The sequence below is a fragment of the Brachypodium distachyon genome, chromosome 3 (genome assembly GCF_000005505.3).
Source record: "Brachypodium distachyon strain Bd21 chromosome 3, Brachypodium_distachyon_v3.0, whole genome shotgun sequence".
NCBI lineage: Eukaryota > Viridiplantae > Streptophyta > Magnoliopsida > Poales > Poaceae > Brachypodium > Brachypodium distachyon.
In genome coordinates, this window is record NC_016133.3 from 21,179,949 (window position 1) to 21,250,724 (window position 70,776).

Below are 70,776 nucleotides of genomic sequence, written 5' to 3' on the forward strand. Positions count from 1 at the left end.
GATCATTAGCTCAACATTTTTACAAGTACACGGTGCACCGAGATGTATGTATGTGCCCGGCCGTGTCGGCAAAAGCATCCATGATTAGTCACGTATGCTTCGCAGGTAATTCGAGATTTCATCCTAATGACAATTATACAGTGAATCCATGCTATAAAAATTATTTTGTCCACTTTTAATGTATATAAATAATATAATACTTCCGTCCCATATCAAGTGACTCAAAATAATATACTACTTCCGTCCCATATTAAAGGTGTGTTTGGTTCGTGGGATCGGGCCGCCTCGCGCGGTGCCAACCGGCCCAAAACTATTTTTGCTCGCGTTTGGTTGTTGGGCGTGGTCAAAATGGAACGGAAAAAAACCCGAAACGTTCCTAAATAAAATGTTCTAACTTTATCCTATTTAATTTTTTAAAGTTTGATTGAATTCACAGAAAAACATACCGATATTTACAACGTATACCATGAAAAATATATATCATGGCAGTTTAATGAAACTAGTTTATAGTTGTAGATGTTGGCAGATTGATTTAGAAATTTGATCAAACTTTAAAAGACTTAACTTACCACAATGCTAAAACATCTTAAATATAGGAGCAACTGGAGTATTAAAAAACCTCTTAGCTTGGTTTAATCCTACTAGTTCTCTGTTTGATACTCCCAAAGAGCATTTTATCTCTTCTGGTAAAATCAATGTATATACGCTAAGACAGCCAAAATATACGGTACAATGTAAAATATGTACTCTTTCCAATCCATATCAATTGTCGAAATATTACATGTATCTAGACGATTTTTAGACATAGATACATCTATATTTAGACAAATTTGAGACAATTGATATGGATCGGAAGGAGTACTTAAGAGGAAAAAAAGTCTAGTTACCTTTTGGAAAAGAAAACTCTGTGTTATTTTTTCAGACATGCGTGCAAAGACAAAGAAAGCATGTACATGAAGCCATGAACCGATGGACATGTCATTAAGATGTAAAATTTGTCTGCATGACACCAATGCACGCATGCTCCCGCGTGCGGCTGCGCTCGCGCGCGCATGGCGCCGTGTGCACGTCCGTGCTGTTTTTGTCCGCTTCTGCTGCCTGCCGAGATACGATACTCGTGATCCTCTGAAATGGCGCCATCACGGGAGACAAGCTTCGTGTATTCTGGTGCTTAATTCCATACTGTATGATGGTACGTGTGCGGAGTGTCTGCGTTGACAACTAGTCCAGGCCAGCTATGCACTGTCCGTGCATGATTAATTTGGAGCTTTTTGTGATGGCCACAGGCGCACACACGAGATTTTTGCTGAATATGGCATCGAAGTGCGTTATAATAGTTCAGTTTTCTAATAAGTTTTCTCTTCTATTTTCTCATTTGGCTAGCTAACCAAGTTTGGTCTATTTACGTATGTAACAGGGCAGTTCAACAGTGGCAAATCTGAGCAATTATCCATAACTTGTAGTAGACCTGGCCTTTTCATACTGAGCGACGCCTCTTGCAAACGAAGAAAACATTATTGGTTTAGATCATCAGCAGTCGTACTACCTGCTCCTCGTTGCAAGTTCGTTCTAGCATCGCAACTGCAAATGTCTTTGAGGCGTGCACACATAGAAAGGTGGAATGTTATGAATCAGATTGCTAGACCCAATCGGGCATTTGGGCATGAGAGGTCTCGGTGGCTAGGGCACGGCTGTTTTGTATTTTGGTTCGTATAATTCAGTTCGGTTAACCATCTGTCGTGTTTATATAGACCTCTAATGGGCTTCTTACTCAAGACCTATTAGGAACAAACCTGCTTCGATTTGGGTCACATTTGAACTGGGATCGAAACTCTCTTATGAAGCATACTGCCTTCAGGTTCACGACAACTTAGTCGTGACCCGAATCTCACTCGAATGCTCATCGTAGTAGTCGCTATCTAGACATCTAAACCCCTAATTGTTCGTAAATATCATATGTAGTAGCTAGATGAACTGCACAATGTTCATGCGTATGTGTGTAACTCTTTGCCTCACGGTATATGATTTTTTTTATCAAGTCTTCCTTCCTCTTTGTCCCTCCATGTGAAATTCTATGTTAAGAGTTGAACAGCCTGAATTGTGCCGATTCTCTTCTTGGTGTGCACTAATAAGTGCCGAGCCTAGAACCTACAAGGGGATGAAAATAAGGTTTCTGCGCAGTGCAATTGCGTGATCGCTTAGGACTTCAAGAACGCACTACATATTTTTTTGACGAAATGAACGCACTACATATGCATCGAGCTTGCCTCAATCCTGATCGACCCGTCCTGCTACCGTAGTTTGAGACAACGACAAAACCCTTTATAAGTTCTATCAGATAACTTACCTGTAGGTTTTCTAGACGTAATAACTTTGTAGTGCCTAAAGCGTCTATTTGTACCGCTACAATATAAAAATGTTTGTATTGCTCATACCTACAGTGACCCAAGGATTTTGATATAGGGTGGTCCAATTGATATAAATTTGTGGACACTAATATAATGCACCTCCAGTATATAATTTACCAAAAGCACACATCAGTAAGATCTTGCAAGCATATTAAAATCCACAATCAAGTCTGAAATTTGCATTAAAAAAGCCAACACACCTTATTAGTTGAGATGCAATGTCTTTTCGTCCTCTTCATCGTTCAAAAATTCTGCGACGAAAAAGTTCAAGTTATCATTAGAACAAACCTAAAAAAAAAATCAATTGGAGCAGGCTGCAGCTTTACCCGCCCGCCGGACGCGGGACGCCTCTGGTTGGCCCTGTTTCTGCTGCCGTGCCCTCACGATCATACGGTATCTGCAGTTTCCGTGTGTACCCCTAGGGTTAGACGTCTGCCGGCTAGAAACAGAGGAGATCAATCGGGCAACGCCGGGAGCCCGGAACGGGAAACGGCGAAACGCCAGTCGCCAATGAATCGATGAGTTGTTTTTTTCTTTCTGAGAATAACGATGAGTTGAGTAACGATCCAGGCAACTCCCCTGGGCTGGCCGCTGGGCTTTTCCCTTTTTCTTTAGGCTGTAGTAACATTAGTTCATGGGCTGATGGCCACGTCGAATGTGTGCGGCGTTAGGCTAACGAGCGTGCTCGGTTCGTTAAGAGCTCGGTTCGTTAAACTCGGTTCGTTAAGAGTTCGGATCGTTAAGATTGTTATCGTTAACGATCTGAGAACATTGTTCGGCTCGGTTCGATAAGAGCTCGCGAACACTCCTTAAGCTCGTTAAAATCTCGTTAAGATAAATACATGACATGTTGATCTAATTTTTCTGGCATGACCTATTTGCTTGGATAAATTTTGACAGCAAATAAAATATATCAGAAGCTGGATGGGCTATAAAGATTATGATTGGAAATAACGTAACAAAAGAAAAATAACATCACAGTTTCAGCAGCAAAATAAGTTCTAGTAGCCAAGTGAGGTACGAGATGAGCTTGCTAACGAGCTTAACGAGCCCTTGTCGAGCTCGCTCGTTAAGATCATTAAACTTAACGATCTGAAAAGGAAGTTTGGTTTGGTTCTTTAGTTAACGAACTGAGTACTTAACGAACCGAGTTAGTGAGTGTTCAATAAGATTGTCGAACTTCGATCTTTTTGTCCAGACCTATGCGGTGCCGGCGTGTGCGGAGAGCTGGACTCATGGTGCCATTCACTCCTCGAATGCAATATGAGCATGAGTGTCTGAGCGCTCGCGCCGGAGAACCTTCAATAACACATGACTAGGACAGCCGAACCGGATGCTAAGCAATGGATTTTTTGCTATGATCGAGTCATTGCCACATGATGAATTGACCCGATGCTTTGTGACTACTCTGGGCGATCTGGTACGCCCGAAGGAAGGTGCTGCATGAAGAACGCTACCAGAGCCCGCTATCGACGCACTCTTTCATCGAGGCCTTCCTCTGTGATCTTGAGATTTCATCACCTGCTCAGGTGAAGCGAGTCCGGCCTCCTCCTCCGAAGCCGGCGAAGTGGGTTCCTCCGCCACCCAATCATGTCAAGATAAATGTGGATGCTGCTGTCGCAAAGCTCTCATGCACCGGGGCGACTGCGGCAGTCTGCCGGGATGCGGCGGGCCGCTTCCTTGGCGTGTCGGCCCAAGCTATCGTTGGTGTGGATGATCCAGGAACCCTAGAGGCGTTGGCATGCAGAGAGGCACTCTCGCTGGCAAAGGATCTCCAGGCCTCCCAGGTCCGCGTGGCCTCCGACTGCCTTGAGGTGATCACGGCGATGCAGGGCGCAAACCTGGGGCGCTTTGCTCTCGTCCTACAAGAGATCAAGGACGGGCTCCCCGGTTCTCATCGGTGAACTTTGTGCACGAAGGTCATTCTTCGAATGGGGAGGCGCATGCTCTGGCGCGCGCATCAACGTCTCGGCAGGATGGCCAGTATGTCTGGCTAGTCGAATCACCCGATCCCTTTTGTATCCCCCCAATTTTAGCTAATCAATAAAGTGGCGACTCTCCCTCCAAAAAAAACTTAAATCTCAGACTATTTCTAAAAAAAGATAAATCTCAGAGTAGCTTCTAAAAAATCTCAGAATAATTTCTAGAAAAAGATAAATCTTGGGATGAAAATATTATCTACTCCCTCCGTCCCAAAATAAGTTACGTGGAATTGTATAGAATCTTATACAAATCCACGCCACTTAATTTGGGACGGAGGGAGTATTATTTTCGACATATTCTTTCAAATACATGTTTTTGCATAAAAATGTGACACTTCCTACACAAACATCATAGTTCCCGGACTAGTACAAAAGTTAAAGATAGTACTCCTTCCAATCATAGTAAGTGTCCCAAATTTTATACTAACTAATACAAAGTTACTAAATCTGATATACTTATTATAAATCGAAAGAAATACTTGTTTCTTTTCTTCTATAGAAAAATGTTTTCCTGTGGCATAATACTTGTGGTGACTGTAAACACTAATGAACATTGCAGCTGAGATTGCGTATTCTTCGGGAGTCAAATTTCACATTTAAATTTTTTTTTAGAGAAAATTTCACACATTTAGAGCATGTTCAATGCAAGGTGCTTAAGGTGGTGCTACAAAATTAGACCGGTTTATTCTCAAGCACCAGTGCTTATATCTGTACTAGAGGTGTCTAATTAAACACTTATCCTATAATACACAAGCACCGGCGCTTAAACAAAACCCGATTTTTTTTGTGTAAGCACCTTCCTAAGCACCATGCATTGAAGATGGCGGAGCTGGACCCGAGGCTACCCAGGCCATGGCCCTGGTTGTGGATTTTATTTTGAGCCCGTAAGATTGAATATTTGGGCCTCAGCCCTCAGCCCGGGGCGCTGCCTACCTGAGCCCAGTCCATCGTCCCTGGCCCAGCCCATGAGGCCAACTGACGAACCAAAAATGCCAAACACCCGGGCGAATCGAATAGGCCAATCGTTGGACTCCCGACTCCTGCGTGCGTCTGTGACTCGAGTCCGCCGCCCGCCGGCAGGAGCCCCCCTCGTGCAACCCCCGCCTAGCCAGGTCGCCGGCCTCGCCGTCGTTCCTCGTTGCTCCCTGCCCGGCTGCCCCCCTCCCCCGACTCGGCGACTCCCAGTCCCACTTCCAACCGGTAAATCTCCTCTGCTGCCCCCCTGTCGTCTCCCCCAAATCTCTGTTTAGAGCTAGTTGATTACACGACTAGTGTACAACGAATCAAATGAATATGTCATATGTGATGAGTTGAGTGCAAATCAAATGAATATGTGATGAATTTATGATTCCCATTTATATGTGATGAGTTGAGTACAAATTAACCATTTGATTTGGGTACTATCTTTTGTATCATCCATTATGCCATACAAGTCTTTTGCCATGTATTACCTTATTAGTAGTTGAACCATTGAATATTCTATCCAAATTATTAGCAATTATATGTAAAAACGGTAAGTTTTTGGCCCGTGGCATGAGCAACTCCTGGCTCCACCGTAATTACTGGTGTTCAAAACCACGCTGGAACACAACCTTTCAAAGTGGCAGATGCTAGTACACACTTAATTATCATGTCCACTTGGGCCTGATTATTTCTTTTGACCAGCAAAACTCTGGCGCTCTGCCAACAAAAGGTTCAAAGAATTTTGTACAAAAAAGGAGGGAAACAAAACTTTACACCTCAAAAAAATTACTGACCGTTTTGTGCAATGTCTTATTTTGCGGGAAACCGAACATCTACAATGTCTAGTGAGGAGTTCTGAAAATATACCATGGTTTCGCTCCTTCTGTACATTCCACAAGACATACATAAGGACCTCATCGAAAAGCTTATGGTGCGACATATAAAATCCTTTGGTGTTCAGATTCCACCATTCCTTAAGCGGGGAGAATTGCAGTTCGGCGTTTTAGTGGATAAAAATTTAGCTAGATACAATCTAGACTCCCCTGGCGAAAGGGCACCTGCGTACACACGTTTTCATGAGCCCAACCTATAATAGCAAGCTGTTTAGCTCTGTGAGCCTTTCGATGGAGAAGAAGCCAAGTAAATAATTTGCATTTCGGGCTCGACCATTGTCTCCCAAATTTTTTATACCACGAAAGGAATTGTGGCGCCACTAAACTGGAGTCAGTGTGCAGATGTTGTTGATTAAACTCCCACTTCAGGTAGCTAGTTCAGAAAATGAACAAGGAAATGGTGGCTGTTTTTGTACGGTATGGAAATTGTTTTCGATCACATTCACATACACGCAAAATGCATTCAGTGCAAATTTAGTAGGAGCTGTGTAGTAACGATAGGTTTTGTCAAAACTTGTCCAATACAATACACATAAAAGGGCATTGAATATACAACACGGGACGCACAATACCCAATAAGTATACCATCAATTCATATTCCAAGGGGTGCAGACTGCATAGGCACACACCAATTTTTCTGCCTCCCATGGTTAGCCCATCTCCCTCTACTCCCACCTACTAAAGAACCAAAAGACAACTTGCTGTTGGTGCTTCTCAATCTGCCACCAACAGCAGCAAAGCCAGAATAGCATTGCGTTGCCCCGTCCACAACAACATCTTCTTACTAAACAAAGCAACAGACACGCACAAGCCCTTACAACATCTTGTAATTGTGCTGTCCTATTTGGCCACCACTTCCTCTACCCAAAAGTAAATAAAAATTCTAACACCGGTGATACATCAGCTCGATGGGCTGCTGCTGCTGTAACATCTGCATCCCTGAACCCCATGCGTTTGCGCCAGCAACATCATAACTAGCAGCAGCTGAAGCCATCAGAGAGGTCGTTGGGTAGTAAGCAGCAGCCGTGGTTTGTGATGCTGCGGTGGGGATACGGAACTGCGTGCTGGCGCTGTTCATGTAGTAGATGATCTCGCGCAGCGCCCTCAGGCGGCTCTCCAGCTCCATCGCCTGGGAGCGCAGCACTGAGTTCTGGGTCTCCGCTGCCGCGTAGCTCTGCACGGTCAGGTTCAGCGTCGTCACCAGCTGCTGCTTCTCCGTCCTCAACTGGTTAACCTGTTTGTTTATCAACATACATTCTTTTAACATGATTGTTTGGAATACTTCGGATGAAGCTAGCTCCGTACCGATCTCTTGTATAACTTCTCAACAATGATTCCAGAGTAATAATACGTGATGTTTCTTGGTACACATATGCTGGAGTACCTTCTAACTATATATATATATTTTTTTGCTTAGCATTCTGTCCGCCTCCATAAGATTTTGGATTTCATCGGATGAATTTGTGGTTTGTTGTACGGACGTTTCAGTTCCGTGTACTATAATTTCAATGAAGCGACCAGTGATGTTCGTTGTTCTTCGGATAATCAGCTGATTTATTGAAAATCATGAGTGGATTGTCCAGAGCAGAAATCAAGCTTGATCAGGTCATTGCTTTCAAAAACTGTGATAAAGTTCCCTCAATTTACTGTGGGCTTCACTTATCATTAACTAGGTCGCTATCACCTTTTTCATTATGTCACAGATGTTGACAAATTTTAATATTGTTGGAAGTATTACGTGGAAAGCAATTATATAGCTGGGACCCTTGAGAAAAGGGCACCGTGCATTATTGGAATTGCTTGAGCAGGTCCTGCAGCTCAAGTGTCCTTTTTCATCTGATTTTGCAATTTTGTGTCAATTTGACCTGCACATGAGTGCAAGCTTCAATACACAAAGCAAGGTAAGCTATATACATAAATTAACAAACTTTAGTATCTAGACACAAATACGCCTAATTTTCCATGTATATATAGGGTGTAAGGGACACAAACCTGTGTGGTAAGTTCTTCGAGTTGCTGTTGCTTCCGCAGCCTTGACCGCTTTGCGGACTCTCGGTTCGACTCCTTTCTCCTCTTCCGCTTCAGATCCATCCGGGCCTGGAGCTCCAGGTTACCTTCCGACCCGTAGCTCTGGGTCCCATGGCTTGACCCGGACAAAGTCTCACTTGATAGGGTCCCACCTGACAGGCTCATCTTTTAGCTACACTATTGTTGGCCCAGCTATGTCTAGAGGCTGTAGTTTTTACTAAGATTATATGTAGAATATATGGTGATTTTGGAAGGGTCTACTGGACGATCTGAACTATTGGCAGTGGCTAGGATTCAAAGACGTAAAACCAGTAGAGGAAAACGACGGAGAAGGAAAGGACAAGATGGGAGCCTCGCCGGAGAGTCGAGCTGATCATAAATTCGGAGAGGTTCACCTCAGAGAGGGTTGGTAACATCTACCAAATTACAGCCACCCCTAATTAATCAATCATCGATGGATTGGCCAAAATCTCACGTGCTTTTATTATCCTACAAACAAGCCTACTGTTCTATACCTGAAAAACCAGTAGTGAAATATATATGGTCTCGGCTTGATGGCTGAGCAAAAAAATCGGGCAGAATCTCCCCCAGAAAACCTTGGTTTGCGACAGTGAATTTTGGCAGAGTCTCCCCTGGAAACCTTGATTCTGGATGGAAAAATTGAGCAGAGTTTCTGCCTTGGTGCACAAATACGGCAAGATCACAAGAGCAAGGCTAGGGATTCAGGACCAAAGAATGGCTGCAGAGCAAGAGATGCTGTGCTGCAGCCTGGCAGCCTGCAGGTGCAAGGAAACCTTAGCGAGGAAGGAGGGAGGAAGGAGAAAAGGGAATTGAGGTATTGGAAGAGGGGCTTATTTATAGCTGAAAATGGAGCGAGTTTATGTTGGAAAAAAAAAGAGTGAAATAATATTGGTGACTGCTGAGCAAGTGGTCACAAACATGGGGAATAAAAGCAGAGGGTGATGTGTGCTTAGAATCTTCGGTGGCATCTTTGGATATTTGTAAAAGGTAAATCAATCCATCTTTCAGCAATCACATATTGTAACAACTCTCCTTGTCCCGGTTGTGTATTGTCACTTAAATGAATAAAGAAGAAAATATTTACGACAGGTAATTTACTGAGGGTAGACGCCTTTTTTTGTTGAAAAGGTCTGAAGATATTTGCAGATTGTGGGGATGATGTTGTGGTCCAGTACGCAAAGTAAACCACATGCCTTCACCGATTCAATTTTTTGGTCATTGCGATGTCTGTTTGCTATGTTACTGTAGGGGATTAGGGTGTACGTAGCAAAAATGGCTACAAAAGGCGATCGTATGCGCACCAGATGATCGAAGCTGGAGGGCCACCATAAAAAGGTTAGAGATCACTTTCTTATGAACTGATAAAAAATGATGATTGATTTGTAGAAGTTTGGGTGTAGATTTTTTCATGAGCCCACTGCAATCTACATGCAAATTGCAAGTGCATGAACCATAAACTCATCAAGCCTGCTGGTGGGCTACCTTTTAATCGCTCCAGAGCCAAATAAAATACGGTACTACTTTTTCCGTCCCATAATTCTCGTTGAAATATTACATGTATCTAGACGCTTTTTAAGAATAGATACATCCATTTTGGGTTAAATTTGAGACAAGTATCGGTAATAACTTTCTTGTTTAGGAGCCATTTAGAAATAAGAAGATAAGCTCTACTTAGTTATCGAGGAAGATTAGTTCCAGTTTGTCATTTTTAGTACTATTTATTATGCCGGGGACTCATCCTCAGTAAACAATCTCGCCGAACGTTCTTGTCACGTTAGGTACAGTTTTTTTTCTTTTTACGGAAAGTTAGGTACAGGTTTTTCTAGCGACTGTAGCCTATACACTCTTATTTTTGTTGGTGTTGTAGCGGATTTTTGGTCCATTTGACAATGTAAGAATGGCATTATTTTCAATAAAAAGAACGTTGATTACAGTAAGTTTAAGGACGTGATGAAAATTGGTTGCCAAGCGACTAAGGTGGCTTACATGGGAATTTATGTCCTGATTTAGATGACAAACGTGTAATAGGCTTTTTATATCTTGATTGTGTAGGCGGCCAGCTTTGAGAGCATTTTTGCTTTGTTTTTTAATGACTATAATAAACTACTCCCTCTGATCCTAAATTCTTGACTCAAATTTGCCCAAATATAGATCTATCTATTCTTACTAACGTCTAGATACATGTAATATTTTGACAACAATTTAGGATCCGAAGGAGTCCTTGTTATGCTCATCTATGATGAAAAGGTTGGGGACGCTAGAATTTTCATTTTATAAAGAACAGTTTTGTCATTTTTAAAGTTGTAATTAGGTATACTAATAGACATCTCACCATATGAAAATCAGTGGCAACTCCATTGATTTTAGGTGAAAGCAACTTATACTTATCTATTATGGTGACACCACAAACACTTTCAATTCAAAGCTTCCTGAATAGTCGAAACATCGCATTGACTACTGCAAATTCGTTTGTCCTCCGTACAGAAATAAGTTCGATTAGGTGAAAAAGTTTCATTTTGTAACACGTCACTAAATACAGTACTGATGATTATGATTTGTGCATAGAAAAGGGCCGCTGACAATGCTTTAGATCGAAGGATAAATTGTTGTCCCGGTGTCTACAATTTGCCCATAAGGACAACCAAAGGTCAGGGTGGGAGATTATCATTTCTTTTTTGATGGCTTAGAGATTAGACGTAGAACAATGACAGAACAATTTTGTGAGCCTTGGTATTATATTTTCTTTTAACTAGCCAATAAAAAAAAAGAGTAGTACTTCCTCTGTTTTTACATACGGAGTATAAGATGTTCTAACTTTGTCTTATGTCAAAATTTCAAAGTTTGATCAAATTTATAGAAAAATCTTTAACATCTATAACCTTTAGTCTTATTTTAAATTCGTATATCTTCGCAGTGTGCTTCTTTGATATTATAAATATTAGCATATTTTTATGAACTTGTGAAATTTGAAAAATGTTTACTTAAAATAAAGTTAGAATATTTTGTACTCCCTCTATTCCTCAATGTAAGTTCCATCTTTGTCCTAAATCAAACTTTATAACTTTTAACCAAATTTATAGAAAACCTACAAACATGTACAGCTCTAAATTATTTCTGTTAAATCTCCATCATGGTATGCCATCGTGGTATGTATTTTCATAATATACTCATTGATATTTTCAATGTTAGTTTTTTTTATAAACTTGGTCAGAGTTTTAAAAGTTTGACTTAGAATAAAAATAAAAAATTATTATACGCCGAAACGGAGGAAGCAGCAACGAAGCAACCACGCAACTCAATCGATATTGAGTACAAACAAAAATAACTGAAAGGTTTGGCGAGCTAAGTAGGTTAGGGGGACTCGAGACTTCGGTTCACTTTGGATTGGATGGCTAAAAACGCAAGGTAGCATTGCATCTAGACTATCACGTCCTTTTCCAGCAGTCAAGAATTGGGGAATCTTTCACGTGCCATGCATTAGTGTACGGATTTATTTTCTTGTCGAAATCGTTGGACTATAACTAAAACAGAGCATGTAAAGGTCTGATCGTTCTCGTTGAATCTACTTACATCTTCCAAGAGGAAATGGCTTAGCTAAGAGTACATTAATATTTATAAGTGTACATATTTTTGAAGTACTTTTGACAATATAAAACATATTTCTTAATAAATTTAATGATCATCCCTACAGCTGCATCCTGTCTGGAGCTACCTCGGTAATACCCTAATTCGAGGGTTTTCGACTGAGGAAGAGCACGGGGTGCACCAGCGATCTCGTCGACTAACAAGGACTAGGGGAGTTGCAAGATTTAACCAGTTTCAGGCCCTCGGAAGTTATACCCCTACTTCATGCTTTTTGTGTATTGTATTGATCGAGATTACAGAGAAGCTACGAGGTTATGATGTGCAGATAAATCTGGCGGATGTGTAGAGGTTACCCATTCCCGACTCCCCCTCCTAGCCTTATATACTGTCGGCTAGGTCTCGGGCGTGATAATCGGGAAGGTTACGATCAAATCAGTTTATTCTGGTACGAAACAATTATGCTCCTTGGCTTGAGCCGCACATTGAGGGACTCGACCTGCATATACTTGATGGGCCTTCGAGTGGACCCCTGCTGGGTTGTATCGGTTACATGAAGGTTGAGGACTCGAAGGGTCATTCCCTCGTCAGTTAGCTCCCGAGTTCCTGTTCGAGGCGCAGGCTCGGGTAGGGACTCAAGAGTTTTTATTTCAGTTATTCGACTGTATGTCAAGATGCAGATAGTCTTCTTGCTTCAAATGTCCATCGGTCAATCGACTAGAATGTTTGCCAGACCCAAAATTTGGGAATTCCCGACCTGTGGCTCGGAAACCACAGGGCGTTTCTGCGAATTGTACTGATACCGTGTGGGATGGTTGCGTAACACACCTGGAATACTCGATCGGTCGAGTCCAGTTGATTGCACCGGGGCAAAAACTTTGTTAGCATACATCAGTACTCGAGTCCCCAGGCTCGAGTTTGGATAACTGACGGTATTCGAGTCAAACCTGCCGGGGGCATTACAGACTCGAAACCCAGTACTGTGGAGCGATCAACCAACGCGTCAGTTGGGATCTTTTCTTCATGCAAGCGCATGGATAATTTGGAATCGCTTGATGGTGCTGATTTACAGGCCCGATGAAAACCATCGGGTCTTACCTTCACGTTATGAACGTGGCTTCAGGTGTGTTTCGCAGTCTATGCGACCGGGATATTGCTGTCGAGTGCCCATGAGTAGGGTACACTTCGAGTTCCTGTGCCGTCGGGTGGCAGCCCCGAGTTTTCTAGAGCTTGATATGACGTCTTTGTTGACGTTTTGATTAAAGAAATGGTCGGGGCAGTCGATGGGACGTACCTTATGCTTTATGCACGGACTGAATTGAGTACCGTGGATGTGGTCAGTTTGATTTGACCAAACGACGTGCGCAAGATTTCAGACGCAATAATAGCTGTCATGGGTTCCTGAACCGATGGAAGGAGAAACAGCTTGTTTCTGCTGGGGCCACGCGTCATACGTGGATGCAAAACGCGTGGCATCATTCTCAATCGTTCGGCGGTGATTCCGCTCCTTCCTGTTATCAATCATCTTCTTCCTGCCCCATTTCGCCCCCTTGTCTTCTGCATTCCATCGCATCTTCCTTCTGCGCTCCGCTCCTTTGCTCAAACCTAGCCTCCTCTCCGTCGCTCTCGCTCCCCACTTCGTTCCTCACTGCCCTCGCTCGCTTGCTGCCATGGGCAGGAAGAAAATCTCCACTACCGCCGGTGCCAGCGCCGCTGCTGACGGCAAGAAGGCATCTCGCAATGCTCCCCCCGCCTTGGACAAGAAATCCAAGAAGACTGCTGACACCGCGCCTGGCGGTGACAAGAGGACCGGGGAGTGGAAGCGCTCCGGGATCTTGGTGCGCCACTTCTCGGTGATGCGGAGGCACAGACTTATTCCCGGAGAAGACACCGGCAAGGTTCGCGTCCCGGACAATGAGGTAACTCCCTGTCCCAGGCCTGGGGAGCGAGTTATTTTCTAAGATTTTGTTATCCGCGTTCTCTCTCTCTCCCAGTCCACTTCTTCTTCCATGCGCTGCTGCTGGCGTACGGGCTTCAGGTGCATGATCTGACGCCCAATAGCTATCTGCACATTGCGTGTTTCATCACGCTCCGTGAGTGCTACCTGGGCGTGAAACCTCACTGGGGTCTATGGAAGAAACTATTCATCATCAAGCGGCAGGGTAAAGGTGACTGAATCTACAAGACCGACGGCGCCAACATCCAAGTTCGTGGAGTGTTCAGTACTTCTCCCTTCATCAGATCGAGTCGGTGCAACAGTGGAGGAGTCGGCGGTTTTACCTCTAGGACGAGCCAGTCGACGGCATGGATTTCAGCCTGCCCGAGTTCTCCACCACAGCTCAAGTGAGGAAATTGAAGTCTTGGAACCATGAGCTGACAACCGAAGAAGATGCAGAGGCCACCGTTCTGCTGAGGCAAGTGGTCGAGCTTCAACAGACTCCCGAGAAAGAGGTGAGTGGTCTGTAGCTCATCGCTCTTTTCATGAAGAGGCGGATTCAGCCGATCCAAGCTCGAGTCCACTCCATGTGGGAGTACTCGGGGCCGTCAGACTCCACTCGAGTCTATGCGCAGGAGCTGTCGGACGAGGACCTTCTGACTCGAGTAAGGGTGGTCACTCGAAAGGAGATCACCTTGGAAGATTTGGAGTCGCCTTTGCCGCCTTACGGACCCGATTGATCGCGTGAAGAGGTGATTTTTACTTGTTCACTCGCCAATTATTACTCTGCAATTTCCATGTTAGTCTTTATTGAAAAGTGTTGCTGCAGGGTCATCAAGAGCTTATGAGCCAGCCTCCATTGGATGAAGGGGTGCTAGTCGATGACGACGAACTGGTCGACCGACGCCCTTTACGAGGATGACGTGGATGAAGACGAAGATGACCATCAATCACGCAAGTGTGGTCGGTCGAGTGAGGCGGAGCAATCGACCGGAGATTCTTATCAGCACGAGGTGCCTGAAGAGATGATTCCTTCGAATGCCACAGCTGCATCCGACGAGCCGAGGCCCCGGTCGCCGTCTCCGTCGGCTCCCCTGACCAAGAAGGCCAAGGTCGCTGTCAAGCCGAAGGGATGTCTTCGTATCTTTGATGTGTGGTCGAGTGGCTCCTCCAATCATGCTTTGTTTCAAAACCATTCCTTTTGTTTGTTGGGATTTCTTCTTTCCGGGTTAACGAGTAGCCGAAACCCTCAGTGATGGTGATGCGGCGGCCAAGAACTCTCATGCCGTTTCTCTAGCCCGGAGTCCTTCGAAATTGAGTGCGTCTTTGGCTCGGTGCGAGGTGCAAGATTCTCCGCCGGCGAAGAACTCGCCAGCAGGGCTTCAAGAGACGGCACCGGCTCCAACAATTGCGCAGCGTCGACTTCGGCGTCTCAGCTTCGTATTGGGTCTTTGGCTCTGGAAAACCATGTAAGTGTTCTCCCGATGGGAGTGCTGAGTGAAATTTTTTTTGTGCTAATGGCTTTCACTCATGCTTCTGTCAATTGCAGCCTTTCGTTGAAAAGTTGGTAGATCTTAGCAACCGCTACCTGATACTAGAGGAGGAGAACCGCGGCTATGCCTGGAGCTGGACCAGGCGAAAGAGGCCGCTGCTCATGTCAATGGTGTGAGCTTTAACCGGATTTAATCCCTGTCCATACTGTTTGCATGGACTGTTGCCCTGTTAACCCTGCCTGTATTTGTAGGTTTGACTGAACAAGCCAACCGACTACGCGACGTGGCGGTCGGCAAATAGTCAAGAATGGCGGTCAAAGTATGAGCAACTCGTTGCTGATTCCGCCAAGGAATTGGCGGCTGCGCGTGCCAAGGTGGACGCGGCTGTTAAGCAGGCCAAGCTGGAGGCGCAGGAGAGCTTTGCACTCGAGAGGAAGGAGATTGCCTCTCGAGACGAAGAGTTGAAGACGCGACTTTCGGCTGTCGTTGACGCGCTCACCGATGAGTTTAATCATATCTGAGGATGTTTCCTTTCCCCTTTGATTACTTCGGCTGATGCGAATTTGGCGCAGATTCCATCAGCTCATTATCCCCCCTTCGTGGCAAACACCAAGTCACTGAGTTGAGTGGCGTGGTGGGCTCCGTCGGGGAGTTGTGCGATCATGCTGGTGACATGCTCGCGAAGGTGACTTCCTCTTTGAGGTCACTATTTACGAGAATGTATCCAGGCACCGAGCTCACTCGACGGCTTGCTGAGCTTCTTCGATGGAGAAGATCCACTCGAAGACTTCACTCAGGCGCAGACGCAGACGGGTGCTGAGGCTGCCTTCATTCTCTCGCTTGCGCATGGACTCGACCAGGCGCTGCTGCAGAAGGTTGCTGACGGTGCCCCAACGACTCCTGACGGGCAAGTCGTCGAGTTGAAGCGTTTTGTCAAGCGGGGGGCGCAAGCTGGCGAAATTTTTTACCGCCGTCATCGAGCAACTGAACGCGGCAACTGTTCGGACCGCGCAGGAGGCTACGGATGAGGTGGGAGCTCATCCTTCGTCGTGAAGTTTGTTCTTGCCTTGCTGTAATAGTTCATAGTATTGACTCCTCCATGCCTTCGTTTGAGATGAACCCATACTATGGTGCCTGAAATTTCTTCTCTTGATGTGATGTGAATGTCTCTTGGTCATCTTTAAAGATATATTTTCTTTTCTGTCTTGTTTGGTGCTGTAGAGCGACGATGACGAAAAGCATGAAACACCGCTTGCCGAGGCCGTTCCTGTGCAGTCGCAACTAGTGCTTGCTACCGTGGCGACTCCGGCGCCTTCCCCTGCCTCTCTTCTGGACCCGACGATCTTGAGGGACCAACTGAAGGGTCTTGAGCAAAAACTTCGGGTGGTCTTGGGGGAGGTGGCTGTGCAACGGACGAAAGCCAAAGCCGCCACTGACCGCGAGGAATTCCTGATGGAGGAGTTGTCGACGATGTGCGAGAAATTGGCGGGTAACTGAATTTCCTTTCTTCGACTAATCTGATTATCGCCTTTGCAACTATGACTGTTACTGATTCTGATGCTTCAGGGCTTCAACTTGACCCCCAATTGGAGGCCGAGAGGGTGAACTCCCGACTGAGCAGGCTAAACACTTCGAACAAATCATCCTTTTGGTATGACAGAGACCGGGGCCGAGCTTTGGCATTGATGCAAGACCGTGTTGACCAGATAGGGGGTTTTGCCGACTCCTGTCGATCGACGTTGGAGCACATATACCAAGCCCTGTTTCCTCTACGTCGACCGCCTGCTGGACTTGAAGCTTTGATGCAAAAATTTCGTGGCGGCACGGGGATACAAGATTTTGCCCGGAGTGTGATGATCAGGGGCGCTCAACATGCTTTGGCGTTTGCCTTGGTGAAGCATCCCAGTTTGGATCTTGATCACATCCACGAGCTTCCTGTGATGCCTGGGGAGACGATTGATATCCGACCCCAGATTGATCGAACTCTGCAACTGGCTCGATGGATCATCTTTCTTCATGAAGAGGCGGAGCAAATGCAGCTTGAGGCGAACCGGGTCGCAAGTCAAGTCGCACTGTAGGCACCTAGGGAAAAGATATCGGGTGCGCGATCAGCGCTCCCGATGGGAGTAGCCCCCGAGTGCGTGTCCAACTGCTTGGAGTTGGGGACGGACTCGAAAGAAAAAATTCAATTTGTATGTGGCCACTGTAATGGATCTGTTATATTGATTATAAATCGATATTCAACTATTGTGCGTCTTACCCATATTCGATGCTTGGGTTCCGATCGGGTACGCGGATAGCGCCCCCGATGGCAGTAGCCCCCGAGTGCGTGGCCAACTGCGTGGAGTTAGAAACGAACTCGAACAGACCTTGAGTTAGGAAGATTTCGTCGGGTGCGCAGACAGCGCTCCCGATGGGAGTAGCCCCCGAGTGCGTGGCTAACTGTGTGGAGTTAGGCACGGACTCAAACAGATCTTGAATTAGTAAAATTCTTCGGATGCGCGGACGGCGCTCCCGATGGGAGTAGCCCACGAGTCCATGGTCGACTATTTATAGTCGGGTTTGGACTCATTGATTGGCATATCTGGCTAGATCAACTGCTTCATTGCTTTCACCGAGATGAGTCGCTCTGATGAGATCGTGTATCTTCGCGATCGCGTGAGGGACGCTGAATGTCAGCTCTTGGCGCTTCGCGGGGAGGTTGCTGTGTGGAAGTCGAAGGCTCGTGCCGCTGCTACCCAAGAAGAATTTCTCCTGGGGGAGCTTGTTTCGATAAGGTCTGATCTGCGCAGTAAGCATTGTCCGTGGTGATTGCCCGTTCTGTATGGCTTCCCATCTTGAACAAGATGTCTTGTGTTTGCAGAAATTATCCCCGGGTCCCATGAGGAAGCTGAGCGCGTTTGTCATCGCCTGAACACTCTTCAACGGGCAGGGCCGACGGTTCCTTCCTTCTGGTTCGTTTCCGATAGGGGGTATGTATTGGCGCTTCTGCAGGATCGAGCCGCCCGGGCCAAAGCTTGTTTGAGCTCGTGCCGCCAGATTATGACTGACATTCACCGAGCGCTGTTTCCGAACACGGCGGTTCTTGACAGTCTCTGAGGTTTAGTCCGTTTGTTCACGGATTCGGCCATCATCAAGAGTTATATACATGAGCAGCTTGCAACTGGCGCCACCGTTGGCCTGGCTTTTGTTCGGCTTCGATATCCCGACCTGGATCTGGGGGGATTGCATGTGGTGCCGTTTTTTCAAGACGGTGAGATTAACATGGAGTACTACTATGACGCCGTCGAGTGGCATGCTCGAGAGCTGGTCAACCTTGTCTAGATGATATAGACTTCCACTGCGTCGCTGAGTTTTAGTACTTTTTTGCGGGGGAAACAGCCCCCGAGTATTTTCTTGTCATTAGGCGTCGAACAACTTGTGTTTCCTCTCCTTTTGTCGTGTCCTGCCACCAAAACTTTGTTAGTTAAATATTTGGAATACGTACCTTTATCCATGGATCCTTCTTGCCAATGTTGAATATCTTGTGTCGTGACGAAGTGTGATAAACTTGCGCCTGAGTGTCGGCCGTTGATGAGGGTGTCGAGCTGATGGTTTGGTGTCCTCGCCTGGATGGGGAAAATCACGGTTTGTACAATGCTTATATTCACGGGTGTTTCGCGCAGCCCCCGAGTCCTGATTGACTGTCGGGTGAGTGCCACTCGCGGAGTTTTAACTGCGGCGCTGGAGTTGCCGTACTCGAGCGATAGTATATAGATACATCCCTCAGGTCTTTGGAGAGACGGAGGTGTTTAATGTAGTAATTCAGCTCATGTACGAGGGAAAAACTAATCTTTATTCAATGATGTACTGACGAAAATAATATGACTTAGCAGAAACTGAAGACAATGAAAAGATAAACTGAGTCTGTTTGTAGAAAAAACTAAGCGTAGAAACACCGTAGCTGTGCGGCGTTCCACGGCGTGCCGAAATCGATGCCGGTGACTGGATGCTTCAGGATGTATGCACCGCCTGGAATTACTTTGGATATGATGTAGGGCCCCTCCCATGGTGATGCCAATTTGTGATGACCTTTCTGCTTCAGCCGAAGGACTAGGTCGCCCTCAACGAATGAGCGACGGCGTAGTCGACGGTCGTGATAATTGCGGAGACTCTGTTGGTAGACTGCTGACCGAGTGAGGGCGATGTCGTGTGCCTCATCTGTTGCGTCGAGTGCATCTTCCATACCTTCTGTGCAATCTGGTCCAGCGGTATGCTGCGACCCGAGGTGCGTTATACCTTACTTCGGATGGCAGCACTGCTTCTGCTCCGTACACCATAAAGAAAGGGGTGAACTGCGTGGAAGAATTGAGTGTAGTCCGGAGGCTCCAGAGTAGCGAAGGGAGTTCTTCGACCCATGCGCCAACTGCTCTCCGCAAGGGTGTCATCAGCCTTTTCCGCATGCCTTCGTTGAGCAGCCCGTTGGCCTTTTCGACTTGGCCATTTGTCTGCGGGTGCGCGACTGCAGCATAGTTGATTCGGATCCCCATCTGCTCGCAGAAGTCTTGAAAGTCGGCTGCTTTGAAGTTGCTTCCATTGTCTGTGATGATACTGTGAGGAACACCAAAACGGAAAACGATAGATCTGAAGAATTGAATAGCCATTGCAGATGTGGCACTTGCGATTGGCATGGCTTCGATCCACTTCGAAAATTTGTCAACCGCGACTAGCAGAAAGCGATGTCCTCCATGACGCGACTTCCTCAATGGGCCTACCATATCGAGTCCCCATTGCGCGAAAGGCCAGGCAATGGGAATTGTCTTGAGTTCGGATGCTGGGGCATGCGGCTTCGTGGCGAACATCTGACATGCCTCGCATTTGCTGACGATAGCCTGGGCATCGAGTAGGGCCGTGGGCCAGTAGAACCCAGCTCTGAAGGCTTTGGCGGCGATTGTCTTGTTTCCGGCGTGGTGCCCGCACGTGCCCTGATGGATATCTAAGAGGATATCATGTCCTTTTTCGGGTGAAATACATCTCTGAAAAATACCGGAGACGCTGCGTTTGTACAACTCGCCGTTGATTACTGTGAAAGCTTTTGATCGCCGCATAATCCTTCTAGCTTCGGTTGTATCCTCTGGCAACTCCTGCCCTAGCATGTATGCGAGTAAAGGCTTCATCCATGTTGGTTCAATTGCCAGGACTTCGACTGTGCCGGCTGCTGCTTGCTCATCTGCGGGGTTGTCGGGTGAAACTGTTCAGTCGGCTGTAAGATCTAAGTTGGGCGACTTTTTGACTGAAATTGTCGCACTCTTCTCTTTGATGCTTCGTTGATGTCCAGAAAAACGCCAGGCGGAACTGCTGCCCGTGTGGATCCCAGGTTGGCCAAATGATTAGCCTCTTCATTACTGGCTCGGCTGACATGTGCGAGCTCACAACCGTCAAAATTACCCTCCAATGTGTTGTACATATCACGGTAGGCGATCATGGTGTCTGATACTGCGTCACAGGTCTTCATTGTTTGTTGCACAACCAAGTTGGAGTCACCATAGATCATTAGACGAGTGGCGCCACATGCTTTTGCCATCCGCATGCCATGCAACAAGGCTTCGTACTAGGCTTCATTGTTGGAGGCGTTGCGGAAGTACATCTGAAAAACATATCGCATCCTGTCCCCTTTTGGTGAGATCAATATTACTCCTGCCCCGACACCTTCTGCTCGTTTGGATCCATCAAAGTACATGGTCCAGGCACTCGACAAATCGGGTGGGCTTGGAGTCTGCATCTCGGTCCACTCGGTGATGAAATCTGGCAACACCTGCGACTTGATTGCTTTCCGGCGCTCATATGTGATATTCCTGGGCGAAAGCTCGATTCCCCATTGGGCGACCCGTCCTGTTGCCTCTGGGTTGTTGAGAATGTTGGCGAGTGGAGCCTCACTTACTACGACGATCGGGTGTTGCTGAAAATAATGTTCCGGCTTCCGGGCCGTCATGAATACTCCGTATGCCAGTTTATGATAATGTGGATAACGCTGTTTCGTGAGAGACAGTACTTCACTAACATAGTATATTGGCCTCTAGACTGCCTGCACTTTCCCTTCTTCTGCCCTTTCTACTACCAAGGCCGTGCTGACCACTTGATTTGTGGCGGCGAGGTATAGCAAGAGTGGCTCATTCTCGAGTGGGGCTACAAGGACCGGTGAAATTGATAGCATGCGTTTTAGATCGGCGAATGCGCTGCTGGCTTCGGGTGTCCATGTGAATTTGTCCCCCTTTTTGAGTAGCTGGTAAAATGGCAAAACTTTTTCTCCCAATCTGCTAATGAAACGGCTGAGGGGTGCCACTCTTGCTGTAAGCTGCTGTACTGCATGGATGTTTGTTGGTTCCTTCATTGTTACTATTGCTCTGATCTTGTCTGGATTTGCTTCGATTCCACTTGCAAAAAGAAAATAATCCAGTAGCTGCTCTGCAGGTACTCCGAAAACGCATTTCGTCGGGTTAACCTTGATCCGATACTTATCAAGATTCTGGAATGTCTCTCGAATATCCTCTAATAAAGTATCTTCAGTCTTTGTCTTGATAACGATATCATCGACGTAGACTTGAACATTTCTGCCAAGCTGCGCCCCAAGACATACTTGCATGAAGCGTTGATACGTAGCGCCTGCGTTTTTCAGTCTAAAAGGCATAGTTGTGTAGCAGAAAAATCCATAAGGCGTTATGAATGATGTCTCTTCGTCCTCCTTCTTCAATCGGATCTAATTGTAACCAGAATATGCATCAAGGAATGACAACCGGGCACATCCCGCAGTCGAGTCGACGATCTGGTCAATTCAAGGCAGGGGAAAATGATCTTTCGGGCAATGTTTGTTCAATGAGGTGAAGTCGACGCACATGCGTACAACTTTCGTGTTCTTCTTCAGGACAAGCATGAGGTTCGCCACCCAGGTAGCTTGTTTTATTTCCCAGATAAACTTTGTGTTGAGCAAACGATTGACCTCTTCACCAATGGTCTTCCTCTTGGGTTCTGAAAAGCGTCGCATCGGTTGCCTGATGGGTTTGGCATGCTCGTCCACTTGCAAAGAGTGCTTGGCGAGTTCCTTGGGAATACCCGGCATATCGGATGGTACCCAGGCGAAAAATTTCCAATTCTCGCGTAGGAACTCGACGAGCGTGCTTTCCTATGCGGGAGGAAGGCTCGAGGACACCAGCACTGTTTTACTGAGATCCGTCGGGTGTACCTGATGCTCCGTTGTGTCACTCTTCGTGCTAAATTCTATCTGTTGTGGCGCTTTCTTCGTCATGGGAAGTACGTCATTGTCCGTAGTTGCCTTCAAAGAAGCGAGTTCTGTCTGCATGCCGAATGATTCAGCAAGTTTATGAAATTCTCTATCATAATTGTCCGATCTTGTAAAGCTTCCTCGGACGGTGATTATGCCGTAGGGTACAGGCATTTTCATCATGAGATATGCATAGTGGGGGATGGCCATGAACCTGGAGAGTGCCGGCCGGCCCAGAAGCACATGGTATTGCGATTTCCAGTCGAGTACTTCAAAATCGATCCGTTCTTTGCGAAAGTTAGCGGGGTTGCCAAAGACGACGTCGAGGGCTAACCCGGCCCAATGGCACTGCAGGTTTTCCCGGAACAATTCCGTGGAAAGATGTGTCTGTAGCTTGGAGATTCGTTAAAGAACTGTTCATCGCCCTTAGTGTATCCGCAAATATGATGTTAATGCCACTGCCTCCATCGATGAACACCTTGCTCATCTCATAGCCTCCCACCTGAGCTTCTAGGACTAGTGCTGACTGTCCTAGCCTCGGGATCTGAGGTGGGTGATCCGCCCGCGAGAATGAAATGGCGACCTCGGACCAGTCGAGGTATTCTAGGGTGGCGGGTGGTGCGGCTACAGCCAGATGAACTTGTTGAGTGATAACTTTTTGATGTCGGTTGGACGGCCTTCCTTTCTGTATCATGCAGATATTTCCCAAAGGCGCTGGATACTCGTCAGTTGCGGCTGGTGGTTCTGATGGCCGTGACGCAGGCTGTGTGTGTTGCACGGATCCAGCGAAATTTTGTGGCAGTGGAGGGGGAGGTGGCGCATTGTGCGCGACCATCCCAGCTCGAGTGGCGTGTGGCAGAGCCAAAGAATTGGGATTATTTCTCGTTGATTGCTGACCTCGGCCCCAAGGGTAATCCCTGCTTGCCGTTGAATTCTGAAACTAGTTGCATGTGTCGTGCAACTCGTGGAAACGACGGCACTCGAATAGTGTGTGACCGCACCTTATATTTCCATTGACATCCCTGGTACCATTGAGGGGGCAGGGAGATGACAACTATTGCGTCAATGACAAAGCAGGTTGCCCATCTCGTCGCAACCTCCAAGGCTGTCACTGCTGATTCTTGTTGCTATCCCGGTAGCTGCCATGGTGATTTCAGCGTTAGGCTCCCGCTTCTTTCGTCTTTCGGTGTTACGACCGTGTCCTCTATCGGCTTCTTCATCATCGGGAAGTGCATTGTGCTCATTTCGAATTGAATCTTCTCCATCTGCCCATTTATTTGCTATCCCCATCAGATGTGCAAACGTTTTTGGCCTGCTCCGTCCCAGTTCTTCCTTAAAAGTGACACGTTTCAACCCACGTTTCAAGGCGTCGACTGCACTTTCGTCTGATATTTCTTCTGCTGCATTCTTGAGGGATGTCCATCGTTCTATGGACGATCGAATGGACTCACTCAACCTCTGAGTGCATGCTCGGAGTTCCTCCAATGAAACTGGCCTTTTATACGCTGCCCGAAATGTGCGGGTGAAAACTTGATAGAGCTCGTTCCACGAGCCTATTTCGCCTTCTGGCACACTAGCCAGCCATGTGCGAGCGTGCCCCTTGAGCTGCAACTGCAAGCACTGCATGGCCGTGTTCTTCGTTCCTCCCTTCAGTCGTACCATTGTGAAGTAATCTTCTAACCAAGCTCTCGGCTCCTGGGATCCGTCAAACTTGATTGCGCTCGACGATACTGAAAAATTGTCGGGCATCTTCGAATTGTGAACACGACGGCTAAAGCAGGCCGCGCCGCAAGGTTCATCCTCTTCTTCTGTGATGCGGCCAGCACGAGCTGACCGCTCACGATCGATTCTGCTGCGTAATGATATCACGAGTATCTCCTAGTACGGGGGTGTTGCGGCGGCGATTATGTTGTTCTTCCAGTCCTCGTCGTGGAGGAGTCGTGCGATTGTTTTTCCGTGGGGAGCCGTCATTCCTATGCCACCGGGGCTCCATCTGGTTCGAGTTGGGGCCCATGAGGTCATTCACGATGAGGCCCAAGCCGGCCAAGACCTGCTTGTGAATTGCCGCCTTCGGGTCGTCATCCGGTGGCATAGTGGATAGGAGGTACGTGTTTGTAGCGACCACGGCTCCTTGTGGCGTCCGGGGAAGCAACTCTCCCTGGGTATTGACTGCCATCAATTCATCGTCCAGACTGCGTGTCATGCCGATGCGATCTCGCTCGGGAATATTGTTCAACCGAGATTGATAGCGCGGCGCTCTGTATCTGGGGTTGCTTCGGGAGCAAGCACCGCGACTCTGCGCTGAGAGCTGTCTGCGAGCACTCGAGGCATCGGCGACCTCTCTCTGTCATTGTAGCTCTGCCTGCTCCTCTCGCAGTCGAGCATGCGTAGTGTCTAGCGCATGGTGATATGCCATCATCTCGTTGCGCGTGGCGTCTGCTGGTAAAGGGTTAGTGCCGTTAAGAGCGGCCTCGACCCAAACTTCCTCTTCCGGCGTGAGAATGATCGTTGGGCGATCATTGGTCACGTCTCTTTCGCGTGCCTCGGCGAAGATGGTTCTGCCGGCGCGGTGTCCGTCTCCACTGCTCCAGCCTACTTCCGCCGCGAAGACCTGTGCCAAGGTCATGCGAGGGATCGCGATTGCATCATTGGGGTTGATTGCTGCACTCAAACAGGTATTGACACTGTAAGGAGTGGGATCTTCAGCGAACACCGAGTGATGCGAATCGCACTCGGTGCAAAAAAATTTGGCCAAAATTGGCCCTGTTTCACCCAGCGAATGCATCAGGGGTGTAGGATCAGTCGGTGACGCCACCGGAAAATCGCAGATCTGCCTTGTCGATGACAGATCTGTGAAGTTGACAATTCCTTCGCGGCTGACTCATAGGTCAAAACCTCCGAACGACAGCTCCTGAAGACCGCAGAGGTTATGGAAAGCGGAGCGTAATGCCAGCGGGTGAGCTAAGAAGCTCAAGGACCTGAAGCGGATCGGCTCCTCCGTGGTTGATGCGTTGTGGATTGAGAACAGCATGGTCAAGAAGATCGTAGATCTGATGCACTTCTTCCCCACGGTCGGCGCCAATGACGAGGAGCTACCTCGGCAATACCCTGATTCGAGGGTTTTTGACTGAGAAAGAGCACGGGGTGCAACAGCGATCTCGTCGACTAACAAGGACTAGGGGAGTCGCAAGATTTACCCAGGTTCAGGACCCTCGGAAGGTAATACTCCTACGTCATGCTTTTTGTGTATTGTATTGATTGAGATTACAGAGAAGCTACGAGGCTATGATGCGCAAATAAATCTGGCGGATGTGTAGAGGTTACCCATTCCCGACTCCCCCTCCTAGTCTTATATACCGACGGCTAGGTCTCGGGCGTGATAATCGGGAAGGTTACAATCAAATCAGTTTATTCTGGTACGAAGAGATTATGCTCCTTGGCTTGAATTGCACTTCGAGGAACTCGACCTGCACATACTTGATGGGCATTTGAGTGGACCTCTGCTGGACTGTATCGGATATATGAAGGTTGAGAACTCGAAGGATCATTCCTTCGTCACTGTCCCGGAAGCAATTTCACGGCTTTACTGTTTAATCTTCCCTTCAGGTAAACTACGTTAAATATTGTGACCCTAAAAGCTGAAACAATTAGAACTAGCAGTTTAGACCCAGCAAATGCGAAAACAGAGTGGCGAGTTTCTAGTAAAACTTCTGCAATATCGATCACATTCCGGCAGCGTCGTCTTCCCGTGGAAGGACGACAAAATGAAATGGGCTGAGTTGTCCAAGGAGCAGCGTACATCTCTAGAAGAGAGGAGACATTTCTGATTGATAATAAAAAGGCAAATCTTCTCGAAGTGTCGACATGTCTACAGATTCATGCACCGAGGGATCAACTGTCTTCGCTACAGGTGGTCGCGATTGCGCTTGCTGGCAGCGATATTACGTGGGAAATTTCAGGATAGCCGGAATTTCGTCCTGAGTTACACGAAGATACATGTCCTCGTGTAATAAACAGATACAGATCTTTTATAAAAAAAAATCTGGAACAATAACAGTAATACTTTCTCCGTCTAACAAAATATGTCTCAAGTTTGTCAAAACTTAAATGTATTTAGACATGACTTGGTATATAGATACATTCAAATTTAATTAAAATTGAGACATTTTTTGTTGGACAGAGAAAGTATAATTTTTTAACTAAATCCAATCTTTTTGTTCAACGCCAGTCCTGACGGTGTTTTTTTTACAGCAGTCCTGACGATTAACCATATGGATGTGTGTTGGGAAAAGTTCATCAATTCACGAGCAATCGACGTTTTGGGGGCATGAAAGTCATGGTCCATGGCTTTGAGCTGTTTTGGAGGGTCACCGCTGAGCTCCGGTACCCGACCTCTAAAGCATGCTCGTGAAATTGTAAAAAAATTAATACCGAACTATATGACGTTATGACGTCAACCTAGTCATATTCACGTGTAAAAAAAAACCTGTCATATTCAGAGCTACAGAGATTGAGGTTGAGCAAATGGACCAGGTTTGGTTACAATTTTACACTAGTATCATTTTCCCTCAAAAAAGTAATCCCTCTGATCCTAAATTGTTGACTCAAATTTGTCAAATATGGTTGGATATATTATTCTTAAAAACATCTAGATACGTGTAATATTTCGACAACAATTTAAAATCGGAGAGAGTATCCTTTTTCTTTACTGAACTCTTGAAGATAAATTTTAGATACTGCATAATTATAACTTCGAGGGTATTGGAGTTCCAAGCTCATCCATCCAGCATTGGAACTGCATAATTATAACTTCGAGGGTATTGGAGTTCCCAGCTCATCCATCAGCATTGGAACTGCATAATTATAGTCATATTGGTTTTCTGCTTTGTTTTTGACCGTCTCTCTGTGTGCATGGCAGCACCTAGGACGTGTATTCTACTTTTTGCGTGTGGCTCTGACTGATTACTTTTTGTGGAACAAGGCAAGCACATAGAGACTAAATTAAGCATGTGTAATCCAGGGCCAATCCTTTTCCCATCCAATTAACTTTGATCTCCTCCAATCATAGCATAAAACTGCACTTGGGTCAAAAGAGGCAGGCAATGCATGTGTACACGCCTCGTGCTGCAGATTTGCCACAGGGGTCACTAAACTTTCAACAATTTTTCCAGATCGCAAAAAGCAGAGAGGGGACCTAAAGCGAAGGACGGCACTATATGGGCTTTGGGTTAATGTATCCGGCCGGCCGGCGAGAGAGAATACTTGGTGATTAAGTAAGGAATCAGGCATGTGTTCTAATCTGGCACCAACAAAGCCACACGCAGAGGAAAAAGATATGACCCTCGGCGCGTCTCCTAGCTGTGCCAGAGCATGATCGATGTGCCGCCTTTTTAGGTCTACAGTATTCTTTTAGAGGTACGTCCACTGTATTCTTTTAGAGGTACGGTGTATAAAGCTTGACGGCTATTTTCCTGAAATTACTGCAGATACGCAAGAGTATTGAGCACTTCGAATCAAAAGAAAGACATGTCGACAAGTGCCCCAGGAAGATCTTCTGGCTTTTGTCACATCACAGGTCACTGTGTGGGTTTTATGAGCAGAGCATTGTTTAGTGACGAAAGCTTCTTTTGTTATCGTGCTTGTTTTTGCGTCGTGATTAATGCTTCGTTACGTGAGCGATGACCGAATTGGTGGGACGCACTTGTGAATTAACCGGATGAGTCTACCCCTTTCCAATTTCCAAACCGACAAATAATTGTATACCACTAACTTCTAGAACTTCCTGAGCTTGTCTCCACTGTCGAGTCTAAGAGTAAAATGAATCACTCCTTGTTAGAAAGAGTTTATAAAGATTAAACATCCCTATCTCAAGTGCAGATGCTTTCAGGGGAATCATGGTAACCAAGCCATGTCGGCCAGCTGGGGAGACGTATGATTTGCTTTGCGAGATTTGTAGGACACATGACACTTCTGTGCGTTTTGTCTCCGAGCATATCTGACCACTTCCATCGTCTGCTTCCTCATTTCTTATTTACAAAATACTACCTTTTTTTTAGGAACATATACATCCATTTTTAGGAACACGTATCTAGACGTTTTTTAGGACCCACCTCAATTCAAGGTATTCAACTGAATACCCATCAATTTGGCAAAAAAAATCGGATATATATAGTACGTATTTTGTAGGTATATATGTGAAAAGAATTTCACGCTAAATCTCAACTGTATTCACATATTAGGACCTTCTCTCCACCCTTCTCTAGTCCTTTGAGTTGGGCCAGCCCAGTAAACTGAACCATCTCTGCTCGTAGCCTCGTCTTCAATCGAATCGATTCTGACCAAAACACCTTGAGGCTCCTCGTCTTCAATCCCTAGCGCGGCTGTCCCAAATCCCATGCCGAATTCTACTGAGCTGTGAGCAGAAAATTCTCCTCCTCATCTCGTCGGGTCCCTGCGTGGCTGCTGCTCGGTGCCGTCCGCCAGTTTCCCCCTGTCAGCAGCTGGCGGCTACACTGCGACAGGCCGACGGTTGCACAACGCCTCACCGATCAGCCGATCACTCTGATCAAAAATTGGACAAGCTTGATCGGTTCTATCCGAAAGATTTTGAAGATGAAAAAATGAACCAGCTTCCTTATCAATTGAAGCACTATTTTAATGATGTGACTAAGGATGAAAACTTCAGAAATTTGTATAGATTTCCGAACAATTAGTACTCTAATTAGTGATGTTATGCCTCGGCTCAGTTATACAATTTCTGATGGGATGATCAATTATACTCAATTCTAGGAGTACGAAATTTCACTCAATTATGTGCTATCTCTTCTATGTATGAAAATGCAGTACTCCTATATGTGCTATAATCAACTCTGTGTGCCAAAAACAAGGCTAGCTATTTTAATCAACTTGAGTACCCACTTCTAAAATCCTGGCCCGCCCCTGGGTGCTGATGTGAGCCTCGATGGATGCCACATCGCATCGCATAAAATAGATTGGGCAGCTCCGGTTTGCAGCGGCACCGGTAAATAAGCTTTTTTGACACTTACTATGCAAATATTTTTTGTGTGATCGTTACGAGTGTAGTTGAGAATAGATGACCCGCCAACTTGCCGACTAGCTAACTACTGACGTGTAGCTTTTGGCCCAATACTTGAATCATCATCAGTTTTAATCTCAAACGCCCTGAATTTCACATCTCTTCCGCTGTGATGGCAAAAGGAGGGAGGGAGGGATGTTTCCAGCAATTGCAACTTGTGATTGTACTCATGAACAAGATCAAATACTTCATAATTTCCCAATTCTCGATCTACTGTAAGGCCCATGCGGACTAGGAAACTAGTCCTAATTTCAGCTCGAGATTGCTTACATAGGTGATCTCTTATGTCTGATGCCGATCTGTCCTCTCTGCGACAAACAAATCTGCACGATGCAATTATACTGTCGAACTTACTTGGGTTTGCGTTCCTCTTCTTGACACCAAACCTAATTCTACGTCTACGTTAGTACTCCCGGCCCTCCTCTGGCGACACGAGGCAACCCTAACCTCCCCAACCTAGGGCCACCTCCGTCACTCCTTTGCATCGCTGCCGCCGGAGGGGGCGCCGGCGAAGCTGTGTGCGCCCAAAGATGGTGGTGGCGGGGCTTTGTTTCCCTCTCCCGCGGCGCGAGCCGGAGGCGTGCGGTGCAGGCGGGCTGCGCCGCAGCCTGCGCGTGGTGGTGGTGCCGCGGTCTGCGTGTGGTGGTTGCGCAAGCGCGTGGTGTGGGCTGCGGGCGGGCCGGGCCTGGTCCGGCTTGGGCTGGGCGGGCTGCGGCCACTGTGCAAGTCTGCGTGGGTCGCGGTTTGCGACGTCGTGGTGTGGTTGAGGTGCGGGGCGGTTGCCTCGGGGCATGGGCTGCTACCTGTTGGCCGGATCTGGGCCGGTGCGCCGGGATCCGTGCGGCGGCGGCTCGATCTGGCCCTTCGGCGTTCAGATCTGGTGCGTGAGGTGGTCGGGCTCTGTGGCGTTCGGTGGTCTTCGTCGGCGTCCTGGAGCAGTGTTGGTGAGGCTCTAACCCTTGTCTTGCTGCGTGGATGTCCTCTTTTGTCCGCGGTGGGTTGTTTGGGACTACGGGTGAAAACCATGAATCGACTTTGTCGGTGCCGGCGATGGCGGCGTCTGTGGACGTCGCTTCCTTCTGGAAGGCGTCACCGTGCAGTCCCTTTGCACCCACCCTTTGCAGTCGAGGTTCCTCCGAGCGAAAGCTTAAGATTCAGTTCATCTGGGTCGGGCAATGGTGGCGTTTTCGGACGTCGTGCCCTCCTTGGAGGCATTGCCTTGGAGATCTCGACTGGCGGCGGAGGACGCTTGTAGCGGCAAGTCCGGTTTGGGCCTGGCCAGGGTTGTCGATATCGAGCAACGTGAACTCCCTTGCACAAGCTGTGCCTTCGGGGTGGCCTCTTCCTTGCTCCAGTCGTCGGAAAAGCCCAACTCTGCCTACCTTCTCTGGCTTTAGAGTCTGCTGCCTATTCGTCGTCGTTGGAGCGGGTGGATGTTTGTCTCGGTGGTTGCATTTTGTTTGTAGGTAGCTTTGTACCTAACTTTGTTAGGCTTTTGCTCGGTATTAGGGTTTTTGTACGGCTTTCCTTAATAAGTCGTGCTCTTGGTCTTCGCCCGGTTTCTCCTCAATTAACCGAGCTTTGTATGGTTTTTGGGTCCGGTTTTCCTCATAAACTGGATCACCTTTCCTGCAATCGGATTCTTTCGGCTGCGTCTATTGACAATAAATAACCCGCTGATGGTTGTTTCGTAAAAAAAAAAGATAGTACTCCCCAAAGTTCCAAGCCTCTTTCAAATCCAAAGTATTCCCTCCGTTCCATATTAAGTGACAAAATATTACATGTATCTAGACATTTTTAGGTATAAATACAACCATATTATGACAAATTTGAGTGACTTAATATGGAACTGAGAGAGTACTAAATCTCAACAAAAAATATTAAAAAAAATCAATGATTATGGGAGCTAGTTTACAAGGCCTTGATCAATGAACCTGGCTCACCTGATGTTTGAGTTCCTTTTTGCAAAGTATAGAGATGTTGGCATGTCTGCTGAAGTACACGTATAGCTGGCGGAGAAGGTTTGCCGACGCCGATACGGATGCCTTTGTTTAGACTTGAGTTTGTGCTTATTTGGCTTCTAGTGATAACAAGCCAACAAATCTAAACATACAGCAAATTTGCAGTTAGCTGAAACAAGGAGCTCCAGCTCCATCCAGCCTCATTTGCTTTACGCAGCAGAAGCTGGAGCTGGAACAAATTCCCACGCAACAATGCCCTCGTCACTTATTCGGTATTCACGCCAAAATTGCCACCGGGTATCACCGAACCGTTTTCTCCTCTTTCCCCTCCCCACCCTTCACCCCCAACTCCCGAACGAGAACCAGAAGTCCAGAACGAGCGGGTGAGCGGCGGCCCGACCAAATCCCGCGCCGCCAGGCCGCTCCCGTGGACCTACCGCGGGGCAGACTCGGCCGGATCCGCCCGTTCCCCTCCTCCTTCTTCTCCACCGGTCCACCCCCACCAACGAGGCAACGACCCCCTCCGCGCCTCCTCTGCTGGGAACCGCTGACGCCCGACGCGATATGCCCGCTCGCCGGCCCGCCTCCTCCCTCGAGGCCTCAACAAACGCCCGACGATGCGGTAGCTTCCTTTCCCCAACCACGCAGATCCTCCGTCTGCTAGCAGTATTCCCGAGCTCCGTTGGCATAACTACGGCCGCTCTGACTCCCGCCTCTCACAGATCCGGCTGGTGACCTTGTAGAACATGCAGCACATGAATTGATCTACTGCTCCGATGTAGTACTACTTTTTATCTCAATTCGTGTGATTGATCAGTTAGAGATAACCTTGTTAGTGCTGGCTGTCTTCAGGGCGGACAAAGATTTTCTTTTTGGTTTTCTTGTTATCCAGTATGGGTTAGCATTTTACAGATGCAGCATGTCAAAGGACTGCAAACTACTTTTTCGCAGAAAAAGAAGGACACAATTTCAGTTATTTACTATGGATTTTCACAATGATTTCATTCATAGTATTTTCTCATTGTTGGAATTAAATTATACTCACTCCATCCCATATTAAATGACTTTTTATTACATGTATCTAAACGTTTTTTAGGCATAGATACATCCATATTTGGATAAATTTGAGTCACTTAATATACTCCATATCAAGTGAAATTAAGCAACTCATGCTAAATCTAGCCAAAAACATACAATTTCAGGTAAATTCCATTAAAAATACTGTATTCTACTCTAAACACAGTTGTTAAACTCATCATTTGTACTTATATCGGCGAATCCGACACTTGTTCAAAACTTGTAGCAAACACGGACATTTCAGACATTCTATCCCCATCCACTACTGTCCTAAACAAACAGCAAGTGAGGTACAACTCCAGCCTTTCAACTCCAGCAAAAAATTAGGTTCTTTCAGCTTTAGCTAGCTTGTTTTCAGCTCCAGACTAAACAAAGTCAGCCTACGGGGATCCAAGAATCCAAGATGTGTTGCAACGAGTGCCAAAGGACTGGGAGATGAGAGGAGAGCAAAGCACGATCTAATGCGTGCGCATTTTAGCGATGTATTTTGGCACGAGCTGACGAGACAGCAGGCATGAATTTTGGCCTTTGGGGGCGGGCTTGAATAGATACTATGTCTAGTTGGGCTTTCGTTTTTTTCCTCTCCTTTGCTTGCTGGGCTTTTATATTTTTCCTTGGCCCATTGATGCAGCACCTGATCTTTATCTACTTGTGTAAAATACCGGTGGCGACAGTCCATTATTTTTGGACTGCATGACATTTCTTGTTCCCGTATTTGTTGATTTGGCACATTGTGCGGAGAATGGATGGGTATGTATTGTACCTCAATGTTCTAACATACTCACTATCATAATGAGTATCTTAAGTATGCCCTAGTCAAAAATCTGTATGTAATGTAAAAAAAAGAAGTATGGTACCTTAATGCAGATACAACTCTAAGCGCTAAACTCAAGATAATTCATAATTGTTCTCTCACAAAACATAATAAATATAAGAGCATGTTTAGATACAACATCAAGATACAAAGCATTGTACAAGTTGTATCTAAACATGTATTTAATGTTTTAGATATGATGCATTGGGAGTGCCCTAATACTTTCTCCGATCATAAAAAAGTCACCTACTTGATACAAAATTTGTACTAACTTAGTACAAAATGGACGACAATTTTTATGAATCGGAGGTAGTATAAGATACACTGTGCTCAACATTATTTTTAGTTTAGTCCGTAGCAAGGTGTCATGTGCCGTGAGAACCAGTTCCAAGTTGGATTAGCAGCAACCGAAAATATGAAGGCCGCAGTTTGATTAGCAGCATCAAGGTGTGAGCATATTGTTTGGGAACAGCTGTAGTTAACCACTACCTATTTGTAGCACATTTTTAATTAGTAGCGTCTGTTTGCAGACGCGCGTTTCGTGAATCGTGTTTAAGTTATTTAGGTTTGGTTCAGTTTGGGCTCATTACCTTGCTCTTTAAGAATCCCAAAGATTGCTCCGTACAGAACGGTATATTGTTGCACACACAATTTGTACACGGACCTTGCTCCTAGACCGGTATGCATTCTTTCCTCGGAGCAAAAGGGCTCACTGCCCCTTCCATTGAGAACGAAACACAAAGTCTTGCAATTCAGCTGCAAAACTCTCCCTGCAGGTTGCGGGAGCACACACCAGAGAGATATATAGCAAAGTATGCAACGATTGATTTCCTTTTGCTGCATTTCTCAGTGGCCTAAAATGGAACGGCTCCAACGAGATAGAGATAAGTCGAGGAAACAGAGAGGAAGGCGGGACAAGACAGAGGAAGGCGATCAGAAGGACCAAACCTTATCCAATCCACTGCTGGCTCACAGGACACGCGTCATGGAATCCACGCTCTCCTGGCCGAGACTAATAACGGCTGAATCCATCATGCATAGTGTACAAAGACTGAAATATCCCCAAATTGTCTGTTCTGCTGCGTCCTGAGCCGGAAAATGTGGGTCGGTTACCGTATTTTCTGTTCGGTGCTTACGTAGTCGGGGGAGGAAATGGCGTTAAGAGGGCTTCCAGAAACATGTGTGATATGACGATTTTGCCATCTCTTAGGATATTATTGTTCTAAAACACCCCATAGAAATCGCAAATGCACACTCGCATTAGACGCTTACGACGCCCAGGGTAAAATCATCACGAGCGCCTCGCTATCAATACGGGGTGAAGCTACAAACATAAATAATAATAATATAGTACGTATATGCAATTTGAGCAAGAATATGCTGACAGTAATGTGTTCAACAATTTTACAACAGATAATATAGCGAAAGACGCAGCACATGGTGAAAAGAAATTGATAATCAAACCCTTACTAAAATAAAGACACTAAAGACGAATCCACTTGTAAAAGAAGGAACAATAGCCTATAAAATTAACAATTTGATGAGAAATTGTAAAGCGAAAACTGTATAATTATCAAATTAAATTAGTTAAGTAAGAACAGAACCTTTTACTATTTGTGCTCTCTATTTGTTTTATGGAACGTTAAACCACTTGTTTATGAGGAAATTCCATATGTGCCATCCATAATTTGCCCAAATATTCAAATAATAGTCAAATTCTCGCCTTCCAAATATAACACTAAGTTTTTTGCACCATCTCCAAATTAACCACCACCATCAGTTGACCACCGGCTGACCATTAGTTGACCACCGGCTGACCAATAGTTGACCGTCAAGTGGATGATGAAAAGATGATTTTTATCCCTAATCTTCTATATCTAAGTAGAAGCAACCCACTGATTGATTTCTCTAAACATGCAAACATGCCACATCATCACATAATTAATTTGTTCACACCTATCTAGTGGAAAACTCATACTTTTGCACATGCCTGCATGTTACTTCCATCAAGCTATTCCCACTAAGTGAAGAATGTACAATTTTATTATATGTTTTCAATTTGGAATATTCCTTATGTTAACTAAAAATTTCCGCAACAACGTGCGGGGCATCATCTAGTACCTTTAACATGGTCAACCACAACTATTCATTATGCTGCTACATAATTTTCGCCATGAGTTTAGCAATTAAGTTTGGAATAAACTTTAGGAAGAAAAATAGCAACACAATAATTTCCGTTTGAAAAAAACTGAAAATTTCAGCGGCATATTTCCTTATTTAACTAAACATCACAACTCCACAATAAATTCAGTAGAATAATATACTCAGATTCATCATAATTCACAACTAAGATATTGTTCAAAAGACCACAACAAACATGATGTTGGGGGGATCTTGGTTAAAGGTGCAAAAGGGGCAAAATTGTCTTTTCATCAGCCACTTGACAACCAACTAACGGTCAACTGGCGATCAACTGATGATGGTGGTTAATTTGGGCAGGGTGCAAAATTTGAATGATAACTTTTGAAAATGACGCTAGTCACGGAGATAGGATGCACAATCGCTCGGATGTTTTTCGGGTTGAAGTTCTTTCTTTCCTAGGTGCACTCTTGTTAATTTTACCCTGTGCGCTAGCTAATTATAGGACATAGTTATTATTAAAAGAAATCGGAACCGGATATTGTGAGTGCACCAGAGAAGCACCATATGGCGTCTCGCTGCTATCAATGAGGGTACATTATCTACCGCAGAAGGAATAATCCGTTTTAGTGAGACAAATATGGTGGCAAACCTCTAGTTCGATCCATTGTGGGACTGAGGGTACAATTACTGAACCAACCAATGTCGAACTCAGGTTTTCTATATTGGGTGGGGCAAAGAAATATTGTGTTTCCAATATTGGATGGGGCATACACATCACGGTTCTATTTTTTTTATAATTTGTACTAATGAAAAAGATTTCAAAATTATTGAAATTCTTGTTTCTCGGTTGGATGCCCTTTTACATATGTAATATTCTTCTAAAGCTTTAGGCCTTTTTATTCCTTTACTTTTAATCTTTGTAGGTGCATCTTTAGCTATAATCTTAAGGCCCTCTTTGAATTGAAGGATTTTCATAGGATTTTGGTAGGATTCTAGTCCTTTTTCTAAATGAGCTCTTTGGATTATAGGAATGGAGTTGGCAAAATCCTATGAAATCCATCCCTTTTGCTTAAATTCCATAGGAATTCATGCATGAGCTCAAACCTCATCCTTTTTTTCTTTTTGAAAGTTTCAATGGATCTACCGTCTATCTCTCTCTTCTCTTACTCGATCTAATATCAAATTCCTGCTTTCAAACAATTTTCCAGTCCTATATGTTTCGTATTTCTATGTTTTTCCAATCCTTTGATACAAAGAAGTCATAGAAGACAAGACAGTACAAGTTGTTCCACTTCTGTTTCTATTTCCTGTATCAGTTCTGAATATGGCCCTCTGCAAGAGCTTGTACTTTGCATTATGTAAGGCAAGGCTAAGCAAAATGTTAGAACCGGGTCTATAAAAACGAAAATTGCTGCAGTGTGCAAGATTTCTTAACTACTCTTGTAGGACCCACAGGTTATATTTTTTAGTGTCAATTCACTTTTCCCAATTCTCCTGGCCGCTTGCTGTCCTGCTTTCTTCCTCCTCGTCTTCTCTTCTCCAATCTCCTCCTCCAATCACCGCAGGCCTCTTCCTCCTCCTCACAACAGCCACCTCCACGCTCCACCTCACCCTCACGCTCCATCGCGAATCCCTGATCTTCTGCTGCTGCTTTTGCTCGAATCCCTGATCTCCCGTTGCTGCTTCTCCTCTAATCCCTGGTCTCCTCTTCGAATCCCAGAGCATGGCAGTGGCGGCGGCTCCTCCGGCGGCGAGGAGATGAGATGGGGCGGCCGGACAGCGAGCAGACGACGCACAGCAGCGGGGCGAGGAGGTGAGGTACTGCGCTCGGGTGGGACCCCGCAAGGTCAACCATTCGCTAGAGTCGGGACAAGTTCTTGCGCCGAGTCTAAGAAAACTCCTTAGCACCTCACTGCTCCAAGGTTTAGACCCGGGTCTAAAACTTCTTAGCACCAGTATAGCACCGAATTTGACCAACATTGCAATTGCTCTCAGCATGAATAGTCTGACGCTGATCTTTGTCTACTCTGTTTCTGAGAAATGATAAAGTCGTTGCCTTCCTTAAAAAAAGAAAACCGGGAGGGGCAAAACTGTAACTTGGGTAGAGAGACCGTCGCTCGCCCACCGCTTCATGTTCCGCTCTCTTCCGGATAAAGCGAAAGCTAAGGCCCACCTCTTTCCTTCTATTTTCCACCCAAACAAACAATAATATACTTTCGCCACTTCTCTCTCTCTCTCTCTCTCTAAAGTTGCGCTCGTGCTCGAATCCAAGGAGCGGCCATTGCTGGTGGTAAGACGATCTCCGGTCTCCTTCGATTTGAGCCTTGTTTTGATGTGATCTGAGCTTTGATCGGTGTGATTCTTTTTCATCAATTATTGGCTGGTTATTTCAGATTCCGTTTGATTCTTTCTGTACGATTTCTGATTGTTGTTCTTCGCTTTGGTCTGTTCATCTTTTGGGGGATTTTGGTTTCTTCGGCCGAGTGGCTAATGTTTGGTTTCTAGCTTCGATTCAGGTTAGTTCTTGCTTGGTTTCTTGGTTGATGCTCGCTTGTAAGTTGTAACTGAAATGGAGTTTGATCTGCCACTTGGTTTTGGATAAAGATACGATTCTTTTCATTTGTGACCGAAATTAGGCAAATATACATTTGAGGGAAGACAAAGAAGTTCTGGGTGACTTGTACATGATTGGTCAACTTCAATAATATTCTCTAAAATAATGTTCGCAAGTTGTTGTCGTTGTGGTTGATCATGCAGTTTAAAAGATAATTAAGTAATTGGGGGCGTACGATTGTTGCGTACTGCATTATTTTATCATGCCATGCTAAAGTAATGAGAAATATATAGTGACTTCTGAAGCTATGAGGAAAAGGATTTGATATTTTCATCACGTTGTATTGGGGCATGGGAGCAAAGAATTTATTTGTGCATTAGCATTTCACCACTATCCTGTCATAGATGTAGTCAGTATGTGTTTTTGGCAGGGGCGGCTAAGAAGATGCAGAGTTATTTGTGAATTGAAATTTCCACCCAGACTAGTCTCCCATTGTGATTAAACTTCCTCATTCATTGTTTTGATTTTTGTTATGTAGGCAGTTTGATGGCGATGGAGGGACCAATTCTATGCCGCCCTGTAATGCAAGCAAAGCTTCCTGCTGCCCTGATCAGCAACTCATTGATCAAATCTGGCCAGCTTGGAACTGCATTCTTGGGTGTGGTGTCTAAATACCGGAACATCACTAGACTCATTTCGCCAACCTTTCAGCCATCTGCAAAGAATCTCGGCCCTATTTGCTCTAGCTTCAGCTCATCATCTGATGGTAATGGATACATGGCTGGAAACTTCAATGAAAATGATGAAGATTATGTTGATTCCAGTGTGCTAGAAGCAGGTAATCTCACCATTCAGAAATTACTTAAATTTTTATCAGTTGTTGCTCCGATTTTTTCCTCAGTTCGCATCAACTGCGCAATATACCTCTGTTGCATCACTGTAGAATTACTAGCAAAAATAAATGTCCGGAGTATTTTTCTTTTTATTACAATTTTCATTCTGGTCGTCCTATATATTTTCTTATGACTAGCCCAACCTACAGTTTGTATGCTTGAACTTAGGAAAATAACATTTTGTGCATTATGAGAGCTCTCCACTTGAGCTTTCAGCTCTCCACTTTAACGATGTGCCAAAGCAGAGGATTGTGCACTATCCCTGTTTTGATCCCTCATCAGTACTCCCTCTATTCCTGAATATCGGGCGTGCATGTTTTCCATGATTTAACTTTGACCAGTGATTCGTCTAACTATACACAGATGAATATAGATTACAGCTATGATGTGTATTGGGGCTAATCCTTGACTATCTTGTACTCTCTCTGTTCAGGAATATATGATGTTTCTCAATGTTGTCACTGCTACCAATATGCAACTTTGAGAGTTACCTTTTCATGTAAATTTGTTCGTAAAAGATTTAGAATCATTATATAATGAAATCATTGTTCATTAAAAAAATGTGATAACAACATTCTTACCTCGCCAATCTGAATAGTATTTTATGGATCATTCCAGTAGTCAAGGTAGAGAAGTTTGACTGCATGCTTTCTGAAACATCATGTATTTATAAAATGAAGGCTGCATCTAATAACTTGAGTAAATGGCTCTGGATGGGTTAAATATGTAACTCTTGATTTGCCAGCAGTGCTAACGTCCTTACTTTACCTGTTAATCTGTAGCATTATGGAACTACATGTGGTAACTATTTTACCTAATTTGAGTTCCACGTATGTGTGGATTAACTGACTTGTTAACAACAGTATTCTCGATGTGTCTGTTCCTCGCTAATTTTTAATGGGGCTTGTCTTGTTGTGTTCATTATCCCAGTTGAGGTGAGAAGTGGATCTGAGGGATATATAATAAAGATGCGAGATGGAAAAAACTTGCGCTGTGTGCACAACAATTCTCAAGGGAGACATATTCCAGAGAGTGCACCACAACCTGCTATTGTTTTGAGGATTGAAGATGGAAATGAAACTTTACTGCCAATCATCGTTTGTATGTACAATACCTAATTCGATTTGGAGTTTAAACTAAAACTATACTTTGACTTGAATAAAAATATTAATTTACATCTTTTCAGTGGAGATGCCAAGTGTACTTCTGATGGCTGCTATTCGCAATGTCCATATTGTAATACCCTATTTCGTTGGTGCCATTCACCCCTGTTTATTTTGCTTCATACAGTCAGTAACCCTATTTTTCTTGTAGGCAAGACCAACCATCTATCAGGTTGTCAAGGAGCTGATTGATAAGATGGGCTATGAGGTAAGCTTATTCTGGATTCATCTATTGTAGATACTCTGAGTTTCTCCTGTGGAGTTCAGGCACCATAATTCTCATTCATTTATGTCTTCTCCTATTATGGTGGATGGTTCCAGGTAAAACTTGTTCGGATAAACAAGAGAATTCAGGAAGCATACTGTGCTGTGCTGTATTTAGCTAAGGTACCGAGTGATTGAATAAATTTGTAGGAAGGAAACTGGATATCCTGTTTAGTGGGTACAACGTCATCATTTAGTGTTCTGAACTAGAAACTGCATGTACTACAGATTGGAGATCAAGCAGATGGTATCACTTTTGATCTTAGACCATCAGATGCTATTAACATTGCTGTTCGTTGCAAGGTATTTTGCTATACATGTTGAATGTTAATTTTGCTTTCTATTATGTCTCTGGTACCAGAAGACGAGAACTCATCCAGTAGCTCTCTGTTTTGTTTTCTGTTGCTGCAACTTCTCTTAGTTCCTATGATGATTGTTCAACTTCTCAGATTTCATTATTTACCTTTTAGATGAGTTTACCATGTGATTACATGCTCACATTGTTAATGGTATTAACAATAACGTTAAGGGCATAATGTTAAGACTAGCTTCCCTATAATGAAATGTTAATGACATAATGTTAAGAGTAGCTTCCACAGCTGAGATTGTTTTAACCCATCTTATCTTACTATAGAAGGCGCCCCATGTGTATTCATGTGATTCCTCTTGACAAAAACAGGTTCCTATACAAGTACATAGAAGTCTTGCATACAGCGATGGCATAAGATCAGTCGAACCAGCAAAAATGATGGTCGCAGCTGGCTTATCCGATGGTTTGTTGTTTACTGAACTTGACAGGTAATTTGTTTACGAATCTATTATGTTTCCCATTGAATGCATGAAATGAATACTGATGCAGAACTTTAAATTTGGAGGTTCTTCATTCGTAGATCTGTGCACATACTTGCTTGGTTTTCCTGACAAGGAAAATGTAGTTGAATTGTGATGTGCATGAGAGTTTTTCAGTCACTGACCATTCAGAAAACTGGCTGAGACAGTAACTTCTAAGGGGCCAGAGGTTCAATGATGAATTGATACTTTTAACTCTTCATTGAGAATCCAATGATATAATCTTTGTAGCACGTAACCCACATATCGGTTTAATTTTTTGGTAAGAGTTAAACCTCAAAATGTATAGGCGGTATTCTTTGAGAAATGGAGGAAAAAGCTCATCCACCGTCCTGAATGTTATTTTTCTCACCCTTGTTTTTTCTTATCAGACCTGATGGACAGCCCTGCATCGAGGCTCAAGAGTTCAGTTTGGTGCGTAACATGCTCGTTGCAGTTGTCGAAGAGAGATACAAAGATGCAGGTAATGATGCTACCTTTTTGTAGCCTTGTTTCGATTAATCAGTGCACTTAAAACTAAACAATCATATAAAAAAGAACATCAACAATCACATAAATCAGTGCACCAAATACGACATGAACGAGCATCATAGCAAGCAAACAACTGTCTCACGTCATAATCTAGGAAGAAAGAAAACGCTTTTAGCTGAAATACTTTTTTCTTTGAGCAACCGGTAGGAACACGGCCTATGATTATGTTCTATATGCTTATAATTTATGTGTGTTGTCAGCAACATGGAAGGACAAACTAATGAAACTAAGGTCTAAACGGAAGAACTGGGCCTGAAAGGTGGTTCTCAACTCACACGGTCTAGTTCCATCGTATCCGCAGAAATGTGACCGTCTACCCATTTTATACAGCTGGCTCATTTGGACGGTGTAAATAAAGACGATGTCCTGCTGAATCCCAGTATGCAATGCAGATATGGTTCGGTGTAACTAGATGTACATTATGAGGCCCTAAGAAGTGGCTTCTGTAAATTTGGACTAAGAACTAATCTATGTAAATGTCTTCATGTTTTATGCCTCTTGTTACCAATAGTCACCATTTAGTCCCGTTATTACTGTAAAAATCAACTTGTGGCGAGATCTCTATTTTTCTCTTTTCTTAGTGTCAGGATTTGGCCGGTAACTAACAGTGAATCCGGTCTAAAGGCAGCTGAAGCTGCTGAACGATTATTGAAATCGAAACGAGCAGGTGCAGATGCGAGGTTATATACGGCTTCATCACAAGGTCATGTTTTCTTTCTCAGAGCAACTCTAGCCGTTACCCAAAAAGTTCTTTCTCAGAGCAACTCTAGCAAAAAGCCGAACTGAAAAAAAAGTGTATTTGGTGTAAAGAATCAGGTTTTTCCGGTTCTGAAAACAAGGTATGAGGTATCTGTTCTGCGTCAGTCCGCGCGAAACCGAAACATGTACCAAGTCTTGAAAATCGACAGTTCGTCGGATACAAAGCGACAAACTGTCATCGTTCAGATATAGTTCTCCAAATTGCGCAACGAATAAAAAAAATACATATCAAACTTTGTGGGGCTGTGTTTGGCCGGAAAGAGCTCGGGCGAGTAGATCGGCGACGGCGAGTAGTTGGAGCTCGCACGTGCAGAGGAAATTTCCCTCCCGCCAACGAGTTGAGCTGAGTTTCGGTAAGGCGCCAATTCGATCTCCACCCCGCATATATTGGGATTTCGATCCGGGAGATCGGATCCCCGAAAACTTTTTTCGGACTAGGGTCCGTTTTCGGTATCTATTCAGTGCCTTTTTTCTACCGAAACCGAAAAAGCGACGGTTGGTATTCGGTATCTAGACACAAGTGCGTGCCTATTATACACCGAAAACCGAACCGAATTGTTAGCTAAATCGGTCACCGGTTCAGTTGGTGAAACTTCGACAGTTCGTTTTCCACCTCATGTGGCACACATGTAAAGCCAGGAATGACATGTGTTTCACAAGCTGCTTACCTCTCTCTAATAATCACGCCATCTCTGCAGAGAGCAATGCCCTCTCCCAGACGCATGTTTTATACTCCCTCCATCATATATTAACCGACTCAAATTTGTCTAAATATGGACGTATCTATGCTTAAAAAGCGTCTAGATATATGTAATAGAAAGTCACTTAAGGAGTAGATACCAAGCTAGGCAAATAGAGAGAGCATTTCCGCTGACCAATGCGAACAGACTGAAGTTATCTGCTTCAACAAGCAGGTCTCTCACTTGGGGCTCTTTTTTTTTTCTCACGAACACGCGAGCAGTTTCTTTTGTCCGAAAAGGAGGGCTTTCCTGGCCTCTGCATCAAAGCACTTGTCTTTTTCATTAACAAGAAGGGGCACAAGAAATACAAGTACACACAGCAAAACAAAGGCAAGAGCCAAAAAGAACAAAGAAAAGAAGAAAGGCGAGGCTATACAGGGGGAAGCAAGGGAGAGGGGTCAGAGAAGCGAGCGTGCAGCAGGAGGCTGCAAAGAACGCATGCACCGGCGCTGCCTCACAAACTAGCGTTCACAAGGATATCCTCAACGAAGGAACTAACTACCGGGGAGTGCCATTAAAGACGCAGTCATTCCAAATCATGCAGATGCGCCATAGCGACATGGTGAGGAGGGAGCGGATAGCCTTGGTCTTCCCAACCGACCTACCAGCTGCGAAATTGAGCCATGAAAGAAGGTGTTCGTCAGGCAGGGGTAAGCATTGGATCTGCTCGGCCTTCGAGAGTATCGCATTCGCATGGAACACCCCACGGGTGAAGACTCAATCCTCGAGCAGGTGAGAGATGGTCTCGGCCTCCAATCGGTCGGTCGTCCAACAACGATAAGCACAAGCAAACCAAAGCCAGGCACGTCATTTCAACGGCACCAAATAGCGCCAAATCTGCCTCGAAACCGGGAGAGCAGGCGATCAAGATAGAAGTGATCAAACGCTGACTTCATGGAGTAGAGGCCCGATGACGGACCAGTTCCAATGCAGCGTGTCCTCGTGATCCTTGATATGGACATGCTAACCATAGATACGACCATTAGAACCCTAATTGTTGGTGTCTCTAATAATTATAATCAGGTGAATTCAATTACAAAATGTTTTCAATATGTTACTTGCAAAGAGGCGGAGCTACTATCTTGTGTAATCTTATTATGTAGGCATCTTATTGAACTTTACAAGTCCAAAGTGAAGATGAAGTGTTATAGCCTGCAAAGGGAGATTCAAAGTGAAGCCTATCAAGTGTACTTTCCAACAAATCAAACGGCACATGATTCGGAGCTTGCTAGAGAAAGATATCACGAATTAAAGTTGAATCCGATTCGGGTCCGAGCTGTCAGGAGACCCGAATTTGTTTTAATCACCCAGGCCGCATCCGGAGTCCAAATCAAGCAAAAAAGTACTTGTTGGAAAGGTAATTACAAGACCTTTCCAACGGATCTGGCCCCATCAAGAGATTCGACTCGTGCTGACCGTGGCGGACAAAACAAGCTGACGGATCTGTTTTTCTGTTTCCTAAAGAGTTGTAGTTTGTTAGGAAAGTTAGAGATAGAGTTGGATTTCGGACTCCTTATTCAAAGTGGACGAAAATATCTCTCCCTCCTCCTTTATATACCCCATGAGCCCCCCTAAGGAGCCTTGGGTTTTGTTTAGTTAAAAGTTAGCCATCGCTACTACTTCGTGTAATCGCGTGTGTCGGTTAGACCACCTGTTTTACCGCTTTCGGAACCCCAACTTATCGTCTCGTTGAGACATTGGTTTGATATAGTATACTCGCAATTTTAGATTGCATCCGCTATTTATCTTGTTCTTGCTTGTTCTTCGATTGCTTGCAGGAACAAAGACCTTCGTGGTCAGGTTGATCGTGCCCCCGCGTGATCAATAACCCTCTGGAGTTGGTGTATCGATTACTAAGGCGCTGCCTCCTAGGCCGTAGTCGGATCGTCAACGTCACCTCCTACCCCAAATCGAGAGTTATCAATCTCATCGAAAGATCGGGCCACCCGCACCCGTATCAATCCTGCAATTGGAGCTCATTACCTAGACATATAAAGTGAACTTATGTACTTAACCATGAGGCGGACTGTTTAGCAAAAGAAGCCACAAAAAGGAATAGAAATATTGCTTCCTGCTGTAAGCCTAATCATGTTTCCTTTTTTATTAAAAAGGAAAATGCCCCGGCCTCTGGATCAATCGATGCACACACCCAATTTTATGACGAAGTTTGGAGGCAGCGTATTACGGTTCATGGATCACATAAAGTGAAAACAAAAATCAACTAGCGGAAGAGTTAATACAAAAATGCCTATGCATCGTGTAGCAATAATTTACTAGTGCACCCAATATCTTAAGGCTCACATTGGTCCACGGGGATAAGACAAGACCACAGATGGATCTAGTGAGTGGCTCTGTAGATGACGTGCACAAAATTAAACGGGGTCATTAGTGTCACAGGTTTGACTAAATGGGATCAAAAACGAAAATCTCACTAAACGGCTTCAAAACTGTCAAAAAAAATGAAACTTGGTGGTCAAAAATGAAATTCACTCTAAAGACAATATCATTTTTGCAGTTTTATATATAGCCCAACAAAAAGCAGAAATCCCATACAAATTTAACATGATCATGTTTTTGTTCCATTCTTTCTCTTCTTTATAATCAGCCATATGGCATAACAAGCACTGATCTACATGTTCATCCAATGACTGATTATCCCCACCGAGGGGGACTTGTTCTAATCAGAAATCCCTATAAAAATAACGGGGTACATGTATGTATTCCCCATGTTCAATGTAAAACGTATACATCGTCACGAAATGAAAATATTCCCTTCCACGTCCTCCAACCCCCACCGGCCGGGCAAACGGAGACCTAGGCTGTCAAACCAGTACACACATAGACATAGTGCATCGACGCGCCCCATTGCAAGCAAACTTGCAGAGTTGCAGTTGTATGAGTAAGAAAGCCATAATAACATCATATATGGCTCAAAAATATAATAACATCATATATTGCAAGATGGATAGAAATACCCACGGAGACCGACAGGCCACAACACGGTAACTTATTCATGAATGATGGGAAAGGAGCACGATCGAGGGCTCTGACGGCATGATTAACCCCGAATACCACTGCGCGGGTGGGCATGGCCAGTGGGTTGGAACGAGCATACTCTGGCCTTCGTGTACACCTTCCCTGGCCGGCAGAAATACCCCTGGTCGGGCGCACAATGCGAGTCCTCCGAGCATATGCAAAGCCCTTCGACGGCGCAACCCTTCTTGACGATATTAGTGCTCCCACTAATGCCCAGCACCTGGTCGCTCCACTCGCTGGAGAAGATCCCATCAGGATCGTACCTTTCCTTCATCCTAAGGAACTCAGCGGCCTTGGGGTACTTTCTAATGGCACCGTCAAATGCGAAGTTGCGATTCTTGCCCCAGTGCGGGAGGCCGCCGTATTTGAGCAGAGCTATCTGCTCGATCTCGTCCACCACATCGCCGTGCACACGCGGCTCGCCTTCGGTGTGGCTTCGGTAGAAGACGACATCGAAGTCAATCGAGTCCTCGGGCTTGCCGAGGTAGGCGGAGGAAGCCTTGATGTAGCGGAGCACCACGCCGACCCTGGCGTCGATCCCTGCACAGAACGCGTCAGGGTTGATGTCCCGGAGCCGCTGCATGTCGGCGATGAACGCGGGCGCCTTAGAGAGCGCGACGCTGAAGCCGGAGTTGTAGTAGAAGCTGCCCCGGATGCGCGGGTCCCAGGTACAGGACGTGAGGAGGCCGTCCTCTGGGCCGTTGAGGCATGTCCCGGACGCCTGGATGCGGTGCTGGTACCCCACCACCGGGAACCCCGTGAAGGAGATGCCGTCGTTCGTGAAGCCGTAAGCCAGCTGCTCTGTCGTGGCCGCCTGCGCCCGCACGGCCGCGCAATAGGCCTTGTCGGTGCCGTTCTCCTGCAGCCGCTCCTCCGCGGCTCTTGCGTCGATGAGCCCGCGCGTGGGCCTGGGCCGAAAGATGATCAAGTCATTGAGCCCGTTGCCCGGTGATGAGATGTCAACGCGGTCGTCCTGGCGATAAAGAACCTTGCCCTCCTGTGGCCTCCACGTCATGTCCCCGAATTCATGCAGGCGACCCCACACAACAGCCTGGTTCGCAAGATCCGAGTCATCGCGCTTCACGAACGTGACCGACCGTTTGAACAACGGCTGCAATGCGAGAGTGACCTGAGACACGACACCGAGTACCCCGATGGAGACCTTGGCCGCGTCCAGGTCCGGGTGATCGGCGCCGAGCTCCCTCACAACGGCAAATCCCTGGCTAGCCGGCGCCGGCGTGACGATCCTCAGCCCGACCACGTACTCGTGCACGGCGCCCCCTTTGCCCCACAACGAGCTCCCGTGCGCGCCCGTCGCGAGGAGGCCCCCGATGGTGAGCCCGTACCAGTACGGGGAGTGCGGAAGCGAAAGCCCAGCTTCGGCGGCGGCGGTGATCAGGTCCCGGAGGACCACGCCGCTCTCCACCGTCATGAGACGCTTGGCGACGTCGATGCGCACCGTCCGGTTGAGCCGTGCCGTGCTGATGATGGTGCCGTCGCTGCCGCCGGGGCAGGCGAGCTTGGGGATGCTGTGCGAGTGCCTTGTGGCCACCTTCGCCTTGCGTTTGGCGGATGCCACGGCCGCCACGGCGGCGACCAGCTCCTCCTCGGTGGATGGGTACGTCACGTTGGCGGCGTGGCAGACGGTTCGGTCCGTGAAGGAGCCGTACGTGTTGCTGACCGTGCAGTTGGAGGTGCCACGTGTGCAGACCACCGGGTCCGGCAGGGGGCTGCAGCCCGCGTGGTGGAGGAGGAGGAGCCCTAGGAAGAGAACCGGGAGCAAGCTTTCCATTGTCTACGCTGTTGAATGGGAACGCCTGCTTTGCTGCCTGGGAAGCAAGATAGGCCTTATATAGGTGTACGGTTAGAAGAATAAGGACACATCATGCTGCACAACTTCATTTGTTTAGGCGCGTTTGAGTAGCTCGGTCCATCAAGGCAGCTGTTGTAAAACCAGCGCACGTCTCCCGCGTGCATGAGATCTATGAGTTGACCGATCGAGAGATTATTCAGCTGGCAAGGCATGGGTGCCATCCGCTCCGCATGTCCGAATTTTCTATCTCTTGAGCGAGAAACTAAAACGTCGGGGGAGAATTTCATCCGTGATAGCATGCTCACGGTAGCTAGTTTAGTCCAAAATTTTGTGGATACGCGCTTGCTAGCTTTGTCGGTAAGGATAGACTTTGGCTGGAGTATAATCTTCAGCGAACGGCATTGAACCACAATTTCCGTCACGCGAATCCAAAAATGAACCGGTCAATATTTGTCTAGTTAAGTTTGGCTAGGGAGGAGCCTGTTCAGAAAAATCAAAAACTGCTTGTGTGTGTATCGCAACTTCCGTCAGCTGGATTTTCAGGGCCTGCTATTATCGTGAAAAGTTTCGTCAACAACATTATCCTTTAGGTTGGCTTGTCTTGTCTTGATGGTTCGAATCGCTGACTATTGGAAACGTACCGAAGGTGAAAACAATTGGGTTAGTCAACTTTTTTTTTTTGGACAGCAATAACCCCTTTTATTCATCTTTCATCGAGAGAGGGATTATGCTTGGGGGAGGGGAATGAAACCATGAAGATGGTGGTGTGGATTTGTGTCCCTTACCCGAAAAAGAAAAAAAACTTTGTGTGTTAGCGTTATGCCGGGCGGTCGCCGGTCGGACTGTGTATATTGTGTACTTGTGTGATCTGGGTCTCTGACCGCCTATGGACTGGACCGTGTAAGATTGGCGAGTATGAAAATTGCCGCTCGCCAAGGGAGCTATCGGTCAGGTCACAGGTAAGGATCGCAAAAGCGCGCAGCACGTTCCTCTAGGGAAGAAATAATCGGCAATTGAACTTCCAATCGCGATAGGCAAATCACCTCACGCGACATGTGTTCATCGAGACGCGAGATGCTCAAGTGTGAGTCATCGTTTTGTTTAGGGGTTGTCTTCTAAATTTTTGAACCCCTTTTATCTCGAGCTTGGGCAGCAACTCTTAAATCTTAGCTACTATTTTATTTTGCTTTTACGCTGACAAATGCGACCCACTTGTCAGTGGGCCATGATTTTTCCTTTTGTTTTTTCTCCTCTAAAATATCATCTTCTTTCCCAACGGAGGCAGTGCCCTGGCCATCGAGCGGCCTCTCCCCCATCACTGACACAAGCACGACACAAAGGCCAGCGAGAGGGACGCCGGAGGAAGGGAGGAGCGGTGCGCACGGAGCGGCCTCGGGGGCGGCGGACCGGTGGCCGACAGCGGGCACGGAGCAGCCTCAGCGGCGGCGTCATAGCTGGGGCTTGAGGGAGGTGGGGAACGGAGTCGAGCAAGAGGCGGCCTCGGGCAAGGGCCGAGGGAGGATGACGCGCTGCTAGGGATCGAGGTAGGAGGCGGCGCAGCTGAGGGCCGAGGGAGGCGATGGAGGTCGGCGAGATCGACAGGAAAATGGCGGGACGAGAGAGCGCGAGAGTAGAGAGAGGGAAAAAAAATGGGACAGGGGATCCCTTTAGGACCCCTGACAATGAGGGTTTGGGGGGGTTGAAGAGCCTTTTTTTGCTCTGCCCTAAAGCTGAGGCTCTGCTGAAGATACTCTAAAGTATTTTGATTTTTTTATGTTTTGAATTACTAATTGTAATTTTTTTCCAATTCCAGACATGTTATCTAAGACTTATGCATCCGTAGTTAGAAACTTTTAATAATATCTATAGACTATTAGACATGAATACTGTTTTTGAATATTATATCAATTAATATTTGGATACCTTCTGTATAATAATGAGAGAAAATTATAATGAAGCATATCAAGCAGAGTTGTTTGACAGGAAAATACAGATTAATTATAGAACTATTAACCTAATTTGGAAACCTAACACAATTGTTTGACAGAAAATATTTTCGGATGTGAATTATGCATTGAAGATTGGATGTTTGTTGGAGATTACATGTGAAAGAAAATATTTTCAGATCCAAATGTTCATGCATATTTTCAGATCCGAAATGTGCATGTGAAAAGGAAATACAGATATGAGTGGCCCGATGTATCGTTCTTGGATCTAAAATTGTTGTTTTCCTTTAATCCTAAAGGGTGGTACATGTATGATTGTTGCTTCAAAATACTCCGTATTATGTTTTTTTCCTCCCAAATGCCTTTGATCTCCTTTCGGGGCAGCATTTTTTGTATGTTCATGATGCTTTGATAAGCAGTTAAGAAATGAGAGAATTTTTTTAGATGAAAAGCCACGTTTTGCTGGTCATTAATTCCATTTTTTTTTTCTAAAATGTGCATGAAAAATTTGTTTGACCATAAAATTGTAGAGAAATGCTTTGGTGCATAAATGTTGAGAAATCCTTCAAGTTCTGAAAGATTTATGAAATGTTGAGAAAATGCTTCCGTGACGAAATGTAGAACTATTTTTGAAATATGACTTTTTGTCACCAAGTTTTTTATGACATGGAGAAAATATGCTTAGGATTTGGACTGAATGGAGATAATATCGTTAAAGTTGAGGTTGCATTTGATGGAATGAGGGTCTTTCTAAGGAGAAGTGGATAAGATTGAAGGTGTGACATGTAAAATTTCTAGTAACATATCTCTTAATGCAACAAAAGCTAACGAATGATAGATATGATATAGTACGGGGATGCCCTTATATATGTCGTGTAATGGCTTTCCACCCGCCGCCCCTCTTCTGGTTGGTTGTGCCATTTTCCCGTGGCAGTAATTGAGAAGAAAACACACACTCTATATTTAGTTTAAAATTGAATCTTGAATGAACTTCGGTTTTGATATTCTTAAGGCGACTGAGAATATTTATTTTTTAAGTTGATGCTAACAATCGTCTGTTCCAGACACTGAGATTCGTGCAAAATTTATGCAAGTATAAATAATGATAAAATCTTGATGGAATGGATACGATTGTTACCTGAAAAAGAAATATTTCTAAGTCGATCAAGAAATAGACACTCCCGGCGAACTTAGATTGAAATTTTAAAACATGCAAACTATGGCACAAAAACCACGGATGTGAGCTTGATGGCGATGCAAGTACTGATTCTTTCTTGTATTCAGATTCTTCCTTGTAGGTGAAGCTACGAGGGGAGAATCTTAGCTTTCTCTTTTCAGCTACCCTCCCAGAAAGATTAGAGGAAAACGCACACTTTCATCTTAGTGCTTGACTGACTTGTAGCTAATAGTAGCTTTTTTTCAGCAAAGTGTGGCAATAATAGAAACTTTTGATCAACCTTTCTGTGCAATCTAATAGTGAAATGCCTGTGGCCGAGTCTTGTATTCTTATCCAGAACAGAAATGTAAAGTAGGAGCACGGGTTATATATGGGGATGCAGGCCTTGTTGCACAATGAGTATAACTGACTCTGAAACTCAGTGTTGCCTTAATTTCGGGCAGCAGAGCACAGGAAGACAAATGGATCAGGAAGGTGCCAAGAAAACTTATCCTTCTCGTCTTCTCAATATATTACTATGTCTATAATTCGATTCAAATTGTAACTGACTAATCAATCAGCTGACATTGTTGTTGACTTGATGGAGTGTAGACCAATCTGGAGATTCCTATGTTGTAGAGATGGCATCACTGGCAAAAGAACTGACAGGCAAACTAGCCACCCTCAAGTCCTCCAAGGCGCTGCTCGGCGACGGCCGCCTTCCCTGCGGAAGCACCCGCATCATCGTCGCCAAGGTCCCTGACCCCGTACGCGAAGTCGACAAGGCAGAGTACGAGCACGATTACGTCTCCGTCGGCCCATACAACTGGCCTCGGCCACAGAGCAACAAACTGCACCTGGCAAGGGAGCAAGACAAGCTGAGAAAGCTGGACGGCGTGCTCACGGCGGCGATAGCCGTTAACCCCGGAATCACGCTGGAGGACTACCTCGGGGAGCTGGCGCGGCTGGAGCCCTTTGCACGGAGCTGCTACGCCCGGGATTTCGTGGACTTGACGAGCCGGGAGTTCGTGCGCATGCTGCTGCTCGACGGCTGCTACATACTCTCCTGCTTCACCGGCATCGCTGCACCTGCTGCAACGGAGAATGGCGGCGTCCCGGCGCCGGCAGACTGCACGGCACGCGGCGGCGGCGGCGCCATGCTTGAGGATTTATCGCTGGTGCGCGACGTGTTCTACCTGGCGGAGAACCAGATACCGTTCGTGGTCCTCGAGAAGATCGCCGAGCTAACAACCTCTTCGGACGGTAATACGGCGGTCGAAGGGATCGTGCAGTATGCTCTTGAACTGCTGAAGAGATACGCCGTGGCGGCGGCGCCGGCCATGACGACCATGGTGGCGCCCGACGTGCCGAAGGAGGCGCCAGGAAATCTCCTGCATCTTCTCCACATGCACCTGAAGCCCGCCGTGCTCCAGCCAGCGGCCGCCAATGGGGGCGCGTCGGTGGGCCGGTGGCGCACGGCGACGGAATACGTCTCCGCCGGCGTGAAGTTCAAGAGCCGGGCCATCGGCACGAAGAAGGGGAACGCGCGCTGCATCCTGGACGTGAAGCTGTCCGGCAGCGGCACGCTGGAGGTTCCCTGCCTGGACATCGACGGGCAGACGTGGCGGCTCCTGCGCAACCTGATGCAGCTGGAGCAGCAGAACCGGGGGACGGTGGGCACGCACGTCACGGCCTACTGCGTGTTCATGTCGCAGGTGGCGTGCACGGAGAAGGACGTGGAGCTGCTGTCCAACGCCAAGGCGGGCGTCATCGGCCACGGCCAGGGCACCGACGCCGAGGTCGCCGCGTGCTTCGCGGATCTCTGCAAGGGGATCATGTTCGACCCCGACGACTCTGATGGGAACTACCTCGGGGCGATTTGGCAGGAGCTGGAGAAGCGGGTCCGGAGCAACGCGCGGCGCTGGATGGCGTGGCTCTGGCGGAAGCATTTCCGCAACCCCTGGCTCGCGCTTGGGCTGCTGGCGGCTGCCGTTGGGCTCGTTTGCGCCGTCGTCCAAGTCGTGTACTCTGTTTTGACCTACAGACAAGGATTCGACCTCCACTAGAAATTCTAGCGCTCGTCCATGTGTAGATGTGTGTTTGTTTTCTTCTTGGGCAACTCCGAACGAACTTTATTACAAGATGCTTGGTTGCTAGAATGTGATGGAGCTGTTCCAGATTCGAAGACGGTTCTTGTATTTCGTTTCTATAATATATGAAAGTGAAGTTCAAGTAAAACCGGTGGAGCTCACTATTTGGTTCTTATAGTATAGAAAAAGTAGAACCGTTACACTCCATTCCATTGCTATAAGAATAGAACCATTTTATTACATTCCACCTCGTTCTCCAACCAAACACTCGAGATCATTATTGCAATTATGTTAAAATCCTCACTGACGTCTTGTTTAAGTTGAGTCTGAGTTTATTGCAATTTCCAAAACCTTGCTGATTGGTTTCACTGGTCATTATTTTTCTAGATTAAAAAAAAATCAAATTAAATTTTAAGTTAGTCAAAATTTGTATAATTTAATGAAATGTGTTTGAAACGGTACTGAAATGATTCTCAAAATTTCTGAAATTTCAGATGTTTCAGTGGGTTCCTAATTTTTCCATATCTGAAATTTTAAATTGATTGACATTTATAATTGTCCCACCGAAAGTGTCTTAATGAAACCATTCGCAATTTTGAGGGAGTTAACATCGGTCTGTGGGGGTGTCAACTATTGTTCATTGCGGATGACAATTTTACCCGTCGCGCCAGAAGAACAGGAAGCGAACGTTAGCTTGTAAAACCACTTGGCCGTTCATGGCGTATAAATAGATGTCCCGTCCTAAGAGCGTTCATGCCGCGCCCTGAAATTTCTCTCCAACCAAGCAACCTGTGTTCGTTGTTTAAGTGAAGGTAATGGATTTTAAGCACTATGAGAATCTAGGTTTTGAAAGTAAGTGGACTGACCAAACTTTTTTGTCCTTTATGGTATGTGACTCTAAGCATCCAGTAACAAAGCTCGTCTGAGTTGTCCAAGAAGAAAAACAAACACACGTACACACAATGGTAAAGTCATTTCTAGCGGAACCAATGAGGGCGCCACACGTGCTGAGCAAAGGAAAACACCCCTCTCCCCCACGTGATTGTACGTCAGCAGGGGAAGAATGGGATGGGATTTTGCTACTCGTGTACTAACACGTTTGTTCTCGTGCCAAACCAACTCAGAATTTTATGAAATTTTGAGGGTAGTCTTAAGATAGAAAAATCTACCTTCAGCAAAAGTTTTAAAAAATTTAGAGCAAGTTTGGTATGTTTTTATTGGTACATGACATATGAATGGTGCATTTACTGGTATATGTCATTGGTACAGGACATATGAATGATATATTTACCGTTATATTTACTGGTATATGTCATTTGATATATGATTTTTTATTGGTATATGATAAAGAAATGTTATACGATATATGTTATTGGTATATGATGCATGATATATGAATAGAATATGTCATCCGCACATGATATGTATGTCATTTCCTCCGTCTCAGTTTAAACGTCGTCTTGGATTTTTAGATTTTTCCCATATTAACCGTCGTGTAAGCGCTAATAAATCCTGGCCCGTCTGCTTGCGTTTTGATTCCTGTGTATCGATTTTAATACTCGTGATGTGCTTGCAATAGTACTCCTGGCCTTTTAATACTCATGCATGCATTGGGCTAGCAAAGGCCCAGGGAAATAGAGTGTGCGTGCGCCGGCCGCGTGGACGCATCAGCGGCAGATTTGCTGGCTCGTTGGCGGCGTGCTGATGCCCGCAGTTATTACTGGAGGAAAGCCGATGCGGTTAGACGAGAAATTAACAAGAGTTAACGTTGCGGTGGGCCAGTTTTCCTGCGCCGAAGTTGTCTTGGTATCTGAGAAAAATCCAAGACCACACTTAAACTGGGAAGGAGGGAGTATATCAAATGTCCGATTGTGGAATTTCAAACTTGCTCTGAACTTTTTTGAAATTTTACTGAAGGTCGATTTCCCTCTTAAGACCACCCTTAAATTTTCATAAATTCTAAAACGTGTTATACACAAATAGCACTCCCGTTTTCTCTCCATGCTGCACTGTACGCGATCACGGGGGAGGGAATCTTTGCCGGGTGCTGATTGGCTCTAGCGGTGCCGGTCCGCTTGAATCACCGCTTTATACAAACAATCACACGTGCACGAGCGCTAGATTTCTAATGGAGGTCGAATCCTTGTCTGTAAGTCAAAACAGAGTAGATCGCCTGGACGACTCCGCAAACCAGCGCAACGGCAGCCGCCAGCAGCCCCAGCGCGAGACAAGGGTTGCGGAAATGCTCCCGCCAGAGCCACGCCATCCAGCGCCTGGGGTTGCTCTTGACCCGCTTCTCCAGCACCTGCCAAATCTCCTTGAGGTAGTTCCCATCAGAGTCGTCGCGGTCGAACATGATCCCCTTGCAGAGATCCGCGAAGCACGCGGCGACCTCGGCGTCGGTTCCCTGGCCGTGGCCGATGACGCCCGCCTTGGCCTTGGACAGCAGCTCCACGTCCTTGTCCGTGCACGCCACCTGCGACATGAACACGCAGTAGGCCGTGACGTGCGTGCCCACCGTCTCCCGGTTCTGCTGCTCCAGCTGCATCAGGTTGCGGAGGAGCCGCCACGTCTGCCCGTCGATGTCCAGGCAAGGGACCTCCAGCGTGCCGCTCCCGGATCCGGACAGCTTCACGTCGAGGATGCAGCGCGCGTCCCCGTTATTCACGCCCACGTTGCGCTTCTTGAACGTCACGCCGGCGGAGACGTACTCTGTAGCCGTGCGCCACCGGCCCACGGACGTGCCCTCCATGGCGGCCGGCGACATCACGGCAGGCTTCAGGTGCATGTGGAGAAGGTGCAGAAGATTCCCTGGCGCCGCCGTCGGTGCCGGCGCGGGCGCTTCCACGGCGTATGCCTTCAACAGACTAAGGGCGTACTCCACGATCCCTTCGACCGCGGCAGCAGCCTTGTTGCCGTCCACATAGGTTAGCTCGGCGATCTTCTCGAGGACCGCGAACGGTATCTGGTTCTCCGCCAGGAAGAACACGTCGCGCACCACCAATAAATCGTCAAGCATGGCGACGCCGCCACGTGCCGCCGTGGAGCCCGCCGCCGGCGCCGGGACGCCACCATTCTCCGTTGCTGTTGCTGGCTCGTTGTTCCGTGAAGCAGGTGCAGTGATGGCAGTGAAGCAGGAGAGTATGTAGCAGCCGTCGAGCAGAAGCATGCGCACGAATTCCCGGCTCGTCAAGTAGCAGTCCACGGGGGTGTAGTAGCAGCTCCGGGCAAAGGGCTCCAGGCGGGCCAGCTCCTCGAGGTAACCTCCACCGTGATTCCGGGCCTGACGGCCATGGCAGCCGTGAGCACGTCGTCGAGGCTGCTCAGCTTGTCTTGCTCCCTCCTTGCCAGGTGAAGGCTGTGGCTCTGTGGGACTGGGCGTGGGCAGTTGTAGGGGCCGATGGAGACGTGATCGTGCTCGTACTCTGCCTTGTCGGCTTCGCGTACGGAGTCGGGGACCTTGGCGACGATGATGCGAGTGCTGCCGCTGGGAACACGGCCGTCGCCGAGCTGCGCCTGGGAGGACTTGAGGGTCACCAGTTTGTCTGTCAGTTCTTGGGCCAGTGATGTCATCTCTATGACAGAGGAATCTCCAGATCGGTGGTCTACACTCCATCAGTCAACAACAGTGTATGATTAGTCAGCTATATTTTGAATCGAATTGCATAATTTTTTTTTTTGAGAAGACACAAGGATAAGTTGTCTTGGCACCTTGCTGATCCGCCATTTGCCTTGCTAGCTGTGCTCTGCCTTGCAGTTACACTGCGCCACTGGCCTGCAAAAACCTTCCAAAGGCAACAGTCAAGGTCAAGCACCGAGAACAAAGTTTGCATTTTCCCTCTAATCTTTCTGGGAGGGTTGCTGAAAAGGGAAAGCTAAGGTTCTTCCTTCATGCTAGCTCGGAAGGTTGCACGGCCGCGTCATCTACAAGAAAGAATCAGGATGGTTTGGCGTATTTTGCCTCCGCATGTTTCTTCGATACTTGCATCGACGTCAAGTGACTATCGCCCTGAGGAGAAAGGAGCGTGTGGGTCCATCCATGGTCCATCCCGCCCCCATCCGTGACTTATACTTCCCGCGGTTTCCAATGCATGCTTTCAAATTCCAATCAACCAATTTAGTTCATTCATGAAAATACGCAGCGAAATTAGGAGAAAAAACATAATATTTTTGAAGCAACAATTATACATGTATCACCCTCTCGCATGAAAGAACACTATGATTTTGGATCCATGAACCATACCGCAAGCCACCTCATGTGTTTATTCTTTTTGCCATGCACATTTTGGCTCTAAAATGTGCATGAACATTGCAAGTTGGGCATGCGTTGTTTGATTCATAAAGAGAAACTTAAAAAATCTTCTTAAAGAGAAACTGAAAAAATCTACCAGTGGATTGGGCATGCATGCGTTGTTTCATTCATCCATGTAGACACTAGACACTGTTGAGTGTTGGGCAATGTACACGTATCAACGTCTACATTATATACATGTAGACCAGCAATGGACGGAAATAAAGTTTTGTTTATTATGCCAAATATCTACTTCACACTTTTATGGTAGTAAGCATAGAGATATCTCTTGAGGGGAAAGTGTAACTATATAAAATATGTCATTCTTGTTGCATCCTGAACTCGTTTATAGGTTATATATATGAGGACAGTTACTCATCACTTAACTTTACTTCTTACAAAAATCTGTGTGGTTCTCGTCTGCTCATTCTATATGAATATAAATGCTCCAATTCAATATGGTAGATGCATGTATCACGATGTTTCGACTACAACTAATTGTATTGATTTATATTTTGAGACATTTGTGACTCAGTACAAAATAAAAACAAAAACATGTTTAACCAAACTATGCATAATAATAATAAATTTTGTACCAACACACGTGCATTTAGCAAATAAAAGAAACATTAGAGTTTTGCTAGCCTACCTAATTCTCCAATTATGTCAGCAGCAATCTATGTTTTATGCAACTTCACCGGCAACTTGAGGAGAAAATGTATCATTTCTAAAAAAAATTGCATCTTTGAATTCTACCTTTTGCACTTCCTAAGGTGAATTCTACTTTATTTAAATTCATAAGGACAAGTGTAAAACTATATATATATACCTGATGTACAACATGACAAAACCTTCAATATCGAATATGCTCTCACGACTCAACTCAACTTTGCAACACATAATTGATAGATATAAAAGTCTCAACCAAAAGATATAAAAGATATTCTTAAATTCATATCAAATATATTTTTAAGACGCAGTTAAAGCATTTAAATATAAAAAAAGTATCATACCTCACTACTAGAAACTAGAGTTTTCCCTAGAGCCCATGCCTTCACCTAGAGCTGATTTGCACTCCGCTAGGGATAGTGAAGTTGTGAACAGTGAAATCTAGGTAAAGAATGATTTTTGTGCAAAACAATTGATACATATATTTTACCTAGCGTTTAGTTGAGGCAGTAGGTAAAGGAAGCCACGTTGGCTCAAAGAGAAGCTGCGCTAGACCATTTTTTCAATTTCCCGCGAGTGAATTGGCCGGTGGCGCCTGATATTTTCGGGACATCAAAACAGGGCCCACATAACCGCACGAGGAAAATCGCAAACCTGTCCACCAGAAAAACCGCTCCTCTTTCTCCTCCAAATCCTCCTCCTGCTCTTGTTGCCGGCTCGCCTTCCCCTACAGCTCCGCTCTCTCCCTCACCTGCCGACCTCTCCTCATTCCTCGGTTGCCAACCTCTCTTTCCTTTCTACCCTGCCGTTGTTCCAAATTTGGCCATGGCGGCTTTCAATTCCTATGGCGACCGAGGCGCGCCGCCGATGGTGAGGAAACCGGAGCAGCGCGGCCCGTGGTGAGGGAACGAGAGCAGCGCGGCCCATGGTGAGGGATAAGGAGCAGCGTCGCCCGTGGTGAGGGAGCCATGCTGGGTCCTCCTGATCTGATGGCCAGCGGCGCTACCCTCTTCCTCCAGATTTGACGGCCGGTGGTGACCGCGTCGACCCACGCCTGGCACCCCAGTGCATGCACACCGGCTGAGCCCCCCCCCCCCCCCCCCCTCCGTTCTTCTTGGAAGGTTCTCTCTCTTCTCTCTCTCTGCTATTAAGAACAATTATTATTTCTCTCGTTAAGTCTATTTGCTGTTTAGAACAATGATTATATCTTGTTAATTCTATTTTTTGTTCAGAAACAAGGATCCTATCTTGATAAATCTATTTGTTGTTCCGAATAATATTGATATCTTGCTTCATCTATTTGTAATAGTGCTTATTTCTATGAGTACTTGTATAAAGTTTCGGGATGACACTTGGACGAAGAACAGCTCGTCCTGTTGTGCCCATTCAAAAGGCACATCCTATTGAGAATAATGTTGGTCCCTATGATGGCTACATTAGAGGTATTGTAGATACTCCACATGCTATATACATAACACTTAAGTGTGAGGTTCAGGTTCAGGTTCACGTTGAATTATAATTTCATTTTCAGTGTTCAGTCATTAGTTTGAGGTTCTTGGTTCATAGCATGCCGAACTGACTATTATTTCTTAGTTCAAGTTTTTAAGGTTTAGTCTGCAGACTAACTAAACCGAAACATCATCCGGATAAGAAGCTTTATTACTGCTGCTACTGTTGTTACCGCAGTCAAAAACTAACACTAAATCATGACTTATACTTAGAATAAAAGATGACTGAAATTTACACAGAACCTGAACCTCATACTTAAAAGGCATTCTCATAGTTTCACTGAATCATTACCAAGGACAGACATAGCAATTTTAATTATTACAACCTGCAAGTTATTCAAAATCTCCTCTGTGTCTCCATACTGAAACTAATACCAAGTCTAAATAGCCAAGGCTATATTGAAACTACAACAAGCTCATCTAGGAACTAGCTAGACACACACATACGAACTTGAAGGTAGATGAAGACACACAGCCGGAATTGGTTTCTCCGGGACACACAAGCAACAAAAATCACTAGGTAAAGCCTTTACCTATGGTTTTTTGTCCTTCACCTAGGGTATTTGTGTCTAGGGAAAACTCTAGTTTCTAGTAGTGCCTTTTCGTTATTGAAACAATAAGAGTTGTCATTATGAGTCTTGATATGTACTTTTATAATGAACTTCTGTTAGAGAACTTCCCACATGAACTATTACTCCGTAGAGATCATATGACGTATTTCATTTTCATTCATCATAATTATGTATATAAATAATTTTCCATTATAAATCTAAGTGGTTGTCGTCTGCTCACTCTATGAATTCATATGGCATCACCAATGTGTAGAATGTTGCTACTTGATGTCACAAAGTATCATACAATGTTTAGAATTCCAAAATTATTACAAATATTTATATATAATAAACTAAATGTCGTAAAAAAATATTTTTAAAAAATAAAAATAATATTTAATGGTTAAATAGGGTTGATAGCTCCTTGACCTCAAAATATCTTCTTAATCCGTGTTTACGATCATGAGGCGTCATTTGCACCATATGACAGCTCTACATATAATTAAGGAGCAGAGACAGACACATTTTCAAATATAAGAAACCCGACATCATCATTTGATATGTGAACTAGATCGTTGATTGCAAGTTATTTGATGCTTTTAAGTGCTCAGACTTAATACAATCTGAGATCAGGGGCGTGATATATTTACAAAAGAGTTAGAATACTTTTGGCATCAAAGTGTTTCACGTGTCAATGGATAATGCTTAAGCGATTGGAATTTCTTCGGCATTTGGCCCTTCAATTCAAAGTATGCAAAACGAGTTTGACTATGATAAGGCCAAAACTTATTATATTTAGGAATAGAAGTAGCGTATGGTATTTGTTATGTGACTCCAACCACCCTGTAATGAAGTTTGTGTGAGTTTAAAGGAAACACACACATGCATGTAATGAAGTTTGTGTGAGTTTAAAGAAGACGTACAGACACATGCTAAAATTTCTAGTCGAATCCTTATTTGTAACTCAAAACTGAATAGACTGCTTGGACGACTGCGCAAACAAGACCAATGGCAGCCTCTAGTAGCCCAAGCTCGAGCCAGGGTTGCAGAAATATTTACGTTAGAGCCACGCCATCCAACGCTGCGGTTGCTTGGAAACCGTTCCTCCACCGCCTGGCACGTCGACCCGAGGTAGTTTCTATCCCTATTACGATCGTCGGGGTTGAACAAGATCCCATTGCAGAGATCGGCCAAGCCGTCAGTGCCTTGGCCATGGTTGATGACACCCGGAGGTTTTCCAATCCTTTATATAACATAGTTAAAAGAAATTCAAAACATTGAAATAACTAAATTTATATAAATATTTTCACTGTTGGACAAATTTTAGCTGCTACGCCACTGCTGCCTTGGACAACATTTCCACGCCCTTCTCCTCGCATGCCACCTGCCACATGAACAAGCCGTATGCCAGTGACGTGTGTCCCCACCATCTCCCTGTTGTGCTGCTCCAGCGGCATCAGGTTGCCTAGGAGCCGCCACGTCTGCCCATCGACGTGCAGGCAAGGAACCTCCAACATGCTACTACCGCTGCCCAGCCTCACGTCGAGGATGCAGCGCGCGTCCCCATTACTCACTCCGATGTCACGCCGGTGAAGCTGCACGTACTCCGTTGCTGTGCGCCACCGGCCCACCGACTTGTCCGTGGAGGCCGACGAGAGTACGGCGGGCTTCAAGTGCATGTGGAAAAGATGCAGAAGATTCCTTGGTGCCGCCGTCGGCGCGGGCGCTTCCACGGCGTATGCGTTCAAGTGTAAGTGGATATTGCCCGATCCTTTCAACCGCGTCATCAGCCATAGTACCATCCAAATAGGTTAGCGCCGTGATCTTCTTGAGGACTCCGCGCGAAGGGCTCGAGACGCGCTAACTCGTTCTCGAGGTAGGTCTCCACCGTGATGCTGGGTTTGACGGCTATCGCAACCGTAAGCACGTCGTCGAGGCTTCTCAGCTTGTCGTGCATGCTCCGTTCTGGATTAGAATAGAAGACTCGGCCGCAGGCATTTCACTGTTAGATAGCACAGAAAAGTTGATCAAAAAGCTGCTCCATCAGACCGGTATTACTTGTCTTAAATTTGCTGAAATACGGATGTATTTATGTGTAAAAAGCGTCTATATATATGTAATATTTCGACAACCGACCGATATTACTTGTCTTAAATTTGCTGAAATACGGATGTATTTATGTGTAAAAAGCGTCTATATACATGTAATATTTCGACAAGTAATTCCGGTCGGAAGAAATGCTATTATTGCCACACTTTGCGGAAAAGAAGCTACTCTTAGCTACAAGTCAAGCACTGAGATGAAAGTGTGCATTCTTCCTATAATCTTTCTGGGAGGGTAGCTGAAAAAGAGAAAGTTAAGATTCTACCTTCATAGCTCGGAAGGTTGCACGGCCGCGTCAGCTACAAGAAAGAATCCGGATGGCTTGGCGTGTTTTGCCTCTGCATGTTTGTTCAGTAATTGCAGCCGTCAAGCCACTATCGCCGGTGTGTGGGTCCATCCGTGGTCCATCCCGGTCCCCTCCGTGACATACGTCCCGCAGTTTCGAATGCGTGCTTTCAAATTCCAATCAACCAATCTAGCTTATTCAAACATATCTGCACCGAAAGGAGATCAAAGACGTCCCGAAAGAAAAGAAAAACAGTGATATTTTGGAAGCAACAATCATACGTCCCACCATCTTCTCGGATAAAAAACACAACAATTTCGGATAGAAGAACCATACAACGGCCCACTCATGTGTCTACTTCTTTTGCCATGCAATCTCCAAGAATCATCCAATCTGCCATGCATGCATATATAATTCGGATCTGAAGAGAGGCATGAACATTCTTAGTTCTGATCCAAACATATGATGGACAAAATTCTTCCCAATCATTCATATTTAGAAGAAAACTTCTTCCCAAACATAATATTTTGGAAGCAACAATTAATTATACATGTATTAACATGTTGTTGTTCTCGACAACAATTAGAGTAAGAGGTGCTAATGCTCGATGGCACAAGCACGGGAATAAAGGTAGAGCGTGTACGCCGGTCTTATAGCGAAGGTCGCCGTACACTTGGACAAGTTAACACGTCGATATTTTTTGAATAGGTTCGGTCGACCCTGCGGGTGCGACTTAATCCTATGTTAGGAAAAGTTTCGAGGGGGTTGTTAGCCTAGAGCTTGGACCGAGCGGATCTTCCCAAGACACCTTTCGGCGAGAGGTCCGTCGGGGCCGCCTCGTACTTGAACCGAATGCATCTTTCCAAGTATCGAGGTTAGGCTACCCTCGGAACTCTAACCCAACCCTTTCTCCTTCGAGCTCGAGCCAACCAAGCCTGGCTCAGAGCCTCGAAACTAGAGTCCCCTAGAAGGCTTCCTCGAGGCCGATCGACTTCGAGTCGAGAGCGGTGCGCGAGAGCGAACCTTAGAGGGAGCACTCTAGCCCTCTCCCCTTGAGTTTATTCAAGTGAGAGTGTGTGATACGTGCCCCCATGGGCGGGTATTTATAGCTTATGGGTCCATGACAAAAGACCATGGCTACTCTTAAGGGAGGGAGAAAAGTGAGGGCGAAACGGTAAAAATAGCTCCTTTGGTCCATAACTTTTGTGTGCACCATGAGGGAAAAGAGGGGCTTGGTCCATGGTCCACCATGGGCTAAGGGCCCCCTGCTCACACCTTTCTTGCCCCCCACTCTAGCTCATTTGACCCTTTGACCGTGGCATGAGAGGCTTTGAATTGTTGACTTGTCTTCCTTAGCCACGTAGGATTGACCGCGCCACGTGGGCGTCTTGACTCATGCTTGGGAAGTGTTGACTTGGTCGTCGGCACGTAGGATTTACGGCCCGGCCCATTTAAGGATTTTATTTTGCCTAGTTTATGGAGGTGAGGATGAACTCAGTGTAAAGGGTTACACGGATGCGAGTTATCTCACCGACTCAGATGATTCTCGTTCGCAATCTGGATATGTGTTCGTGATGAACGGAGGGGCTGTGAAAACAATGGTGCTATCGCACAAGCCAAGGAACCTAGACAACACCAGAAGAACAAACATATACTCATGCGTTACCACCTCATTCGCCAGTTCGTCGAACAATGTGATATCAAGTTATGCAAGGTACACACGGATGCAAACATTGCAGATCCGTTGACAAAGGCGCTACCACAGCCTAAGCATGAGGCGCACATGAGAGGTATGGGCATTAGATGTCTAGACATATGATGTCAAGATGATTGACTCTAGTGCAAGTGGGAAACTGTTGGGAATATGCCCTAGAGGCAATCATGTATGATGTAATTTCCAATGTATTCATAAATATTATTGAGTTGTCTTTGTTTGAACATCTGATATGTATCATTGAATATGTGATTTGATTGTGGAACTATGTATTCATGTTGTTCATACTAAATTATCCTTAATCATTGAGGTTGTGCTGGACACATAACCTAGACTGATGTGAAAGTTGGCTGATGACTCGGTTCCACTTGTCATGGGCATGGTGATGTCATTCTAGCTTACACGGACTCGGCTAAAGAGTTTAGCGAGTCGGACTGACCCATATTGAGATGCAACGAGTAGAGTTCGGGTTGACTGAGAATCAAGCTGTGTGATGTGGATAACCAAGATGGGATTTTGCCCCTCCGACTGGAGAGATATTCTCTGGGCCCTCTCGAGTGATATGATTCGGGAAGCATGGCCATGCGCGACTTGGTTAACTGTTAACCGGGTCGATCGACTAAGAGTTAGTCGGATGAATCGTATATCACAGATCGAGAAGAGAGTTGAACTATTAAAGGGATGACAATTAATCGCCTATAGTTTGACAAGGTATATCGTGAGGCAAAAGGGACTAAGACGTATGTCACATTGGAAGGTACGTCGTCATGACTCGATGGTACTTGGGAGTCGGCACGTTCTGCTAGGAGCCGCTACCGATTGATCGATTGAGAGTCGGACTCCAATCGTGTCCAAGTCGCCATGAGCCTGCGGGGTCACACACTTAAGAGCGGGAGCAAGTATTTGGTCGGGTTGGACCCGAACTGGAATTGGGCTGACAATGCGAGTTGGACTCGCAGAGTGGATGGGCCACAAGTGCTGGAGCCCACTTCCGCTCGGTATATAAGCAGGGGCGTGGGATGCCTAAGGGGCACGGTTTTTCCACTCTCATGCGTTGAGAACCCTAGCCCCATTCAGTCCAACCGTCACATCGGACCTAGCAGTCCGCCGCCGGAGCTCCTCCTCGCACGTGTGGATACCGGCAGAGGTGCTGTACATTCAGCACTTCGACGATCGCGGGATTGGATCGGCTGGATCGGATCGAGGGACTGCACTGCATCAAGGCGCCGCATCGATAATCCACAACTGCGCGTCTAGTGGTAATCCTCGTGGCCTTCTACCTCGGCTAGATCTTGGGAGTTCGCGTAGGAAAAGTTTTTGTTTATCTCTACGCGCCCCTTCACGAGGCACTTGCTTTCTTTGTTTGTAATCGTATAGACTTCGTGGCAAGTTGGGTGCCCGATGAAGTAGGCTTCATCGGGGCCATTAAATCTTCAATTGCGGCGAGCGTTCCCCACGGCCGGCGCCACTATTGTTGTTCTCGACAACAATTAGAGTAAGGAGTGCGAATGCTCGATGGCACAAGCACGGGAATAAAGGTAGAGCGTGTATGCTAGCCTTATAGCGAAGGTCGCCGTACACTTGGACAAGTTGACACGTCGATATTTTTTGAATAAAGTTCAGTCGACCTTGCGGGTGCGACTTAATCCTATGTTAGAAAAGGCTTTGAGGGGGTTGTTAGCCTAGGGCTTGGGCCGAGCGGATCTTCCCAAGACACCTTTCGGCGAGAGGTCCGTCGGGGCCGCCTCGTACTTGGACCGAACGTATCTTTCCAAGTATTGAGGTTAGGCTACCCTCGGAACTCTAACCCAACCCCTTCTCCTTCGAGCCCGAGACAACCAAGGCTGGCTCGGAGCCTCGAAACTAGAGTTCCCTAGAAGTCTTCCTCGAGGCCGATCAACTTCGAGTTGAGAGCGGCGCGCGAGAGCGAACCTTAGAGGGAGCACTCTAGCCCTCTCCCCTTGAGTTTATCCATGACAAAAGACCATGACTACTCTTGAGGGAGGGAGAAAAGTGAGGGCGAAACGGTAAAAATAGCTCCTTTGGTCCATAACTTTTGTGTGCACCATGAGGGAAAAGAGGGGCTTGGTCCATGGTCCACCATGGGCTAAGGGCCCACTGCTCACACCTTTCTTGCCCCCCACTCTAGCTCATTTGACCCTTTGACCGTGGCATGAGAGGCTTTGAATTGTTGACTTGTCTTCCTTAGCCACGTAGGATTGACCGCGCCACGTGAGCGTCTTGACTCATGCTTGGGAAGTGTTGACTTGGTCGTCGCCACGTAAGATTTACGGCCCGGCCCATTTAAAGATTTTATTTTACTACAACATAACATCTCGCATAAAGGAACTACAAAGCGTGCCACCTCATGTGTGTATTCCTTGTGCTTGCACATTTTGGGTCTAAAACTATTCATGAACAATTATACAAGCATAAATTATTGTCGGCTCCGGGCATACGGGGGTATCCCGGAACCTAGGAGCTCGGGCCCCGGCCCCACCACATCAGCGTAAGGCTCCCCGGGAAGGGGGGTATCCTGGGGACCGCCTTCCTGAGAATGGTCTTTCCGGGAACCCAGTGCATGTTCTCTCCTTTCCCGGACTCGGAGCCACAAGGCTCTGCGGGGGCGCCTGGTTTGGTGGCCGGGGAGAGAACACACCACGGCTTATCTCAGCCGGTCCTGGGCTCCTACTTTAGCGCCCACGAGACTGGGCTGGTACGAATCTGCCTGTTCAGAGGCGTCCTCGGGACAACGCAACTTCTCGAGGACCGCAAGCAGGGTGCGGCAAGATCACCTTTACCTTTTGACCGGCCAGCTTCCGTACCACGCCAAGGTTATCACTGTTTCGGCCCAGACAAGGCCGAAAGCTTCTCCACGCCCCAGACCGTGTACATATCGCTTTGGACATAAACCACAGAGCAAGTGGATAGCTTCATATTCGTCTTGTAGCGAGGATATTATTCTGTAGCAGCATGCGTGCCGCGTGCTAGGGCCCTAGCTTGTCCATCACTGTGGTGTGCGCTTGAACTATAAAAGGAGGCACAAGGCTTCCACACAAAAAGAGGTTGGCATCCGGGATAGTCTAGGCATAGAGAGCTCGAGGTAGGAGAAGGGTTGGGGTTCCGATCGCCGGGGAAGAGCACCGTCTGCTTCTCCCTCCTCCAGTCCTTCCTAGGCAACCGTAGTTTATGTTAGAGCTCTCAGCATCGGCCGCTCCTTGTAATCTTCCTTGATCCAGCCACCACCATCAATATACACTCAAAGCAGGATATAGGGTATTACCCATCCGGATGACCTGAACCTGGGTAACGATCAGAGTCGAAGTCCTAACGGTGAAGTTCAGGCCTCGCGCCACTCTACCTAAAAAAGGAGGTGATCGCACTCCCGGTGTCCGTGACCGCACACGCGACAATATATTAGTAAAAACACATGTATTTGCCATCACATATTTGAAATTACATCGCAAGTTTCAGACCTTGGCACTGCCACTATCCTGTATCTTTGCATGTATCCTTGTATTCTATTAGTTGAGTAGAACAAAACATGGTTTCAATGGAACTAGCTTTATGTAGGGAGCCAAGGGGTAGGAATGGCCGGACCAATGGAGTTAGAATAGAATTGGCGTTTAAAGAAAGAGTAAAGGTTAACAAAGCTTATTTGAATTAGATCGAAGATTGAATTAGAGAGAACAACTGTTCCCTAGAAATTTTAAGCAACAGAATCGTAAGAGAAAAAAGGGAAACAGAAGAGGCAGGAGAAACATGCGTGTGCGGGCTCCTGACCGTTACCCGGTCAAGGCAGGGGGCGCACGGGTGGGCTTGCCCTGGGACAACTCGCCCGAACGGAACAAGGGAGAGAGAGGCCCAACATGAAGAAAAAAAACAGAAAGAAGGGTAGGTCGGGCTGGACTTGGTGCTGGGCTTCAGCCCGAGTGGCAGAGAGAGAAAATGGGTGTGGCAAGGCCTTACAGAGGTTGTTCGAGAGTCTGGCTGAGTCCAGAGAAGAGACAAATAAGTTGGGCTAGTTTTACCCCCAAGCAGCTCAACTGAAAAGAAAAATAAAATCTCAAAAAAAACTGAAAAGAAAAAGTTCTAAAAAAACTGAAAAGAAAAAATGCTTTTCCTTTTACAGAAAAATAAAGTTCACTTAAATGCGAAATGAATTCTAACAAATCCAGTTAAATCCAGAGATGCATTATTTCAATGTGCAGAATCCAATTTAAATACAAAGAAATAAAAAGAGCAAGTAAAACTCAAATTTAAACTCTAGTCGTTGCTAATTCAATTGCTTCAATTGCTAGAGGATATTTTGAAAGGTGAAAATATTTTGTTTGAAATTTAAATAGAAAAGAGATATTTCCTAGAGATTTAAAGCTATTCACAAAGGGTGACGTCTTTTGTTTCGTTAATATAAGGCTTTGACTAATTGGTTTTTTCTTCTAGTGGCTAAAATATGATTGGCTTTTGGAAACAAAGCAAACCGTGCCGCAATCCAATCTCTAAAGCATGAGCAAATTGAAGATGTTATGTTTCGGATGTGCAGCTTTATATGTTTGCTCAAATATGTTACTCATAGACCATAGTCAATAACATGCAACCCAAAATATTATAAGTATCTTAAGTGATATCATATTTTCCACAATTGTCCAAGTAGGAACATTTAAAATCTCAATTGAGTGCTGTTGGCAGGCCGTGCTGAAATGTCCAGTGTTTTGGGAATTAATATTCCTTTTTTTTATCGACCTATGAGCCAGGATGCAATAAAGAAACCCAGAGGATGGGAGCTCAATTATGCAACATTAAGTTTCTTTCCGTATTGGAGATCAGTGCTAATATCCCAGTCTCCAGTGAAGATTGTTTGCATGAAACCGATGAATATTGATCAGAAAGATCGGCAAAGAGCTTTGAACAAATCAACCGGCACGGGATCTACTTCTGTTCCGGTGCTAGGCAGAATTCCGCAACTGAAATCCAACCATCAACCTAGAAGGCTCTTTGGTACAACGGCACTGACACTTTTGAAAGTGTTGAAGAATGTTTAAGCAGAATGGTATGCAACGAGTTCCGTCTTCATAGTTAATGTTGAAATGTTTTTCAACATTTTTTGAAATTTTCGTCAAATCTGAACCCATTTGAGTACTTTTCACCACTCGTGACCCTTTTGGACAGACGCCAATTGCGATGGTGTGTGTTCATACATTAGACGCCATTTCATTTGGCCCCTGCAAACTGAACACCGCCGGCGTGGACTGGTCCACGCTATTTCCATGTCGTGGACATGAACATGTTGGCGCTCCGCGCCAGCCCGACTGGTGTCTGTGCACTGTTTGGTTGCGGGATTACAATTTTTGAGAAATTTCCTGGTGACTGTGCACTCAGTTTTCATGGTCAGGAGCCTTCTTCCTTTCCAACGAATGAAGCACAGGGATTACACGTTTTTCTCGGTGCTGAGGTCACCCCGAAATTCTCAAAAACAAATCTCTGTGCACAATGTTCCGCACACAAAAGCCAAGCGGATATATTCGGCGCCGGCAACGAGAAGGCGGCAAAGACGCCGGAGTGGACAAGCACGGCTGCGCACCGTCTCGTCCATATTAATTGTCTCATATTTGTCCAAATATCGATAATTAATATGAGGAGTAACTTGCAAGCTAAATACATGAACTGGATATTAATGACACGACAATATCTATGATTAAGTAGTCATTGTTCCAAAGTTCGTGCAAAGTACTAATTTGCTATAACTAGTGATACAGTATAATTTCTCTAGGTGGACATGCATGCATATTTGCAGTTTGGTCTATAAGAGAAACTTAAAAATCCATGAATGGATCTAGCATTTGCCTTAAACCGTTTGATTACGTTCGGTGATGGGTATGCATTTTGATTCGTCCATATAGATATTTTGGATGTTGGGCATCGCGCATGTCCACGTATCAACATTTGCATATATTGATACATGTGTATACCAGCAGCAGGCGAAAATAGAATCTTATTTATTACCTATGCCAAATATCTTTTAGATCTTTTTAGGTCGGTAAATATGGAAATATTCTTTGAAGTAAAATGTAAATATATAAAAATACACAATTAGATGTGATGAAAGAAATACGGTACAAAAGTAGCTAGAACATGAGATATACAATGACTCGGAACAACGTATCTATCATTCTAGTTGCATCTCGAACTTGGTTTCTGTTTCATAT

General features: G+C 45.9%; 4 protein-coding genes, 1 long non-coding RNA gene and 2 other non-coding genes across 10 annotated transcripts; 4 read left to right on the forward strand and 3 right to left on the reverse strand.

The window, feature by feature from the left end:
* The first annotated feature begins 5,420 nt into the window (after nt 1-5,420).
* LOC112271767 lies at nt 5,421-12,668 on the forward strand. Of its 2 annotated transcripts, none has more exons than XR_002965134.1 (4): nt 5,421-5,590; nt 9,544-9,630; nt 9,682-9,809; nt 11,987-12,668. It is a non-coding gene; the product is annotated as an uncharacterized LOC112271767 (long non-coding RNA). The 2 variants fall into 2 exon arrangements; XR_002965133.1 differs by having other exon boundaries at nt 9,696-9,809.
* On the reverse strand, nt 6,749-9,097 carry LOC100829306 (bZIP transcription factor 44). Its single transcript, XM_003571649.4, has 2 exons — nt 8,239-9,097; nt 6,749-7,480 (listed from the first exon to the last, which is right to left on the reverse strand). Exons 1-2 carry the CDS (start codon nt 8,437-8,439, stop codon nt 7,130-7,132), a joined length of 552 nt encoding a protein of 183 aa, XP_003571697.1. The 5' UTR covers nt 8,440-9,097; the 3' UTR covers nt 6,749-7,129.
* A 12,890-nt stretch (nt 12,669-25,558) lies between the features above and the next one.
* MIR5054 (microRNA MIR5054) lies at nt 25,559-25,655 on the forward strand. Its single transcript, NR_126956.1, has one exon. It is a non-coding gene; the product is annotated as a microRNA MIR5054 (primary transcript).
* Nucleotides 25,656-37,786: 12,131 nt separating this feature from the next.
* On the forward strand, nt 37,787-42,464 carry LOC100830958 (bifunctional nuclease 2). 3 transcript variants are annotated; one of them, XM_003573735.4, is made up of 10 exons: nt 37,787-37,944; nt 38,747-39,046; nt 40,032-40,202; nt 40,288-40,337; nt 40,416-40,472; nt 40,586-40,651; nt 40,757-40,831; nt 41,208-41,326; nt 41,749-41,840; nt 42,109-42,464. In XM_003573735.4, exons 2-10 carry the CDS (start codon nt 38,755-38,757, stop codon nt 42,162-42,164), a joined length of 978 nt encoding a protein of 325 aa, XP_003573783.1. In that variant the 5' UTR covers nt 37,787-37,944; nt 38,747-38,754; the 3' UTR covers nt 42,165-42,464. The 3 variants fall into 3 exon arrangements, with proteins under 3 accessions (XP_003573783.1, XP_024317573.1, XP_024317574.1); XM_024461805.1 differs by lacking the exon at nt 37,787-37,944 and having other exon boundaries at nt 42,109-42,167; nt 42,239-42,464; XM_024461806.1 differs by lacking the exon at nt 37,787-37,944 and having other exon boundaries at nt 42,239-42,464.
* A 3,499-nt stretch (nt 42,465-45,963) lies between these two features.
* On the reverse strand, nt 45,964-48,261 carry LOC100831264 (L-gulonolactone oxidase 2). The gene has a single exon (XM_003573736.4). The coding sequence runs from the start codon at nt 48,233-48,235 to the stop codon at nt 46,466-46,468; it is 1,770 nt and encodes a 589-aa protein (XP_003573784.1). The 5' UTR covers nt 48,236-48,261; the 3' UTR covers nt 45,964-46,465.
* A 3,435-nt stretch (nt 48,262-51,696) lies between these two features.
* On the forward strand, nt 51,697-53,540 carry LOC100829606. Its single transcript, XM_003571650.4, has 2 exons — nt 51,697-51,853; nt 51,971-53,540. Exons 1-2 carry the CDS (start codon nt 51,775-51,777, stop codon nt 53,422-53,424), a joined length of 1,533 nt encoding a protein of 510 aa, XP_003571698.2. The 5' UTR covers nt 51,697-51,774; the 3' UTR covers nt 53,425-53,540.
* A 1,887-nt stretch (nt 53,541-55,427) lies between these two features.
* On the reverse strand, nt 55,428-57,245 carry LOC104581333. Its single transcript, XR_002965361.1, has 2 exons — nt 57,160-57,245; nt 55,428-57,053 (listed from the first exon to the last, which is right to left on the reverse strand). It is a non-coding gene; the product is annotated as an uncharacterized LOC104581333 (transcript).
* Nucleotides 57,246-70,776: the final 13,531 nt, after the last annotated feature.

Coding starts and splice junctions, on each gene's coding strand:
- LOC100829306 (XM_003571649.4), bottom strand. CDS start 8,439: ATGAGCCTGTCAGGTGGGACCCTATCAAGTGAGACTTTGTCCGGGTCA. Junction 7,481..8,238: donor TCGAAGAACTTACCACACAG/GTTTGTGTCCCT, acceptor ATAAACAAACAG/GTTAACCAGTTGAGGACGGA.
- LOC100830958 (XM_003573735.4), top strand. CDS start 38,755: ATGGCGATGGAGGGACCAATTCTATGCCGCCCTGTAATGCAAGCAAAG. Junction 40,832..41,207: donor ACATTGCTGTTCGTTGCAAG/GTATTTTGCTAT, acceptor TGACAAAAACAG/GTTCCTATACAAGTACATAG. Junction 41,841..42,108: donor AGAGAGATACAAAGATGCAG/GTAATGATGCTA, acceptor GTGTGTTGTCAG/CAACATGGAAGGACAAACTA.
- LOC100831264 (XM_003573736.4), bottom strand. CDS start 48,235: ATGGAAAGCTTGCTCCCGGTTCTCTTCCTAGGGCTCCTCCTCCTCCAC.
- LOC100829606 (XM_003571650.4), top strand. CDS start 51,775: ATGAGTATAACTGACTCTGAAACTCAGTGTTGCCTTAATTTCGGGCAG. Junction 51,854..51,970: donor AAGACAAATGGATCAGGAAG/GTGCCAAGAAAA, acceptor GATGGAGTGTAG/ACCAATCTGGAGATTCCTAT.